This window comes from Gorilla gorilla, chromosome 21, assembly GCF_029281585.2.
Source record: "Gorilla gorilla gorilla isolate KB3781 chromosome 21, NHGRI_mGorGor1-v2.1_pri, whole genome shotgun sequence".
Lineage (NCBI taxonomy): Eukaryota > Metazoa > Chordata > Mammalia > Primates > Hominidae > Gorilla > Gorilla gorilla.
In genome coordinates this window covers 69618054-69688317 of record NC_073245.2, presented here as the reverse complement: position 1 = coordinate 69688317, position 70264 = coordinate 69618054, and the positions used below count along the sequence as shown (strand labels likewise).

The 70264-nt window shown below is 51.3% G+C and overlaps 2 protein-coding genes across 5 annotated transcripts; both read right to left on the bottom strand.

Moving 5' to 3' along the window:
- Window positions 1-10796: 10796 nt before the first annotated feature.
- Window positions 10797-28604, bottom strand: RBM38 (RNA binding motif protein 38). 3 transcript variants are annotated; one of them, XM_031004897.3, is made up of 5 exons: window positions 28173-28603; window positions 27491-27586; window positions 27206-27329; window positions 26649-26703; window positions 10797-12586 (listed from the first exon to the last, which is right to left on the bottom strand). In XM_031004897.3, exons 1-5 carry the CDS (start codon window positions 28407-28409, stop codon window positions 12283-12285), a joined length of 816 nt encoding a protein of 271 aa, XP_030860757.1. In that variant the 5' UTR covers window positions 28410-28603; the 3' UTR covers window positions 10797-12282. The 3 variants fall into 3 exon arrangements, with proteins under 3 accessions (XP_030860757.1, XP_030860756.1, XP_055228938.1); XM_031004896.3 differs by lacking the exon at window positions 27491-27586 and having other exon boundaries at window positions 28173-28600; XM_055372963.2 differs by lacking the exons at window positions 26649-26703; window positions 27491-27586 and having other exon boundaries at window positions 28173-28604.
- Window positions 28605-41536: 12932 nt separating this feature from the next.
- RAE1 (ribonucleic acid export 1) lies at window positions 41537-68246 on the bottom strand. Of its 2 annotated transcripts, none has more exons than XM_055372961.2 (12): window positions 67824-68246; window positions 65019-65115; window positions 64335-64439; window positions 62613-62705; window positions 53732-53818; window positions 52277-52363; window positions 52091-52162; window positions 50363-50470; window positions 45595-45701; window positions 45438-45513; window positions 44372-44566; window positions 41537-41982 (listed from the first exon to the last, which is right to left on the bottom strand). In XM_055372961.2, the coding sequence occupies exons 1-12, from the start codon at window positions 68012-68014 to the stop codon at window positions 41896-41898; spliced, it is 1305 nt and encodes a 434-aa protein (XP_055228936.1). In that variant the 5' UTR covers window positions 68015-68246; the 3' UTR covers window positions 41537-41895. The 2 variants fall into 2 exon arrangements, with proteins under 2 accessions (XP_055228936.1, XP_063558431.1); XM_063702361.1 differs by lacking the exon at window positions 67824-68246 and adding an exon at window positions 67264-67675.
- Window positions 68247-70264: the final 2018 nt, after the last annotated feature.

The following is a 70264-nucleotide window of genomic DNA, read 5'->3' as shown; positions in this document are numbered from 1 at the left end:
CTGGAGAGGATGTGGAGAAACAGGAACGCTTTTACACTGTTGGTGGGAGTGTAAATTAGTTCAGCCATTGTGGAAGACAGTGTGGCGATTCCTCAAGGATCTAGAACTAGAAATACCATTTGACCCAGCCATCCCATTACTGGGTATATACCCAAAGGATTATAAATCATGCTACTATAAAGACACATGCACATGTATGTTTATTGTGGCACTATTCACAATAGCAAAGACTTGGAACCAACCCAAATGTCCATCATTGATAGACTGGATTAAGAAAATGTGGCACATATACACCGTGGAATACTATGCAGCCATAAAAAAGGATGAGTTCATGTCCTTTGCAGGGGCATGGATGAAGCTGGAAACCATCATTCTGAGCAAACTATCACAAGGACAGAAAACCAAACATCGCATGTTCTCACTCATAGGTGGGAACCAAACAATAAGAACGCTTGGACACAGGGCAGGGAACATCACACACACCGGGGCCTGTCGGGGGCTGGGGTGCTGAGGGAGGGATAGCATTAGGAGAAATACCTAATGTAAATGACAAGTTAATGGGTGCAGCAAACCAACACGGCACATGTATACATATGTAACAAACCTGCACATTGTGCACACGTACCTAGAACTTAAAGTATAAAAAAACAAAAACAAAAACAAACAAACAAAAGAACCTTTGTGTCCAAGTTTTGGTGTGGAAGCTTTTATTTCTCTTGGGTTTTTCGAGGAGTGGACTCTCTGGGTCACATGGTAGGACTCTCTGGGTCACATGGTAGCTCTCTCTGTTTAATCATTTGAAGAACCTGCCAGATTGTTTTCTATTTTCCATTCCCAGCAGCAGTGTGTGTGGGGGTCCAATTCCCCCACATCCTCGCCAGCACCTGAGTTTCTCTGACTTTTTCATCCCATCCTAGTGGATGCGAAGTTGTAGCTCATCTCTTTCCTTTGATTTGTGTTTAGTGTTATTCTTTTAAACCAGTTTACCTTATAATAAAATTCAGCCCCACATTGTACTCTGCGGAGGATTTTGGAGCCCTGTAAAGGAAGAGGAAGGGGCTCCCAACCCCCTACTCTAACCAGCTGTACCCCAAGGGGATTAACAAAAAACATATTTTACACTGACCCATCAAAACCCTGAAAGGAAAACAAACGTGAATTCTTCATCCAACTACAGACAGCAGAGTCTGTTTTCACTGCCGAAGAAACTAAACAGAAAAGTAAAGAAAAAATGGAAACATTTTAAAAAGAAAAGAAACTAAACACAGAGCTTCTTTTATTCTCAGGCCAGGCTTTGCCTTAGTATCAGTCAGAAGCGCTTAAAAAAATATCCATGCCAGGCGCTTCTCCCAGACTGGGTTCCGGGTGGGGCACAGGCAGCGTTGCTTTTAGCAGCTCCTGCAGCTCAGTTCTCAGGTGCAGCCAGGGCTGGAAGACCTGATAACAGGATTGCTCTGGGGCGGGGCTGCAAGGAGCCTTCTCACGGTCATGGTCACGAAGATGCGGCTGTGGCTTTGGGTGGGGTCTGAGAGTCCGGTTGAGGTTGGAGGCAGTGAGCAAAGGGATGCTCTTGGTATTAACACCAGTCCAGCGAGATCCCAAGATCCTCAGAGCTGGGGATGGGGAGGTGGGGAACCCATCGAGTCTCCCGAGCGACTAACCAGCTCAACACAAAGGGCCCGGAAGCAGAGAGGGCACTTTCTCAGGGCAGGGGTGATAGGACCATAGCAGCAGCACTGATCCTAATAAAGGCTGGCCCACCTTCAACTTCTCCCTCAAACCTGGCCCTACGTGCTTGTTCTACTTCGTGTTCTAGGAGGCACTACAAAGTATTATTATTTCCTTTCTATTAATGAGGAAACTGAGGATCAGAGAAGGTGAGTGACTTACCTAAGGTCACACAGCTTGTCAGGAAAGAAACTCAGATTCACATTCAGGTCTGATTCCAAACACTTGAATTATTAACCCTTGTACTAGATCATCCCCTGAGGCAAAGCTAACTCTGCTGGAGTAGAAGGGCCGGCACACGCCACAACATGGATGAACTTTGAAAACCTGATGCAAAATAAAAGAAGCCAAATCCCCAAGATCACATCTTGCATGGACATTCTTACGAAATGTCCAGAATAGGCAAATCCATACAATGTGGATTATTATTCTATTATTATTATTATCTAGTATTATTATTTCCTTTCTAATAATGAGGAAACTGAGGATCAGAGAAGGTGAGTGACTTACCTAAGGTCACACAGCTTGACAGGAAAGAAACTCAGATTCACATTCAGGTCTGATTCCAAACACTTGAATTATTAACCCTTGTACCAGACCATCCCCTGAGGCAAAACTAACTCTGCTGGAGTAGGGACCAAGGTTGAAGATATCTCTATCTTTCCATTCATCCCCCCATCCATCCTTTCCTTTATCCATCACTCCCTCCCTCCCTCCATCCGTCCCTCCATTTCATCTTCCATCAATCCTCCCATTCACCCTCCCTCCCTCCATCCATTCCCCATCCATTTCTCCATTCATGTATCCATCAATCCTCCCATTCACACTCCTTCCCTCTATCCGTTTCTCCATTCATCTGTCCATCAATCCTCCCATTCACCCTCCCTCCCTTCATCCATTCCCCATCCATTTCTCCATTCATGTATCCATCTATCCTCCCATTCACCCTCCCTCCCTCCATCCATTCCCCAACCATTTCTCCATGCATGTATCCATCTATCCTCCCATTCACCCTCCATCCATACATCTCTATCCATTCCTCCACCCATTCTTTTTCCCTTTCATCAGTCCCTCCCTCCCTCCGTCACATAATTGCATAACTGTCCTCTAGAAAGACATCAAGGGGGATAAAGCACGTGTGTATCTGACACGGTTCCTGCTTCCTCCTCTACTTGGCTCTCCCGTGACTCCTAACTGACAAGTTAAAATGCCTGCCAGGGTTCAATGAGAGGCACAGTAAAGATTGGTGGTGACTGGAGCAAACTGGAGAGCACAGGTGTCACTGCTGCTGTGAGGAACTCTGGGCCCAGCATTGTGAGAAGTTTCTGTTCATGGTGGCTTTTTTCCTTCCACCGTACTCCGTGGCCATCTCTGCGTGTCGGGAAATAGACTTCCACAGTATCATTCTTAGTGGCTCTGTGGCCTTTCTCCCTGTGGCCACACCAGAATACAGGTCATTGTCTCCTCCCTTGGAGACCCCAGCTGCAGGTTAGGAGGGCAGCTTTGGCATCAGATCCCCCGGGGTTTGGAGCCCAGCTCTGCCAGCTACTCACTGTGTGACCCTGGGAAAACTCCCTGACTAGCCTGAGCCTCAGTGTCTGCATCTATAAAGTGGGTTGTTGTGTGGATTCGATGAGCCCATGCTGCTGAGTGGTGGGCACAGGGCCTGGCACAAGCCCAGTGCTGGATAAGTTCCGGCTTCTCTGCCCTGCCCACCCTGAGGATGAGGACTACAGCTCCCCACGCCCCTGGTTACCTTGCAGGCTTTTGCTAAACCTCAGCTTGAGATTCACGACTGCGGCCTTCACGGGCCACACCTCCACCTAGGCCTGTGGGAGCCAAGCAGCCTTTGGTGACGTTCCGCTCTCCCGTGGTTCAGGAGGGCTTGTGCTTGCAAGCTGGGCAGAGGCTGTCCACACCTGCACAGGGCGAGCCATCCCAGGGCACACTGGCTGCTGGGGAGCAGGGTCCTGCCACTGCGTGGGAGGGTAGGAACCCCAGGCTCAGCCCATTCCCCAGGATCGAGGTTGTCAGGCCCAGGGAGGAGGAGGAAGAGGCAGCCCAGACTCATGCCTAGGACGCTCTGAGGCCAGGCCCTTATCCCAGAGACAGCTGCCTGGAAAGAAAAACAAATGAGAGAACAAGGATGGGGTTGGAGGTGATAGCTTAGATAGAGAGGTCCCAGAAGGCATCTCCAAGGCTGACATTTGAGTTAGGGTTCAGGGACAACAAGGAGAGAGTGACTCCCTCCATCTCTCTCTCTCTCTCAGGATCAGACAGGTGGCAGGGCCAGTTCGCCCTGGCCGTGGAGGCTGTGCAAGGAAGTGGGATTTAGTGGAGAGTCACAGAGGGCTTGTATTGTGTGATTGTGTGTGTGCCGGGAAACTGTGTTCTGAGTCACACGGTTGAAGACGGAGCGGGTTCCCATAGACAAGCGCCTGGACCCCAACCCCACCCCGCTGCAGGCTCAGGCCTATCAGAGAAACCCAGAAAGTCAGCAGAAGAGAGGGGCACAGACACCACCCACTGGAACCTCTGGAGCGTTTGGAGTGCGCACACACAGATGCAAGAGCAAATGACCAAACGCCAAGCCTCATTCGCTGGCTTTCATTTCTCAGCTGTGAAAAATAGAGAGCCGTGTTAAGGAAAAACAAAAGCCTCCTGTCCTCCTACGACCATTAACACCTGGTCTCTTTCCTGCCACTTCTTTTTATACACATATGCAGATTATTTTAATAAATTAAAGGAAATAGTCACATTTTCCCCCAACAGTGTTAATTTTATAATTTAGAAAAAAAAGATCTTTATTTTAATTTCTCTAAAAATGCCCCCATCACTGGAGCAGGGAGCCAGCAGGAGGCACCCGGGAACCCTCTGAGTTGTTTCTGCTGCACCAGGCTCAGCTGTCTGGTGGGCCGGGCTGTGGGCGGACGGTGGTTCACTCCATCATGATCTCCAGGCCACCGTGCACCCCAATGTGTACACCAGGACTTGAGGCGGGAGCAGGCAGGGCAACGGGGCTGATAAGCAGAGCCAGGCACTTATCGGCCCCTGCGGGAGGCCCAGGAGGTATCTGGAAGGCCAGGTGCCCACCCCAGACTGTGCCCTATGCAACACCCAGCCTTGGGGCACGCTGGGCAGCTGCCCCTGTTATTCGCTCAGCATCTGGAGGGCTCCCAACCTCCTGCCCAGGGGGCTCCTGGTTGGATGTTTACGTCTCTGGGGAACAAACACAAGTGTGACTCAGCAGCCAGGGCAGGGGTGGGGAGGACGCCCGGCTGGCTTTGGGTGAGGAAGGTGGAGGATGGGTGCGGTGGCCAGAACCCAGTCCTCAGGGTGCAGCGGCGTGTGGCTCTAGGTTCAGGATGCATGGGTCCAACCCCCAGCTCTGCCCTGGCCCTGCCACTGTCCAGCTCTCTGGCCTGGAGCAGGCGGCCAAATCTGCTCAGCTTTGGTTTTCCCATCTGTGAAATGGGCACAGTCAACTTCCCACAGGCTGCTGGGAGAGTTTAGGGAAATGACAGGTGTAAAGCCATGGCAGGTCTCCAATAAATGCCAGTTTTCATGCATTCTGGGGCTTTGAGGACAACCTCGGTTCCAGAGGTGGGGAGACTGAAGCAGGAGGGTTTGTCTTGTTGGACTGGCAGCATGGGTCTGTCATCCTCAGGCAGCACCCTGAAAAACAGCGGGTGGCCTTCCAGGAATCAGGGGTCTTCTCGAACCCACCCTCCATCGCTTTGCTTACCCTGCTGGCAGTGGGGGCTGAGGGCTCCCTGAGGGGCGCCTACTCCACACCAGGGCTGCACGGGGCACCTTACGTAACTCATCCCCTGTAATCCCGGCCACAGCCCTGGGAGGCAGGACCTTGGTTATTAACCCATTTCTAGGTGATGTAACCGTGGCTCAGTCAGTCACCTGAGGTGGCCGGAACATCCGGGCTCAGTCAATGGCCTGAGGTGGCCCGAGCATCCAGCCCCTCCTGCTGCCCCTTGTTGGCCCTGCCTGCAGCTGGCCCAGGCTGGGGGTCTGCACCCCTGAAGGAGGCATGGGTGGGGCTTAGGAGACAGGACTGAGCCCTGGTCAAGGTGTTCCACGCAAGCTCCCCAGAGGCCACATAGCCAAAGACCAACAACACACGCTTTGGAGGCAGACCGACCCGGGCCCGAAGCCTGGATGGGTCAGCTATTCCTCACCAGGCCACCTCCCCGCTCTGACCCTGTCTTCCCCTCTGTAAAATGGGACAATGACTCCACTCCTTGTGGGAGGATGCTAAGGAGAAGGAACCAAGCCAGCACGCTGGAGCACATCAGAGGGCACCTCCTGGTGGCCCCAGGCCCAGCTCCCACTCAAGGACCATGAATGCGAAGGCACCTTGGGCCGCCAGTCCTGTAGGAACGTGGGCAGCCATGTCCGATGAGAACTGTTTGCCAAACTTCCAACACCTCACTGAGGCAGAAGCTCGAGCTGTCCTCCTGGAACTGCCCCTAAGGAACCAGGTGACCTCAGGCCATGTGCAGTGAGCGCTCTGAGCCTCGATTTCCCCCTGGGTGAAATGGGCATAAGGATAGACCCAGCGCACCCCACTGGTGTGAAGGTAAAGAGGTAACAGGCTTGGTCAATAACAGTCTCCATAAAGCACGTACGAATGGGACATGACTCTCATGGACTCAAAGCTTACTGCTGGAAGGACCTGAGGCAGAAACTGCAAGTTGTCTGCATAAGGACATTCCCGTGTCTTCCTTGGTAGCAGAAGGCTTTCTGTGTTCCAGGTAGCTATATCCCCAGCTAAACACCGACATTCCCCACCATCCCTGGCAGTTAAGTATGGCCATGTGACTAAGTTCTGGCCAACGAAATGGAAGAGGAATGTTGTGTGCAACTTCTGGGAAGTCTCCTCGAGAAGTCTCAGCTTGAGATACTCTAGCCTTCCCCTTTCTTTCTTCTGCTGCCTGGCACTTGAACATGATGGCTGGAGCTCCAGCAGCCATCTTGGTCCCTGAGATGGTCTTAAGGAAGGAAGCCATGCATTGAAATGGTTCACTGGGATGATGGAAGGGGCCTAAGCTCCTGATGACTGTGGAGCTGTCATCCAAGCCCTGGACTGCCTGCTTCAGACTTATTTTACATGAGAAAAATAAATGAATTACAGGTAGCTAAGAACCACCCTAATTTTGGACTTTCTATTGCAGTTGCTGAACCTAATTCTAAGTAATGCCAGCCCTTTGAGGTTGTATATGTCCAGAGTCTTGGTTGCCAGGGACAAAAAAATCAAATCAAATAGGCTTAAGTAAAAGGGGGAAAGTATTAGCTCTCAAATTAAAAAGGTCCAGGATCTAACTTCAGACATAGCTGGATCAAAGGCCCCCAAAGATGTCCCCAAGACCCTATCTCTGCTCCTCTCTCCTCCTCAGCTCTCCTTTCTCCTGGGCTGGCTTCCTTCTCAGGCAGCCTCTCCATAAGCACAAACTCCTCTCTGCCCCCAGCTGCTCCAGGCTTATCTGCTCCCAGCTTGGCTTCCTCAGCAGAGGGACAGCTTTCTTCCCCTAGGAGGACTGACTCGCATGGACCCACACTGGGTCACACGTCTATCCCTGAACCATTCTGAGGGTCCAGGGGAGTAGAATATGCTGACTATTTGAGCTGCGGAGCCAGGGGTAGAGGTGGCTCCATTGAACCACCTGGCCTGAGGGTGGTGCGGGGGCAGCTCCCTAAGGAAAAGCAGGTGCTGTCACCAGGAAGGGAGTGGATGCTGGGCCGGCAGGACCTGCGGGGCTACCCAGGGGTCAGCTCAATGCATGCAGGGAAGAAGGTGAGGTTCAAGGAGGATGGCAACCAGGCAAGCTCCCCACCACGGCAGAGCAGAGCAAGCCAGGGCTGTGACATGGAGGTGACCTCACCATTGTGTGGCTTCTTCTTGTGGGCCGCGGTGGCTGTGGTTCCCACACCTTGTCCCAGCCCAGTCACTCTGTGATTACAGTGTACCCCCAGAAGGGGAGTGACAGCCCAATGGCCTTGGAGAGCCCCTTTTTCCTCTCTGGGCCTCAGTTTGCTCAACTGGAAAGCGGCATGAAAATGGGGCTCTAAGGGAAGCGCCTCTCACTCACCACTGCCCCTCCCCAGCAAGAAGTCTCCAAATCAATGCCATGGGGCAGGGTGGGGTCTCAGGCCCCTCTGGATCCTGCATGCCTCTCCCAGCCCCCAGCTGGCTCACACAGCAGCCATGTGCCCCGGAAGTTGCGCTTGGCCTCTGCTCCCGGGCCTGGTCCTCTTGCCTGCTTGGAGGGTAACAGCTCAGAGGTGGACCAACCTGTGGGCAAAGCCCGGCTGGTGGGATGGCCCTGGCTGCACTGCTGAGGCTCTCTGGGCTTTGTCAGCTCCTTGAAGAAGGGGAAGCAGGCGCTTCTCCAGGCCCCACAGGACTTGGGCACCCCACTCCTGGGGACGGTGAGTGCCTGGCCCACGCTGCCGTCGTTGAGGTCTGTCACGGCCGTCTCAGCTGGGTGTGCAAACCCCACAGGCAGCTGCTTCAGGAGGGGATCCCTGGAAGCACAGCAGGGGATCGAGGACGTGAGGCAGTGAAGAGAAGGGGGAGTAATGGACTCAGGGCACCAGCGCAGGGCACACACCCCAGAGTGACTGCCGAGGGTGGCAAGGGAGGGGCGTCTATCCCCTAACTGCCCTCCGGCCTGCTGAGGGCTGCCCTGGGGTGTTAGCTCCCCGGCCCTTCCTGCCTGCCTGTGCACTGGCCGAGCCTGGGCCAATGTCCAGATAGAAACCCTCTCGAGGACTAGGGGGCTGGCAGTGAGCGGTCTTCCCCCGCGCCAAAGGACACTGGCAGCCACCATCTGCCGCCCAGCCAAGTGAGCGGCCAGGTACGGCACCTCCCTCACTGTGCCCGTCTCTTCTCCCCCCGAGTCCTCCGGCCTGGACCTGCTCCACTTCCCTCTCTCCCAAGCCAATGAACCCTCAAAACCATGGCTGCTGCCCCCCGCAACACCCTCACTTGTTGTGGAGCCAAACGATGGGGGTGGGTCCTGTACTGTCACTCAACACGTGTGTGCACATGTGTGTCTGGGTGCACATATGTGTGTATCTTTGTGTGGGTACATGGGGGTGTGTGTGCACATCTATCTCCACATGTATATATGTGTGTGCACATGTGTGTGTGCCTTGAAGGTAATTTTGTGTGCAAGCGTGTCTCCGTGTGCATGTGCATGTACCGTGTGGGAGCCAGGGTGTGTACGTGTGTATGTGTGATGGTGTGTCTGAGAATGAGTGTGTGTCTGTTTCTCTGTGTGCATGTATCTCTGAATACCATTGAGTGGGAGTGTGTGTATAGCACACACGTTTATATGCTAATGTGTCTGTGGACGCATGTCCATGTGGATATGTGTATCTATGCACAGGTATGCCTGTATCAGTGTGTGTGTGTGTATGTGTCTGTGCATATGGGGGTCTGGGATAATGTGTGTTAACATGTATACATACACAAACATACATCTGCATGCATGTGTGTGTGACATCTGGCCCTCTGGGCACAGGCCTGTGCCGGCTGCTAGGAACACAGTGGGTAGGACAGAAAAGTCCCTGCCTTGGGAGGACACTCGAGACCGTCTTGCACAGTGAGGCTCAAGGCCCGGGAGGACCTGGCTGGGCTCAGCCTGCATGTCTGGGCACACCCCAGCCACCTCAATCAGGCCCACGCCCTTCAGCTCCAGGCAAGCCCCTCTCACCGCATCTCTTGGGGGCCCAGGCAACGTGGGCTCCACTCCTAAGCATCTTGGTTCACCGGTCTGATAATGGGGATACCTGGAGGGTAACTGAGACCATCCATGAAAGTGCGTGGCACAGCGTGCGGACCTGAGTCAGTGGCCGCAGATGTTGGTGCTGCAGTGCTGGGGTTTAGGACCCTTGCTGCCGGGGCTGGTGGCCGCGCTCTGCATCCCTGCTGCCCTCAGCCGGCCCCTCTCCCCACCCAACTCGGGTGACTTAGAAATTCCCTCTCCTGGGTTTGTCACTATCCAGAGCCTTCAATCCTGGGACCCAGGAGATGTTTTCAAGGCCTCAGGGCCTTCCCAAAGGCCTGTCCCAGAGGCTGCCACCAGCTGATAGTGACAGGAAACTTGCAGGCTGCGAGTGGCCTTCACGATAACCCTGGCAGTACCCGTAGCCCCCCTCCGTGGATCCCCAAGTTCTTATCAGCTGCAGCAAGTCTCCTCCTCTGGGCTGAAAGCCCCATGCTGCCCTCCCTGACCCCTCACAAGCGTTTGCAAACTGAGACAGTGGGAGGGAGGGGCCGGCCAGCAGGGCCTGGGAAGAAGTGCAGACCCCCACAGAATCCCTATCCCCTCCCTGCCGGAAACCTGTCAGTCTCCATCACCCTGGGGCATTGTTGTGTCTCCCCCAGCAGATGATAAACCCAAAGGGCAGCCCTGTCTGCTCTATCCCCAGCGCTTTGCGTGTGACCCTGCACACGTCTCGGGATGACACAGTGAGTGAGCAATTCAAGGAAGGAGTTGATGGATTCTCCAGCCCTGACACCTCCTCTATGAAGGCCTTGTGATTTCCCCAGCTCTGAGTTCCAGATGCTGGGACTATCCAGCCCCAGACCAAGGCTTCCCTCCCAACTCTACCCTAAGGGCAGCTGTCCTGGACACCTGCCATCGTCCTCTCAGGAACCCACATTCAGGGTCTTCTGGTGGCAACCCCCCTTCTCTTGGGGAACTGTCCTCCGATTCCACAGGGATCTGGTGGGGCTGCCAATCACAATCCACGTCCAGGCCCCTCCCCAGCCACAGCGCCAAGAAGTAACCCAAGCGCAGTCCTCTCCGGGTCTGAAGCTGATGCTGGACGATGCACGGCGGCTGGGACGCCAGGCCACCCCTGCATTAGCGGGTGTGAAGAGGGGCTGCGTCTGTTCTGCTACTGAGGCTCAGCGGCTGGTGCAGGCCAGGCGCTCTACGCACGGCTGCCAGTGAAATCCTGGGCTTCTGAGCCAGGAGGGCGGGGCATGGGTGATGCCCACAGGCACGAGGGGAGCTCTGCGTTTTGAGAAAAATTAGACCAACTTTTTCTTTAAAGAAAACAAGTTTTATTTTTATCATCAGAACATTCTAATAAAAATATTATTATGAGATTAGCTACCTTTATTCTCTGGGCCTTGACTCTGTCCCAGGCCTGCCCTGGAGCGCCTGCACGCTCAGCTCCCTGAGGTAGGTCCGGAGGGAGACCCCCCGCTGCCCCCCGCCCTCGGCCAGGATACCTCTCACCTCATGTCCCCTCCTCCAGACCCCCACAGCCCTGGATGCCCCATAGCAGCCCTGCCACGGCTGGCAGAACTGCCTCCACCCTCCACCAACCCCCAAGACAGGCAGGAACCGTCTCAGGCTGGCACACAGCAGGTGGTGCGGGGGTAGAGGGAAGAGGCGCACCCTTCTGCACTCAACCGCTCCAGCGGGCAGAGCTGAGGGCCCCTACCCCCCCAGGCTGGCACTGCCATGGTCTAGACCCCAAGTGGCCTGAATGCTGTGGATCACTTCCTTCTCCCCTTCCACAGTGTTTGGGGAGTTGGGGAGGAAGGGAAGGGAGAGGAGTGTCAACGTCGCAGTGACGGGGTCCTGAGACAACTCACTCTGCCACCCCGGCAGGCGGCAGCAGACAGTGGCCCGCACGGGCCTGAGGGGCCTCCCGTCTGTGGTGCCCATCCCACCGAGAGGATCCTGGCCCACGAGCCGGCAGACACTTTATTATACAGAAACACTATCGTCGTCTCCACGGGCGGAACCAACAAAAGCAAGTCTCTCCAAGTCAAAAATAGGTTTTGGATTCTTGGTGGCGGCAGTATCCGCTGAAAAAATAGACTGAACTTCTGAAATTATCTTAGTAGCAAAACAATTACAAGAAAAAAGTTGCAACTTCAGTGCTATGACTGGAAAGCGGCCTTTGGCCGGCTGCCCCTGTTACCGGTGGCCCCTGTGCGCCTGGGAGCTCCTCCGGGCTTGAGGAAGCCGCCCACGTGCCCTGATGGAGAAAATGGGACTCCAACAGGAGGCTGTGTCCTCACACCTCAGACTGCGCTCACAGCTCAGGAGGATCAAGTTACAATAAACAGTCCATTAACTTCTTGCTCTCAGGTTTCCCTGGAGTCAGGCATCCCTGCACAGTCCAGGGCAGCCAGGGGCTGCAGAGGGTCTGTGACACCCCGCCACGATGCGGCGGTGGGGACACAAGCCTGAGGGCACCTGGAGTGTGGAGAGGCAGGAGAAGGTGCAAGGAGAGGCTGCCATGGTGTGCAAGGAACCTGGGATTGCGTCTTTAAATAGCTCTCAGTCATTCTTAAAGTCCTCCCTCAAGACACAATGGGACCTAGATTAAAGAGAAGCCGTCTCTCCGCTGTCCCAGGGCGCAGGCGGAATGCCCGAGCGGTCTTCGGAGGCACGGGTGCTGGTGGCACCTCACTGAAGCTCAGCCGGGCTGTCGCCAGCCCATCATGGCCTGGCAGCTCTGTCTGCTGTGAAGGTGACAATGCCACAGTCCTCGGGGCAGGAACGCCCCTCACTGCATCCTGTCAGGCTGCAGCTGCGGCGCCTGGTACTGCACGAAGGTGGTGCCCGCCGGGGCTGCGGCTGAGAGGGCCTGGGGCACGGCGGCCGGGTAGCTGTAGCCCACGAAGCTGGCAGCCGTGGCAGGCGAGGCGGCGTATGGGTACTGGTCATAGGTGGCCGGTGGGTACTGGGCATAGGCCGGGCTGGCCGGCGTGTACTCAATGTAGGGCGAGGACAGCGATGGGACAGGGGCGGCTGGGATCACCACGCTGGGCTGCACGATGGCTGGTGGGTAGATGTAGTGCGGGGTCAGCCTGTGGGGCCAAGCAGAGCGGGTTAGGGCCAGAAGGGAGTTGGGGAATACAGCTGGGAGAACAGTGGGGTACACGATGCGTGCCGCCCCCCACCCCGAGCCCCGACTTTCCTCATCGGTCAGATGGGCACAGAAACAGCACCGAGCCGGATGCTGCCGCCTCAAGGCCTTCGCACTGGCTGTCTGCACTAACCACCAGGCTCCCTCCTCCACTCCATGTCTCCTTCTCAGCAAGGCCTTCCCAGACTGCACCCCCGCATCCCAGCGCTACACCCCACATTCCTGGGGCTGGTGCAAAAATAAAAATCTTGAATGGTTGTTTTCAAATGATTGAGAATTTGAAGCCACGACGGCAGAGCATGCGATCAAGAGCAGGGCCCGGTACGAATGTCCTGGTTGCATGTCTGGGAGGCCAGCCCTGTCCCCCTTCCCTGCTCATCTCCCTGACACCCAACACCCACCAAGTGACACTGCACACTCGGCTCATGTACACGCCTTCTCTCCCAGCCAACACCCGCTCCTCACAGGGTTTCTTTCTTTTTTTTTTTTTTTTTTGAGACAGAGTCTCGCTCTGTTGCCCAGGCTGCAGTGCAGTGGCGGGATCTCGGCTCACCGCAAGCTCCGCCACCTGGGTTCACGCCATTCTCCTGCCTCAGCCTCCTGAGTAGCTGGGACTACAGGTGCCCGCCACCACGCCCGGCTAATTTTTTTGTATTTTTAGTAGAGATGGGGTTTCACCGTGTTAGCCAGGACGGTCCCGATCTCCTGACCTCATGATCCGCCCACCTCGGCCTCCCAAAGTGCTGGGATTACAGGCATGAGCCACCGTGCCCAGCCCTCACAGGGTTTCTTTCTGTCCCTGCCAGCACGGACTCTAGCCTGCAGCAGCTCCGTGAGGATGTGAGAGTGACTGCGTGAATGCTGGAGCAAAGGAGTGCAATGGCGGTGACCACAGAGATGATGGCGCCATGAGCAGCCCTCGGTAATGGTGCCAACAGCTGCCATACTCGCCAGCGCCCATGCTGGGGGGAGACCCATACTGTGACTGGGTGCGTCACCCTGTCGGCTTGGTCTTCCCATCATGAGGCCCATTTCACACACGGGGCCAGATGACTTGCCCAAGGTCCTACAGCTGATGAGGTGGAGGGGCCAGGAGTCAGCCGGCCTCAGAGCTGTGCTCTTAACCCTACCTGGGCAGGCCACTGTGGAAACGCGTCGAGGCCAACACTTCCTGCCTGCTGTGGGCTGGCCATACAACAGCATGCCCAGCCCTCAGCACAGGGGGAAATGAGGCTCAGGGAGGCAGCTCTCCTGGCGTGTGCCTGCTCTGCCAACCAGCTGCTCGGTGGCCTGGGGCAAGCCGCTAAGCCTCAGTTTCCCATCTGCAACAGAACAGCCACCTCAGCGGCATCAGAAGCTGCTGCAGAGTCCGATGCACGGAGTGGTCTTGCCAGGGCACGGCACTGTGCCCTGGGCATCAGTATCTCCTCTGCCTTGCACGCCCGCGTGTTACACAGGCCAGGCCTGCCTGGGGGGCGACTTGGAACCTCAGCTTCCTTCTGCACCTGTAGGCAGGGCCCCCCTTCAAGGGAAGCAGCTCTGGAGAAAAAGTACAACATCCTTCCCTGCATTCTCCTGAGTTCGGCAGGGACAGAAACTGGGCAGCTTTCTGGAGCGCGGTTTGGCAACATGTGGGCACTGAAAACACGTGTTTTCCTCCCCAGAGCCAGGGACCCTCAGGGTCAGAGAGGAGCCCTGGCTTCCAGCACAATGCAGGTGCACTCAGTGGATCCTGCAGCCCTACAGCAACGGTGGGAACCAGGAAAACCTGGACGACAGGGCCTCTTGCTCCCCCACCCCATCTGGGAAGTGTGTGGGAAGTTTCTACACTGCGTCACCCTCTCTACTACTGTTTACCTTCCAAGGTTGAGCCATCCTAGTGGCTGCTGTGGCCACACCTGCAGCCCACAGGGCCAACCCTCCACAGCATCTGTCCAGAGGCCCAGGCAGCTCCTGCCAGGAACCCTGCAGCGGCGCCTCCTGTCCCTCTCCCCAGGTTAGAAGCCTCTGCTGTCCACCCTGCATCCTCCATGGGAACAAGAGCCTTGCGCGGAGCCAGGCCTGGGTTTGAATTCTGACTCTCGAGCTGTGACGCCTTTCTCACATATCTGCCAGGATGCAGAGAGGAGCAGACCACAGAGCCCCTGCCCTCGAGGGGCTTAGCTTCTAAGATGGGAGAGGCACCAAAATGCACCAACCCATAAACCAGAGTGGGGGGCTCAGGGGAAGTCAAGACAGCAGAGGGCTGTGATGTGTGGATAGCGATGGGGGAAAGGCCAGGGTGGCTTCTTGAAGGAGGGGATGCCTGCAGAGACCTAATGATGAGGCAGAGCTGGCCACAGGGGAGCAGCATGGCGGCACAAGGGCAGAGGCAGGCGCCAGTCTGAGTGTCTGAAGAGTGGATGAGGGCAGCCGGCAGCCTCTGTGCACAACCCTCTCGTGGCACCTCCACCATGGGGGCGGCCGGGCCTGCTGACCCCTGGCTTCTACTGCACACCCAGCTCCACCCTGGTGCCGGCCCATGCCCCACAGCGCCTCAATCCCTCGCATCCTCCCCACCTGGGCCTGGCACCTGCCAATGCCTCTGCCTGGAGCCCTTATCCTGGCGAGGCTCAACCCCACATGAAGGCCAGCCCCTCACCTCGCTACGCTGCCCGACGCCCCAGTGGATGGCGTTCTGTCAGAGAGATGGCTCTGTCTGGACCCCCAGCTCTCTGCCAGGACCAGGCCTGTAGGAGGCACTGGGCACATGGTGCTGACGGAACAAAGACCCGGTGGGTGGCACAGACCCCACTGAGAAAGATGAGGAGCGGAGGCAGGGGGCCCCAGAAGGGTCTCAGAGGCCTCCCTCGGGAAGTGGGCGAGTGGAGACACAGCAAGGACTGTCTTGGGGCTGTGCCCAGCAGGCTGTCCCTGGCATCACCAGTGCCCCCCCAACCCAGCTCTCAGAACCTCGAAAACATTCCTTAGTTGGAGGCTATGGAAGCTTTGAACCCACACACCTTCTCCAAACATGGGCAGTGATGCCCCTGCCTCAGACACCTCCCCGCAAGGTTTTGCTAAAAATGTGGATCCCATGCAGACTGCAAAGGCAGATGGGGCCCAGGAATGTGCAAGAACAGGCCCCGGGGTCCTGATCCACAGCTGCATTCAAGAACCGCTGCCCAGACCAGGGACGCAGAACACAAGTGCCTGGGGCTGTGGGGCAGCTGGGTTCCGGCCACACTCACCTCGAGGGCTGCGTCATTTCTATCGGGTTCTGATGCCCCACATCATCGGGGCCAGAGTGCTGCCTTGGCCACCAAGGAGCTGCCCTACTCAGGGACACTCAAACACAAGCGTGGGTGAGCAATGTTTAGGCTGGGGAGGAAGGCGGGGCTCTCCTGTTTCCTGACCCTTACAGACACTGCATGTCGGTATCTACTCATCTTTCTGTACGTAAAGGGCCTGGGATAACTTACGAAGCATTTTCAAAGCCACGGAAGGCTGGGCGCAGCGGCTCACGCCTGTAATCCCAGCACTTTGGGAGGCTGGGGCGGGCAGATCATGAGGTCAAGAGTTCAGGACCAGCCCAGCCAACATGGCGAAGCCCTGTTTCTACTAAAAATACAAAAATTAGCCAGGTGTGGTGGCGGGAGCCTGTAATCCCAATTACTCGGGAGGCTGAGGCAGGAGAATCGCTTGAAACCAGAAGGTAGAGGTTGTGGTGAGCAGAGATCGTGCCACTGCACTCCAGCCTGGGCGAAAGAGCAAAACTCTGTCTCAAAAAAAAAAGCCACAGAAAAGATGCTAGTGTTAGCCCATCTCCCAGAGAGGAAATCCGAGGCTCAGAGAGGCCCCAAGCGACTTGCCCCATCGCAGAGCAAGGGACTGGTACAGTGGGGCCTGCTGCTGGTAGCTGTGCCTGCAAGGACTGGCTGGGGCCCCAGGTTCAGCTCAAAATAAAAGCAAGACACAGCAGGGCTACACCTCGAGGCCCAAGGGGGAGTGAGAACACCGGCTGAAGTTAAGATAGAAGCAGCCACGAAGCCCCGCCAGGCAGGAGCTGGGTTCCAGCAGCTTCTCTCCCTCCTAGGGTTGCGCCTCACCCCTGCACTTGTCTGAGTTACCAAACAGGTTTCAAAACTTCCAAGGCGCAGTTTCCTCATCTGTAAGTTGGGTCCTACAGAGGCTGACCTCGAAAGCTTGCTGTGAGGCCTAGAGGTGCCACTGGAACAGCGATTCCCAACCAGGACAACTGTGCCCCCAGGGGACACTGGAAATGCCTAGGGACGGTCCTAGTTGTCACAACTGACAACCAGGAATATGGGGTGCGGGTGGGGGTGCTGCTGACATTAGGGGTCGAGGCCAGGGGTGCTGACCGCTTCCTACAATGCTCAGGGTGCCCCCACAACAAAGAACGATGCCGCCCTAAAGGTCCGCAGTGCCAAGGCTGAGACGCCCGACTGTGGACCATCAGAAACCACATGGGGAAGGGGAAGGGCAAAGACAAGGGATCCTCACTGCTACTCTGACCACAAGTGCCCACGCCGGGCGGCCGCAAAGAAGGCAGGTGGGAGCAAAGAGAGAGGGGCTCATGCAGCCACGCATGCATGGGCGAACCCACTGAGTGGTCAGGTGAGAAAGAAAAATGCAGCCAAACCACCGGCCCTGCACTGTCCAACGGGGGCCCCGCCCCGGCCGCAGGCCCAAGGCTTCACTGCCTGGCAATGGGGAGCGGGTGCACGCACCAGGCAGGTTCCTCAGCACCCCCACTCACACCCCATGCTCAGAAAGGTCAGGTGCCACAGCCTCTGCATGCAAGGGCATGGCCTGGTAGCTGCACGCCGCCCCACCCACCAAGTGTGTCCCCTGCACAGGCTTGCCTGCCAGGGCACGTGTCTGCCTGGCCCTGGTGGGACTCTCCTGCCCTCTCCACCTCAGTGAAGAGCCCACCAGGCCACCCAGGCACTGCCCTGCCCACTCACCCCCAGTGCAGCCTACGCCCACACCATCCAACAGGTAGCTCCCTGCTTCCATCCCTCAATTCTCCGATCCTCCCTCTCCTTCATCACTGACTCTCCAGGCGGGCGCAGTGGCGTGGCCCTGCCTTGGTGGTGGTGGAGACCTGCCTCCATCCCTGAATCCTTCACCCAGCTAGCAGTCGGAGCTGTCTTAAAAACATCAAGACCCACGCCTGGAATCCCAGCACTTAGGGAGGCCGAGGCGGGCGGATCATGAGGTCAGGAGATTGAGACCATCCTGGCCAACACGGTGAAACCCCGTCTCTACTAAAAATACAAAAATTAGCTGGGCGTGGTGGTGCGTGCCTGTAATCCCAGCTACTCAGGAGGCCGGGGCAGGAGAATGGCTTGAACCCGGGAGGCGGAGGCTGCAGTGAGCCGAGATCAAGATACTGCACTCCAGCCTGGCGACAGAGCGAGACTCCGTTTCAAAAAACAAACGAAAACATCAACACCCCATCACCTCCAGAAGCAGAACCCTCCAGCTGCCTCCCACTGTACCCAGAAGAAAACCCAAACTGCTCCCTTGTGGCTTCCTGCGTTATTAGGCCTCAACCTACCTCTTCTAACTCATCTCCATGCACTGTGCCCTCCCTGGCCACACTCCCACTGCCCTGGGCTCCTTCTGTTCCCAGATTCGACTCCTTCCCACCACAGCACCATTGCACCTATGCACTTGCTTCTTCCCACAGCTCAAAGCTCACCCCTCAGGGGCCCACCCAGGCGGCTCTGTTTCCTTATGATCGGAAGCCCCCTCGTCATCTACCTTGCACAATGTCTTCCCCACAAGAGCAGGGTCTCAGCCGCTGCGTCCCAAGTGCCCCAGCACAGCAGGTGCCCAGTGCTGAGCATCTGAGACAGGCCCCAGCTTTGCAGGCAGCTGGGAGGCAAAAGAGCCCCCCCTTGGAATGGCCTCTGCTTCCCAGGCCAAGAGTCCCTGCCCCAAGAAGGCAGAGAAAGCAGTTCAGCCTTGAGCAGCCAGGGCTGGGCAGGCTGGAGGGACAGGCAGGCATGGCTCCACCCAGCAAGTCACAGCTAGACAGGCACAGCCCGCCAGCCTCTGCTCCCCGACCAGGTGCCTGGCGGCCCCGGGTGACCTCATCACTGCCTCTGGGGAACCACACGCCCCAGGGGGCTGCTGTGAGGATCTATTGCTTCTGTGCACCCCAGAGACTTCAGCAGCATCGACGCCTCCTTGGGCCTGAGGAATGCTGGGAGGGACAGAGGCCCTCCCTCTCCTAGGACTTTCAGCCCCAGGTCAGGGTGCAGCAGCCAAGAACCCTTGGCGAGCAAAACAGACCAGCGGCCAGGCGCAATCAGGTAGGAGCCCAAAGGTCGGGGGACCCAATGCTCATCAGGGCTGCTCCTGTCTGGCCAGGGCCCACCGGCCTCTTTGGGCACACGGCACTTGCTCCCTCCTCTAGAAGCCACTTTGGAATCGGCCCTCTGTACGGCCGCCGCTGGAGTCCCATGTGCTCCCCAGGGTTGCAGAGCCACAGCCCAGCTGTAACCTCACAGGAGAGGGCAGGAGCCTCCTTCCCTTCCAGTTTCCTTCCAAGTTCCGGCCTCAGAACAACTGGGCATCTGTGCCTCCTCATCCTCTGCAGAAAACTTCTATCCTCCCACCAAGACCCCAGAGAAGGGTCTTGCACCAATCAGAGGTGGATCTGTTTCCCAGAGAATTAATCCCACCACGTGTGCAAAGTCCAGGCAGAGCCAAGGAAGAAATCACGGGAATGGGCGGGACAGACCCCCCACATGCCACCCAAGCCCCTCTGCAACGCTGGACACTGGGCACAGGCACCTAGCTGGGGTCCGGGGTGTTTGCGGAAGGACGACTCAGGGGTTCTCTGCTTCCCTCTAGTGCCAGATCCTGGGCAACACCAAACCCCCAAATCATGGAGCCACTGAAACAGGCCACCGTTAGGGCTGGAAAGGCCAGGCCATGCCGGGAGGGCTGGGCATGCAGGAGGAGCTGGCTCTACCACAGCCCAGGAGAGGACAGGGGGACCCCGAGCCTGGTCCAGACTGGAAATCTGAGGTGCCTGCCTCCTTTCCCGTTCACACGTGGCCCAGGCAGCATTTGCACCCCAACACACCCAGGGTTAGCACACAGTCAAGAGCACCCCAGCTGACTCTGTCCACGGAGACTCAGGGGTCCAAGGGCAGGAAGAGCCCCAAGCCCAGATCCTGGCCATGCCTGTCCAAGTCGCATGGACCATCACTCAGCCCCTCCGGCCTCTGTTTCCCCATCTGTAAACTAAGGATGCTGCAGAGTCCAACAGATTGCCCCCAAGACAAAGGGCTTGGGCCTCCGGCAGAGTCTGAGAACCCCGTGGCGGGCGGGTGAGGGAAGTACAGATGGTGCCGGGGACACATGCTGCCCACATTCAAAGCAGAACTCGCAGCGAAAAGAACTGACCACGGCCCAGGAGGACTCATTTTCTGAACATAAAGTCGCCTCTGAAAATAAAAACGAAAAAGGCAAATGAGCCCATTTCACTTTCCCTGCTCTCCAGGGGCCTTGCCCCACCTCGGCAGAGACGGACCACAGCTCTTAGGGTTCTGACTCCCGCCTGGCTGGGTGTGGGAAGGTCCCCGAGGCGCCTGGCAGGCAGGAAGCCAGGCCACGGCCCTGCCTCCCGGGAATCCCCAGTGACTTGTGAGGGGGAGGGCCAGGAGGTCTAGGGACATTCAAGTTCTGTGGGGCAGCCAGCCACAGGACACAGGTCGAACGCCCTCTCTGTGGGGCAATGCCAGGCCCGGAACAGCATCTCCACCTGAACCGGCCCAAACTCCAACTCCTGACCTTCTCCCCAAAACTGTACTGCACAGCTGCCTCCATCCCAGTCAGGGCCAAGCCCATCTCCCATTTCAAAGGCCCAAAGCTCCAGAATCTTCTTGGACTCCTCTTTCTTTCCCAGGTTCTTTAAAATAGACACCCAGAAACTCACTGTATCTCACCAGGGCCGCTGGTGCAGGCAGCACCCTCGTCTCATGCCTGGATTACTGAGCATCCTCTAAGGGCCTCCAACCACCACAATACCCTCGGCAGTCCAGGCTCAACCCAGCAGCCAGAAGCAAAAACACTCTGAAAACAAAAATGCAGACTGACCCATCCCTCCTCCGCTCGGAGCCTGCGTGGCCCGGTGTCACTTGGAGGAATGTAGCAGTGCCTCCCTGGGTCACCAAAGTCCTCTAGGAGCTGAGGCTACCCTGCTGGGCCCTGAGCCTCCCCGGCTGCTCTCTTCCCCTCCCCAGCTCCTGTCGCCTTCTGAGGCATGCTGACCTCCTTTGTCTCTGTCCTCCTCTCAGCACCTCGCTGCAGAAAGCACTGTGATTAGGAGCTGGGACCGGGTCTCCCCTCACCCCCATGGCAGGCATCCCCAGCCTGGCACAAAGCAAGCAAAGATCTGTCAGACAAGCTGACCCAGTGTCCAGCTCCCTACTCTACCCAAATGAGATCAGCAGGAAGGTCCTGATGCCCGCAGCAAACTGCAGAGTTATCAGCCTGTCCACCCTGGACACAAGGTGAAACTGAGGCTAAACGAGGAAAGCTCGAGCTTGGGCCTCCACTCGGTCTGTGATCAGGCCTCCACCCTGAGACAAAGCTGTGCCCCTTGGCCCAAGGCTTCCAGAAGAGGCTCCCCAAGCCCAGCAGGGAGCCAGGGTGAGAACTCATGCTCGGAGAAGAGCCCCCGCCACCCAAAGGCTGCTTTCTGTTTCAGCAGACAGGACAAACAACAGGTGCGGCACGGGCGCCCGCCCAGGAGGGCCACGGCGCAGCCCACGCCTGGCTCCAGATGAGCTGCCAAACAGGAAGCCTTGTGGGGGGGCAGGGGGGCGGTGGGGCCACCACGAGACACCCTGAGGGTGAAAACGTGACGCCACAGTGTTGGGGGGAGTCACTTCCTCCCAGCCCCCATGCCGCCTGGCTCTGACCTCAGCTTCTGCCCCTACCCTGCGGTGCTCACCCTGTGCCAGCCACGGCGACCTGCGGCTGGCCTGTCACCCTCGGCCTGGGCTGCTCGCTCTTCCCCAGAAGCCAACAGGACCCATTTCCCCCATCCTCAGTGGAGCCTTCCCCAGCACGCCCGCACACGTGCGCGTGCGTGCGTGTACACACACACACACCATCACCTGCAAACAGCTCCTCTGGCTTTGTTTCACTTTGTATTATAAAATAATAAAAGACTCCCAAGAAGTTGCAAAAACAGTACAGAGAGATCCCGTGTACCCTGCCTCCTCCATCCCCCAAGGGCACATCAGAGTAACTAAGGACATGAGCAAAACCAGGACACTAACCCAGGCACACTGCTATGACCTGGACTGCAGGCCTTCAGCACACTGCATCATCTTCTACACACACTAACCTTCTTACATGTCATGTGTAGTTACACACAAACTGTGAAGCTTTGTCACACACACAGACACATCTCCCCACCACCGTACTCGAGACGCGGAACTGTTCCGTCCCCACGCAGGCACTCATTCCGCCAGCTTCCTGTTTAACTGCACGCATCACCATGCGGGCCCACGAGTGCACAAACAGAATGTGAGCACGAGATCGGGGACCGTGTCTTTCTTATTCAAAGGATCCCTGGCACCAGGTCTGGCATACAGCAAGCACTCAATAAACACCTGATGAATGAATGATGCTGGGAGTAGCTGTTGACGTTCTCCCCAGCTTGTGCATCCCATGCTCTCAAGGAGACAGACATCTTCCCATCACTGCCTCCCCAGTCCGTCCTCTTGCTCTGGGTACCCAGGTGCTCTGTCCAGGCCCCGTGGTGTGCACACACCAAGGCCCGTGATGGTAAGGGCAGCCATCTACTACCCAGTGGGCACCAGAGACCTTCACACAAAGGACGTAGGGGTCCCTGAAACTATACATGCAGTGGGGCAGGCACATGCCTGGGAGAGAGTCTCATGGCCATCATCAGTCTCGAGGCCTTGTGCTCTGAATCATCCAAGAGCTGCCATCTAGCCAGAGGGAGGCGCTGAGTCCTTGTGGGAGGGACAAGAGTCTCGCAGCCCACAGCTCAGGCCCCACCACCCCGGGATGTGTGAACTCAGCAAGTCTCTCAGTTGCTCTAAGCCTCGGTTTTGCACAGGTAATCAATCAACAGACCCTGGAGCAGGGCCGGCAAGAGATGCGTCACTGACAAACCGTGACTTCCCAGGGCCAAGCCCTCCACACACAGTCAAGTTGGCCCTGTAGGGAAGGCAGTGTTACCGTTCTCAGTCACAGATGGGGAGGAGCCTGCAGAGACGGGCTGGGCCTGGCCTTAAGCCCAGGCAGACCCCCAGGGCTCTTGCTCCTGGATACAGCCTGTACCTGACACTCCGGAGTCCGAGGAGCCTGTCTTCTCATCTCAGAGCCCCTGTGGTGGCCATGTCCTGTCACCCAGTTGTGGCCAGTGAGACTTAAGTGGAAGCCTGCTGAGGCCTCCGTGAAAACTTCCATTTTTCTGCTAAAAAAGACAGAGGCAGTTCGTACTGTCCCTTATTGTCCTTTCTGCCCTGAACGTGGGTGGGATGTCTGGAGCCGTGGCAGTCATCTTGTGACCATGAGGCAAGGTCCAAGAGACTCACAGATACTGGTCCTCATGCCACTAAATCCAGGGGACATTTGGCAATGTCTGGAGACATTTTTGGTAGTCATGACTTGGGCGAGGCAATGCTACTGGCTTCTAGGGGTGGAGGCCAGGGATATTCCACCCCCTTCAAACTTTCTATAATGTACATATGAGGCACTCTGTGAACGGGAGTCAAGGCCACAGCCAGGCCCCCTTAACAGGCAGGGAGACCTGCACCCAGGGAAGCAGCTGGCCCTTCAAAAATAACCCAAGGAGAGGCTCTGGGTGCAGCCAGTCCCAGGACAAACCTCTGTTCCCGGTGCCCTCAGCCCAAGAATGGACAGACACCCCTTGACACAGGGCACCCTTCCAGGCCAGACTAAGCTCTGCCTGGACACAGACCCTCTCCAGACCGCTGCACCTCCCCTCCCACCGGCAGGTGACAGACACACTCAGCTGGCAGACACCCTTGGTGGGCCATGGCCACCGGCTCCTGCTGTGACTACCACGCGCTTGCCACTGCCGAGGAAGGCTCCTCCAAACCGCGGACAGTGGCCACATACAGTTAGGTCAGAAATGCACAGGTGAGTTAGGTCTCACAGAGCTTGTTCAACTTAAAAAAAGGAAAAGAGGCAAGGAAACTCCGGCAAATAGCATAAAGTGTAAAGTTCTTTGGTAAATCATTCTAAACTAACATTTAAGACCCAGCCAGGCGAAGATTCCACACGGTCTTGCCTAAAAGCAGAGCTGTGGGATCTTCAGAGTTGCCCAGGGCAAGGTATAAAAGGTCGGGGTCAGAAAGTCGAGGAAGAGTTCAGCCAGGCACGGAAGGGGTTAACTGGTGGACAACCCTCAGCTGCCCGGGCTCCTGGCTCCCACCTCCCTCCATGCCCTCAGCCAACAGCAAGTCGCTGCCAGCCCAAGGCCGACAAAACTGGCCGCTGAGTCAGGCCCGGCTGTGCTCCCGGGGCCTGATTGTTCACAAAGACAAAAGGGACGCTGACGGCCCAGCTCTCCAGCTCCGTCAGCGGGCGGGGGCTGGGGGCAGACAGCTGACCCAGGCAGCCTGCCCCGCTGCCTCCCTGGAGCTGCACCCGGGAGCCTCCCCCCACCTACCTCAGTAAGGCCCAGACAGGGGCAGGAGGCGGCGCGATTCTCAGAGGCTTGAGTTCAGATCTCCCAGGAAACCAAGAGCAGATGGTCCCTCTGACACCGTCCCTGTTTGGGTCTCCACCCTTTGGCAACCAACAAATAGAGTCTGCGGCCTCTTCATCGTCACAAGTATTAAATGGCCAGCCAGCAGATTTAGTTACAAAACACCGTCGCCTGAAGTCGGGGGCACACAGTGGCGAACTCTGTGACCGATCCCAACTGCTTCTGGATGGGTGGTGTTCACAGGACTCCAGGACAGCAAGGGAAAGGTCGGGCCAGGGCCCTTCCCACCGTCCCCCACCAAGAAAGCATGAGTTCAGGCACCCACCACCTGTGTTCCAATCTCCTCCTGGACGTCTATTACCTCGCGCCTCCCCACCCCCGCCCCGCCACCCCCCACCCAGGCCCAGACAGGTGGTTAGCCTTTCTCTGCCTCAGTTTCCCCATCTATAAAGTAAGAATGGTTTCAGTCCCATCCTCAGAGGCCTGCTATGAGGACAGGAGAGGACTTCTGAGGAGGCCAGAGCACCCAGCCCACATGCCTGCGCACTGTTTTAAGCAGTTAATGTTCCTGTTTTCCGGATGAGGAGGATGCCACTGCCAAGACAGACCCAGCTGGTAAGGGGCAAAGTCAGGATTCGAACCCACGTCTGCAGGCCCCAGAGGCCAAGCACTGATGGGTATGGAGTCCCAGAGGTAGCTGCGTGGATCAGAGCGAGCCCACACGCAGGTGGGAAGGCCTCATCCCACTGCAAGCAGAAAAGAGCTGCAGGCACTGGAGGCACACACCCTCACCTCTGGGCAGCTGCTCCCGCCCAGTCCATGCCCCCAGGTGCCTGCTGTGGGCCTGGGGAATGGAGCTAAGGTTCTGGAAAACAAGGAACACCCTCTTCACGTGGCCTGAACCCCAGAGGAAGAATCTTGGTGAAGGCATGAAGGCCAGAGTGTCCCCAAACACCCTCTAAGACGACTCTAGACATCTACAAAACAGATTCCAGGATGAGACGGACAGGGCCGCCTGCTCCCACCACCCTACACGCTCCCTTCCCAGGAGGACAGAGGCACTCCGGCAGGAACCTGAGCTGCCCGGCCACTTGCACAGGCTAGAAGGGCCCCGGCCACCCTCCAGCACCCCTCAGCCAGCGGCTCCTCCCACTGCTACACTTGCACACATCCATCAATACACACGGAAGCCGGCAGGGAGCCCCCGAGTCACCCCAAGCGTTCCCAAAAAGTGGGCACAGCAACTTCTGCTGGGGCCTCCGACCCATTCACCTGGGAGCCAGGCTCAGCCCGGTTCCACACGATCCTTGTCCACACTGCCCCAGTCAGGCAGGTTACTCCTCAAGCTGTGTCTCTCTCAATGGAATCTACGTGGTACGCACATGCGCGCACACACACACACGTGATCAACTGGCATTAGGGATTTGGATTCAGAAAGTTCATGAAGTGCCAATGCCCCGAAAGGGGTGGTGGTCTCTGAGCTGCCTTCCCCTCCAACTCCAACCCCATCAATATGCCACGGCGCTAGGGCAGACAGCTCCCATCCATCACGGGGGTGGGGAGGCAGGCCGCAAGGCAGGACTCTTTGTATCCCTTAAGTGTGTGTGTCCCTCCCCAAGCAGCTGCCAGGACTTACTAGATGTTTTAAAAAAGGGCAGGGAGGTGGGAGGCGTTTTAGGATGGAGAAGAGTGGGCTGCACTGCTTGTAAATGAGTCAGACTAGAAGCCCATAGGCCAGGCCACTCAGGCAGGTGGGCTCCACCCCAAACACATCGTATCTACAGCAACGTTCACAAACATCAGACCTTGGTAGCAATGACCTACTGCCACCACCTGCCCCAGCACTAGAACAGGTGAGAGGAGCGCCTGGGAAAGAACCCAGCCTGCCAGTCCCTAAGAGTCATCAGCAAACACTTCAAGAGGGCGTTACCTGCACCAGGCCCACCCTAGGCCCTCCATTCCGAGAATTCAGATGTGCTGTGACCACTCCCATTTTACGGGTGAGGAAACTGAGGCCACACACCTAGCGAAGGGAGCTGGGGTGTGTACCAAGGCAGGCAGGCTCCAAGGCTCACCATCCCCTAGGTGGTATGGCCTCTGCCAGGGATGGAGAAGTGCAATCTGCCTTCTCTTCACTCCCTTGGCTTAAACGCAATCACATGTCTGAAAACTGTCATTTCCCCAGCCTTCCAGACCCAGGAAGCCCAAGGCCCTCTCCTCTTCATCTCCACGGACTACCCACCCCAAGCCAGCCATGTCCACTCACCCGTAAGTCCGCTGGATCAAGGTGGGGTGCAGCTGCTGCACCCCAATGGCAAAGCCTAAAACGAGAGAACAATCAGGGACTTGGCCTTGCTGCACGAGCCACGTCTCAAGGGCTGCACACAGGGTGGCAGAATCCCACAATCCACACACCTCTAGTCAAAAGGGATCATCCGCTTCCTCTCCCCTCCCAGGCCTCCCCCTTGTGAACCCCAAGGCACCCCGCTGAAGTGTGGCAGTGAGTGACGCAGGTGTCAGCAGCCACTGGTGTCGGCACTCCCAACCTCCAGGCCCCATGGCCACTTCCTCCCTCCTGCGAGGACAGCTGGCAACTGGGGTGCAGTACCCTCCCTGCCCCCCGCCCCCTTCTCTGGGCCACACGCTGTGAGAAGGGGTCTAGATCCTCGAGAGGGGGATGGCTGCCCTGTGCCGGCTCTGCAGGCACATGATAGCCGACTGCCACTGCTGGGGCGAGGAGGGGGGGGCCTCTTTCCACCCGACAGATACCGACACCCAATATAGAAACCGAGAAGAGCCAGGCAGGAAAACACAAGCTCTCACCCGTCTGGAGGCTCCGCGGCTTGGCGCCCAGATATGCCAGGTTCACGTTGGCCTTGCGGCCGTCGATGATGGGGTTCGGGTCTTTGCAAGCCCTCTCAGCTGCCGCCCGGTCGGCCATGGTCACCTGGTGGAGGAGAGACACATCAGGGGCTGCCGTGGGGGAAACCACGGGCGAAAGGGGCAGACGGCTCCGCCCTGGCACCGGATGCTGCCACCCCTCTCTTCCCTTCCTCTGAGGGTGCCTGTGACCCACGGTCCTTGAGCCAAAGCCCCTCTGACCCCTACCTGGGGCTCTCCCACAAAGATGCCTCCTGGATTCCAGCTCCTCCCGTCAAAGTTCAAGGCCTGGGAAATGTGGCCTTCAAGGACAAAAATAATCCCCTGCGGGGATAGGGCAAAAATGAACCCCGAAGGGAGGTTGGAGGGCCGCCTGGGACTGCCCACCAGTGAGGGCCGAGACTTTCCACTGAGAAGGAGTTTGCGACGCTATGCTTGGAAGGTAAGCAGGAAAGTGTCTTCAAGCCGTTTTTACTTAAGCTGATGTTTATTTGGGGCGGCTGAGAGGCCTGTTAAAAATATGGGGGAGGCCGAAGGGCTCCTAACACCCCGGGGTGGAGCCATTGCTCCTCACCCCCCGCTGCTCCAGGAAATCCCGAGTGCCCTCTGGCTCCAAAACCTCCCCACCAACTTAGGAGTCCTAATTGAACACAGCGGCTCTTCCTTTTAAACCGGGGGTGGGGGTGGGGGTGGGGGGTGGGGGGTGGGGGCCGGGGCGGGGGCCTGGGGTGGTGGGGGCGGGACCGGCAGGAGCGCGCCCGGGAGAGGCGGCAGGTGCGGGCGCCGGCTGGAGGCGCCTGGGGCGGGGGCGGCAGCGGGCCGGCTGGGCGTGTGCCCCGGAGTGGACTCGGCGCCCGGGCCGCGATAAGGTGTGCGGCGGGGTGCGGGCCCGGGCGCGGGGGCCACTTACGAAGCCGTAGCCGCGGGACTTGCCCGTCTGGCGGTCGGTGATGACCACGGCCTCCTCGATGTCGCCGAAGCCCTCGAAGTACTTCCTGAGCGAGGCGTCGGTAGTGTGGTACGGCAGGCCGCCCACGAAGATCTTGGTGAACGTGGTGTCCTTCTGCGAGCCGTGCATGGCGCCGGGGGCGGCCAGGGGCCGCGGGAAGCCCGCGCTCGGGGCGCACGGCGCGGGCTGCAGCAGCATGGGGGGCGCCCCGCCGCCTACGGACCCGGGCCGCGCGGGGCTGCGCTCATGGGGGGCGGCGGGGAGCGCGCGGGGCAGCGAGGGGCGCCCGTCCAGCCGCCAGGCCCGACCACTCGCGCGCCGCTCCCGCCGTGCGCGCCGAGCTGCGCCGCGCTGCGCTCCCGACCGGCGCTGCGGGGACTCTGCGCCCCGGCACCGCCCCCGGGCTTTGTAGCCGGCTCCGCCCCCGCCAGCTCAGCCCCGCCCCCAGCCGGCCCCGCCCCGCCCCGGGCGCGCGGGGACCGCCGGGAAGCGTAGTCCCAACCCCGCCCAGCCGCACCCGGGCGCGCGGCGATTGGGGGGAGGGGGGAGGGGAGCGCACGCGGGCTGAGGGCGGATCCGGGCCTGGGGGTGCTGGGCGCGCCTTTCTCTCCTGGCTGCCCCCGCGGGCCCGGCCGGTTGCAGGCACTAAGCACAACCCTGAACCAGGGAGGCCAGGCCCCTTCCCTCGTGGAGCGCACCGTCTGGTGAATTAAACGTAAAAAACGTAAAAAAAACGTAAACGGTTTTTAGCATCTTGTTAATTGAGTCGGTATTTAACCCAGGGCGACTTAGGGAAGAGCCACGTGTCATATTAAAAAAGTGAAATGATTTCTGTTTTATATGTAAGATTAGTTCATCCGACCGATATTTACTCTGGGCGCGAGGCTGCAGCGGAGCACAGATCATATTCCCTGGCCCCACGGAGCGTCCAAGACTGAGAAACAATTCGGCCAGTAAACATACAGCATACGACCCCGGAGGGAGCTACACCACGGTGCCGCGATAGAAGCGGGTCCCGGGCGGTCTCAGAGGCCCCGCGGGAGATGAGGTGGGCAGAGGAAGCAGGTGTGGGTTCTTTCCAGCTCCACCCCGTTCTGGGCTGGTGTCAGGGACCCTTGGGGCGAGTAAGAGCAGACCCGGGTCCCTCATCCGGCCCCCAGCCATAGAAAGGCGGCGCATAGTGGGGCTCTGTGAGCTTCACACCAGGCAGGGCCAGCCACAGAATTTTCGGGGCCCAGTGCAAAATGCAAACGCGGGGCCCCTTATTCAAAAGCTAGGAATTTCAAGTTGGCAGCGGTTGAGCATGAAACTCAGCCCCGGGCTTTCCTGAGCGAAGGGAAGGGCCGTGTGACTGCACAGGCCCCGGGATCCCGGACCTGCGGGTCACACCCTCCACCTCTGAAGCCGGGACTGGGGGCCTCAAGCCCGCCTCATCTCCAGACCCCGCGGTTGGGACCTATGCAGCTGGGCAACAGCAGCTGTAATTGGGGTCACTCCCGGTCCCAGCCCTGCGGCCTCCTCTCAGCACAGGGCGACGCAGGTGGGGTCTGTGGGGACTGGGAGTGGCACTCCGTGGGCTGTGGGGGACCGCAAGGCCGGCGAGGAGTTCCCCTCGTTTCCTCCAGCACCGAGGAGTTCTCCGCGTTTCCTCCAGCACCCTCTGCCCTGGCTGCCGGCGGGGAGGAGTCTGCCCGCCCCCTCCCCCACTCCACGGCCCACGCTCCACGCGGCAGCCTTGACCTCTGACCTCTCCCTCCCCCAGCTCCCGCTCTAGCCCTCTGCACAGTGGGGATGGGACCCCGAGTCTTCCGGAAGCCTGGGCGTCCATTCCTCCCTTCCCCCTTCGTTCCTCGTTCCTGGCGCTCCTGCCCCCACTCGCGGCCCCCCTTGCCCTTCATCCCGCGTGGTTTCCTCTCCTTCCTTCGCGGAGTTTCCCACCTCCCTGGCCCTGTGTGTTCGCCTGCCTGGAGCCCCTCCCCTGCTATTTGGGCGCTGCGAGAACAGGGACCTGGGATGTTTCGCCCAAGCTGGAGGGCCTGGCAAGGAGAGGGCTCTGGGATATGTTTGTTGAGTGTATCCACGATGGAACAAGGTGGGGTGGGGGAAAGCTCTGGCCCAGCCGGAGGCCCTTCGAAGCGACTTTGAAAACTTTCATTGAAGTGTGACCTTCACTTGCCCCCTAGAGGCCGGGGTAGGCGGCCACTGCCCGGCCGCGTGCTTTTGGGCCAGCTGGATCCCTTCACCAGGCCTCAGTTTACTCTTCAGTTTTTCCAAGGCTGTCCCCAGCCGTCGCGTTGCCTGGGCAGGCTGGAGCCGCGTCGGTGGCGTGGCCACGCGCTTCAGCCCGGAGGCGCCCGGGCTCCCAGCCTACAAGTCCCAGCGCCGCCCGGGCCCGCCTCGCCCGCGCCCCTCCCGGCACGACAGCCCTACAAAGGGGTGCGGCCGCTCGGCTGCTGCCGCGGGGGCCGGGCCCAGGCGGCAGGGCAGCCCCGGGGCCTCTGCCTGCCCGGAAGGGGGCGGGACAGGGCCGTGGAGGCTGGAGACGCGGTTGCCCAGGTGCGGGTCTAGTCGCACTCCTTCACCGCCCCCCCACCCCGGCCCCCTTGGGTATCTGGATCACCAATCTCTCCGCCCCTCCGGCGGCCCCATGTCTCCACGGGTCACCAGCTTCTGCCTGACAATCAGTCATTCACCCAAACACACACTTTTTTTTTTTTTTTTTTTTGAGACAAGGTCTCTCCCTATCGCCCAGGCTGGAGTGTAGCGATCATAGCTCATTGTAGCCTCGACTTCTCGGGCTCCAAGCCATCCTCAGCCTCCCAAGTAACTGGGATTACCGGTGCGTACTACGATGCCGGGATAATTTTATATTTTGTGTAGGGGCTGGTCTCGAACTCTTGGGCTTAGGCAATCCTCCTGACTTGGCCTCCCAAATTGCTGGGATTACAGGCTGAGCCACTGCACCTAGCCTCAAACACACATTTATGTGCACCAGTGCACTCCAGCCTGGGTGACAGAGCGACACTCCATCTCAAAAAAAATAAAAAACTACAGTCTCATCAGCGCCACTACTTGACCTTGTTGTTGAACACATTGATGAGGAAGACATTGCTTGTCTACATTGCTACATCATACATTTGTTTTCTAAATATTTTCATAGCCGTTTTTATTTGTTTTAATTAGAGATGAGGTCTCTGTACGTCACCCAGGCTGATACAGAACTCCTGGGCTCAGTTGATCCTCTTGCCTCAGCCTCCTGGGTAGCTGGGACTTCAGGCGCATGCCAACACACCCAGCCTATATTTTAATGTGATTGTTTTCCTTTGCTGATCTAAGCATTTTATTTTATTTGTTATTATTATTTTTTATAAAGACAGGGTCTTGCTCTGTTGTCCGGGCTGGAGTGCAATGGTGTGATCATAGCTCCCTGCAGTCTCAGCCTCCCGAGTAGCTGGAACCACAGGCTTGCGCCCAGCTGATTTAAAAAAAAATTTTTTTTTTGTAGAGTCAAGGTCTCCCTTTATTGTCTAGGCTGGTCTCAAACTCCTAGCCTCAAGCAACCCTCCCACCTGCGCCTCCCAAAGCACCGGGATTACAAGTGTGAGCCACCGTGCCTGGCTGGTAAGCATTTTAAGTGTTTAATACTATTACCTTAGGTATCAGCTGACTGCCAAGGGTTCCATGGCCCACAAAGGGCCCCTGGAAAGGGAACACAGTTTTGTGAGACTAGGCTGGGAGCCAGGCTGGGCAGAGATGACTTGGGTCCCTCAGGCCTCACTGGGGAGCGGGAGGGAGGACTGGCAACTGTGTGTGCTGGGTGAGAAAATGGAAATTGCAGGAGCTTGGAACGCAGAATTCCTGCTCACTGTGAGGATGAGCCCAGCACTTTCTGTGTGTTATCTTAGTTCATCTCACAAAAGCCCTAGGAAGAGATGACTACGATGATGCCCATTATATAGCTGAGGAAACTGATGCTCAGAGAGGTCCTCCCCTGCCTCCCTCGCAAATGTGTGATGTGTGCAGGGCACAAATGCAGAACTGCCTGGCCTAGGCCTGCTCTCTGCTCCCAGCTGTGGCTCCAGCTGCCCTGCAGAGGAGGGAGAGTGAGTTTACCCTGATGAGGATGCACAGAGAGGAGCAGGTGAGGCCGGCCACTGCGATCTGAAACAGCACAGCCCCGTCCAGGCAGGGCTCTGGTTTGAGTCTTCAGGCCCCGCGCTCTTGGGCCTCCTCCTTTTGTTTGTTGTGTTGGTGTTTATATCAAGGCTCTTCGGGGACTCAGCTTTGGGCTGAGCTTGGTGCAGGTGGCCTGTACACCCCCACCCTGCAGCCCAGCTCCTTTGAATCCATGGGAGCCCCGAGTTGCCGTTTTCATCTGCCACGTGCAGAGCAGTGAGCCTGGGAATCCCAGCACTTTGGGAGGCCGAAGCAGGTGGATCACCTAAGGTCAGGAGTTCGAGACCAGCCTGGCCGACATGGTGAAACCCCGTCTCCACTAAAAATACAAAATTAGCTGGGTGTGGTGGTGCGTGCCTGTAATCCTAGTCACTCGGGAGGCTGAGGCAGGAGAATCACTTGAACCTGGGAGGCAGAGGTTGTTGCAGTGAGCCGAGATTGCACCACTGCACTCCAGCCTGGGTGACAGAGTGAGACTCCATCTCAAAAAAAAAAAAAAAAAAAAAAGTTTCCCCATACTACTGGGCACAGAGGCCAAAATGCACCAGCAGGCACTGGTACTGGGGAGAGGAAAGGTTCAGCCCTTCTCCAGGTGGCAATGACAGGCTCAGTCGATGCTGTCACAGGCCCCCCCAGCAGCATTGGTGGACAGCTCCTGGAGCAGCAGAGTGCACATGCCTCAGTTTCAGCTGCAAAGACAGAAAGACACTGGCCTGTGTGCATGGCCGAATCCTGGCCTCTTCATCCTAATCCCTGGAACTTGTAACATGGCACCCTACTTGGTGACAGGGACTCTGCAGATGTGACTAAGGATCTGGAGGTGAGGAGAGTATCCAGGGTCATCCAGATGGACCCATTGAAATCACAAGAGTCTCCATCTGAGGACGGCTCCAGATTTGACTAAAGAACGGGAATAGATGTGAGCCCAGAACAGGAGGCTGGAGTGATGCAGTCACAAGCCAAGGGTTGCTGGCAGCCACCAGAGGCCAGGAGAAGCAAGAAATGGATCCTCCCTTCAGGCCTCCAGAAGGAACCAGCCTTGCCGCCACCTTGATTTTAGTCCCCTAATAGTCATTTTGGATGTCAGGCTTCCAGAACTATAAGAGGATTCACTTTTGTGGTTCTGAGCCACTAAGTGTGTGGCCATTTGTTACTGCAACCTCGGGAAACAACACAGCTCACACTGAAAGCTGTGCCCTCATCCCCTAGCGAAAGGAGTGTAGTCCAAGTGGCAAATTGGGGGTGCAGAAGAATGAGAAAGTGGGGAAGAGCCTGCTACTCCCTGTCAATAACCAAATGACCTGATTGGTCTCCTGTGCCAAAAGTTGTTCATTGCCCCAGGATCTTTCTCATGAAGAGGGAGGTGGCCTTGCTATACAGTGTGGACAGGTGTGTCTGCGAGGGCAGGGGCTGCATAGGGGGCCTAGGCAGGTGCTAGCGCCAGCCTGCATGATGGCACTTGCCCCTGGGCTCGGTGTCCCCTCATCCTTTGGCTTTAAGATGGTGATGAGAGGCTGGGTGCTGGTGGGTAATCCCAACACTTTGGGAAGCCAAGGCGGGTGGATCCCTTGAGGTCAGGAGTTCAAGACCAGCCTGGCCTCCATCTCTACAAAAATTAGTTGGGCGTGGTGCCTGTAATCCCAGCTACTCAGGAGGCTGAGGCAGAAGCATCACTTGAACCCGAGAGGTGGAGGTTGCAGTGAGCGAGATCACGCCACTGAGATCACGAAATCACACCACTGCACTCCAGCCTGGGTGACAGAGGGAGACTCCATCTCAAAAACAAACAAACAAACAAAATGGTGGTGATGAAAGCTCTAGGAAAAGGAAGTGCCACGAAGAACAAGAATTCTCGCGAGCTGAGCTGGGTCGCTGAGACGTCAGGTAAGAAGCTGGACAGCTGCAGGCAGCACCTTGATCAAGCCAAGGAAAGCAGCCACTGCTGGCAGAAAACGTGGGGCACAAACGCCCCAAGTCTCTCAGGGACGCGACTGCTTCTGGCTTTCTGGCACCTTGCAGGTTAGCAGGTGAAGGGAAGCCTGCAGCGAATCCCCGAGCTGTGAGCTGCACGTGGCGCTGGGGAAGGCTGAGTTTGTTTCTGCAGTGGCTGTGAGGGTGGCACAGGCCGGAGATCCTGCCCCCACCAGCGCCGCTACAAGACGCTCAACACTGCCTGCCCTGGGAGCCCGGTGCACGGTGGCCGGTGCTGTGGATCCTACAGACACCAGGTCATGCAGCCCAAATGCAAGTGACCACTGCGGAAGACTGTAGTGGTCACCTTGAGCTGCTGTGACAAACTACCACAGGCCGGGAGACCGAGCGACAGAAGTTTATTCTCTTAGAGTTCTGAGGGCACAAGTCTGAGATCTGGATGTCTGCAGGGCCGGCTCCTTGCAAGGCCTTCTCTGTGGTGTGCGGACCTCACCCTCTTCCTGTGTCTTCATGCGGCCCTTCCTCTGTCCTTGTCTGTGTCCAGATTTCCTGGTCTAGGATACCAGACCTATTGGACCAGGGCCCAGCCTAGTGACCTCATTTTATCTGAACTGACTGTTTAAAGACCATGTCTCCAAAATACAGTCCTAATCTGAGGTACTAGGAGTGAGGACTTCAACTTACGAATCTGGAGGACGACAGCTCAGCCCATAACAAATATTAATACTGATTTTGCTTTGGTAGGCAACCGTCAGGTGCTAAGCAGAACCGTGCTTGGGCCTTCCACACCAGTCAAGGTACTCTCACAGCAAAGCCCCAACGAAGGGGCCCACAGGGTGGATTCGAGGTACGTGAAGTCCCAAGAGATGACATGAAGCCCCAAATGGATGCCCTGGCTCCCCAGCACCAGAGGGAAACGCCCCCTCACCGAAGACAGTGGCAAGTGCCATGCTTCAAGTAACACAAGGAGCAGCCTCCAGTGCACCTGTTTTAGCAGCCAGCCCTGGAGGCAGAAAGATTTACAAGGGAGTGGAAAGGCTGGCAAACACAGGACACACGGAGATGCCCAAAGTCAGTGGGGGTCAGGGTTCAACCTGGAAATGCAGTCTCCTCAGCTGAGGAAGGCAGTGAGTCCTGCCCAGGAAGCCGGTCCAAGCCCCTGCCTCGTCCCCAGTTTACCTCGTGAAAGCTGATGAATGACCAATGCTTGCAGAGGGGTCTGGAGTAATGGTGGCACCGTATTAAGGGGCGATCAGGCTGTATTGTGACACTGGGATTCATAAGAGGAGGAAGAAACCTATCATGCTGACGGGTAGTGAAGAAGAGAAATGAAAGACAAAAGACACAAGAGAAGGCCAGGCGCAGTGGCTCACTCCTGTAATCCCAGCTACCCGGGAGGCTGAGACAGGAGAATCGCTTGAACCCGGGAGGCAGAGGGCGCACTGAGCTGATATCACGCCACTGCAGTGCAGCCTGGACGACAGGGCAAGACTCAGTCTCAAAAAAAAAAAAAAAAAGACACCAGAGAGTGCTGCCGCCAGTGAGCCGATGGAATCCGCAGCGTGGATTCGGGCCTGTAGGATGCTGGGGATTGTCAGTGCCTTCTTTGAGCTTTGTCTCCTCCCATACTGCCTCCTCTGCACCACAGTCAGGAGGGAAAAAGAACAAAAGATTAAGAATGCAGGTCAGTTATTTTTTGGGAGCCGATTGACATTTTAAGCAAGTATGCAACAGGTGTTTCTCATCGGCTTTGGAAACAGCCCTCACCTTAAAAAATATTTTTCAATAGATTGATGCAAAATTCACAATAGGCTCTTAGACTGTGGTGATGGTTTCATGGGTGTATGTTTATCTCCAAACTCATCAAGTTGTATAAGTTAAATATGTACAGCCTTTTATATGTCACACTTCAATAAAGTGTAAAAACTCACAGTCGGCTACGAAACTGATTACACTGCCCATATTTGCCTTACAGGGATCTAACACCTGTCATAATAAAACCCTCAAAGGTGCAGCCACAACCTCTCCTGGCTTCTCCCATCTCCGTGGGATAAATGTGGGCCGTGAAATAGGGGGACCGCAGTGAGCAGGAAGACCTCGCAGAGCTGTGAAACATTGCCAGGCTCTGATTAACAAGCCAGTACCTTGCAAGGAAATACAATGCTTGTGTTGAGACTGCCTTTCCTAAACACTATAGCCAGGCCCTGGGGTCTGGGGCTTATACAGCTTTTTAAGAGCCTACAAAAATGTTGAAGGGCAGAGAGGTAGAAAGAAAGAAAAAGAGAACTGGCTTGAAGATATTTAAAAACAACAACCCCAGCCTGGGTGTGGTGGCTTACACCTGTAATACCAGCACTTTGGGAGGCCAAGGCGGGAGGACTGCTTGAGCGCAGGAGTTTGAGATCAGCCTGGGCACACACAGTAAAACCCTGTATCTACCAAAAATACCAAAAAAAAAACAAAAAAAACAAAAAAAAAACCAAAAAACAACAGAGCCTGGTGTGGTGGTGCACACTTGTAGTCTCGGCTACTCAGGAGGCTGAGGTGGGAGGATCACTTGAGCCCGAAAGGCAGAGGCTGCAGTGAGCCGAGATTGCACCACTGCACTCCAACCTGGGCGATACAGCAAGATGCTATCCTCCCCCCAAAAAACCCAAAAACAAACAAGAAAAATCCCCAAATTAATCCGTTTAAGTAAAGGCCTACAAATGTAATACTGGAGACCTCACGAACTATTTAGTGTTCTAATATCCAATCGATTTGAAAACAATTTGTAGCTTTGTAGGAAACGCTGCACTTTGTGAGAAATTCCCTATTATTCGAGGTGATGATTAAGAAATCAACATGGAGTGTACGCTAACTTACTGCCAAATCATTTCAGAAGTAAAATAGGAAAATTTTTCAAAGAATTTGCCTTCAAAACAATGTGTATTTAAAGCAGGATGTGGGTGCATTTTAATATTTGGTGTGGAGTGGTGGGTGACACCTCCAAAAGTCAGAGGACCTAGTGCAGTGATGTCCCAGAGAAAGATGAATACAACACGAGCCACGAATGCAATCTACAATTTCCAGTAGCCACATTTTAACAAATATAAGCAGGGGAAAGTTAAATTATCCAAAATAGTATCATTTGAATGTGTAATTGGTATGAAAATTAATGGCATTTACATTAATTTCAAGAGCATGTGTTTAGTCCATTTTTTTTGGCGCTAAGCCTTTGAAATCTGCTGTTTTAGGTTTACATCTCAATTCCAACGGGCCACAGAGCCTCAAAGTTACTAACACGAGTCTTAAAGTGACCTGTTTGCCACCACCAGGGATTTGTGTTTCCCAAATCACGGCAGGGATGATGCTATGGGGCACGGGAGTGCTTAGAGGCCCCCACACCGCGGGCGCCAAGGCTTCAGTGTTCCACGAGGAAACCATCGCGGACATTAAGTTTGAAACAGAAAAATGAGGGTCCCACCTCTGACAAATTATCTCCTTTAGCATTTTCCAAGGAGGCCTTCAATCTAAGTGTGTTATTTTTAAGACGATTCTTCTGACAGCATAAGCAATGTTTTGATTCTACTTCCCAAATATCCTAAAAGCTTAGCAACAACAGCAAATGGAGGAGGGTGGCCAACACTTCATTTCTTTTAATGAACTCAAGTCTGTGAAACTGAACACAGAAACACATGCTCCAGTGTTGGCATTGGGGCCATTCGCGCCATCTGCTGGCCAGACCTAAGCACAACACCCGGCTCCTGGGGAAAGAATCTTAAGAGACAAGCAAGATCTCCAGTCACTTGGTCTCTGGACCTTTTTGTCCCGCCTGTATACCGACAGCACAGCCCCATTGAGCAGGAGACTTCTCATGGATGTCATCCTCACTGGCACTTATAGTAGCAGCTACATTCAAACTCTACATCACGGGCCAGCCACGGGGGCACTTTTATGCTTTAACTCTTTGACTACTCACATAACCATTATGATAGCTACTTTTAATGTCTCCCATTTTACAGATGAGGTCACTGAGGCTCAGAGGTTTAAATCACAGGCTTAAACAAAGGGTAAATCACATGTTAGCAAAGTTGGTGACGGAGTTGGAATTGAAGGTGGGCAGTCCAATTTCAAGTACATGTTTGTTTTTTGAGACAGGGTCTCACTCTGTCGTGATCTAGGCTCACTGCAACCTCCACTTCCTGGGCTCAAGCACTTGAGCAATTCTCACGCCTCAGCCTCCCCAGTAGCTGGGATTACAGGCATGTGCCACCATGCCCAGCAAATTTTTGTATTTTTAGTAGAGACGGGTTTTGCCTTGTCGGCCAGGCTGGTGTGGAACTCCCGGCCTCAAGTGGCCCGCCTGCCTCGGCCTCCCAAAGTGCTGGGATTACAGGCATGAGCCACCGCACCCAGCCCCCTGTTCTTAATTGCAGTGTTATATGGTTATTTCAAATATAATTAATATAATCATCCCTCCCATTTTGGGGAGACCTCAAGTGCAGTTATGGCTAGTACTTGAGGTCACCGAAGCTAAGAACTCATCCTAAACCATACAAAAAGTGACAGGCACAGAGAAGAATCCCACCCCAGGATATGAAAATATCTCATACATACATAGATTCTGTGACTTTGTGTGGCTCCACTAAAAGAAACGCTCACTGCAACAACTACGTTCATTTCACAACCTACGAATGGGTCATGAGTGAATTCGGAAAAGGCTGGCTTAGGCGCTCCCGAGTGTTCAAGAACACGTGTTTAGTTCATGTTTTAGAGTCTCTCCTCCAAAAGAGACGAAAATTTTGGTTGAATGAGAAAAACAAACATTTCCTACGTGACTCAATAAAGTTTCTTTGAGACAGGGTCTTGCTTTGTTGCCCAGGCTGGTCTGGAACTCCTGGCCTCAAGTGATCCTCCCGCCTTGGCCTCCCAAAGTGCTGAGATTCCAGGCGTGAGCCACCACGCCTGGCCCTTGCTGTTTACCTTCTCTTGGTGGTGATTTTCTGGTGAAAGTCAGCAAGCTCACTGCCAGCAGGCCAGGCACTTGCCGCATCCTTTGTTCTTCCCCTGCCAGAGGATCTCTGGTGTGAAGCTAACCCGAAAACGGGGTGAGGCAGGCGGGTTCAGTTGGCCCCTTTGACTGAAAGGGTTTTCACAGGCAGGCTCACATGCACACGTGCACACACGTGAGCACAGGCTCACAGACAGGTGTCTCACACAAACCCACCACAGCTCCATCCTGCTTCCAACCAAACATGACAGGAACCGAGTGCACCTTCCTGTGCCCACCCTAAATCCCTGCCACCTTGTTTCAGCAGCATCTTTACACAAAGTTCTTCCCACCAGGCCCTGTTCCCACAGTGAGGAACCAAGGAAGCGATGTTACAACAAACACTGGGAGGAAAGCCAGGCAAAACCAAGCAGAAAATCAAGGGAAAGGTAAGTGTTCACGGTGGCATCCTGGTGGCAGGCAGATGGCAGGTGTATGTTCACTGCCAAAACCCTTTCCACTTTTGTGTATGTTTTAAAATTTTCATAATATGTTGGAAAAAATTAAGTGAAAGAACACAATTTGTCTTCTCCATGAGGTTTATATACTTTACTTTCAACGAAAGCAGCTCTTAACAGGGTGTGCAGTAAATATTTAATGGCAGGACGACTTGATATTTAGTAAAACAAAGAGGCAAGATTACACTAGTATCTCTTTGAAGTAGAAGATGCCATCAAACTTATGAATACTTAATGAGCACCTACTGCATGCAACTTACAGGTGCCTGCAAAGATGCTGAAGTTTAAGATGAAGAGTTCCTCTAAGACTTCATATGCATTTTAGGAAACATGAACATAAATATTTTAAGAAGCTTAACGATCTCAGTGAATATTTCCTAGATCCTCATTAGCAAACATGTAGTGTGCTTTTATGCTTTAGGTCCTGGGCAGCAGAGAAACGAGCCTGGGCCTCATCTAGGGTTCACATCCTGGTGGCAGCAAAGAGCTCCCTCCCAGGTTCTGACAGCCCAAGTCCAATCTTGGATTTATGCAAATGTTTTAAATTTGCCAATTACAAAAACTATCCCCGTGGGGAGGTGGCAAGGTCCCATCCTGGGAAAGCGCACTCTAAAAGGCCTGCAATTTAGACTCATTTTCCACCCTAGCCCGTCACTAGGGGTGGTAAAAACAATGAAACTCTGGCTAAGCTAAAGCTGAATATGAAAGTTGGCTGCTGAGATAATCAAGCTTCAATCTCCCCTCACAGCAGTCTTATGCTTGCTAGATCTTCCCCACATTGATAAGACCACAGGCTTGATTCATAAAGTGAAGAGAAAAATGAGCTGGAAACCGTTAACCTGAAAATTCAGATATTTTTCTAGTGCACCTGCTTTTTTATCTCTAAAAAATAAGTTTTCGGGCTAAAAAACAGGGCTGGAGAGTGGGTGGGTCTGAATTCATTTGTGACCTACCAAAAAATTTAAACCACTGAGTGCAGGTGGTCTCTTCCAGTAGAAAATTTTATTTTCATTGTTTTTTATGAGTAGGCAAACACATCTCACAACACTATCAATACTAGAATTTTATACTCAGCAAGTCAGACTTCACACATTAGTCCAAACAGAAAGGCCTAAGAAGCGTTTGAGATCACAGGTGAGAAATACAGTGATAGACCCAAAAGTCACACTTTTTCTCAGGCCAGCTGAATTTCATTTTGAATACTTACCAACCAGGAATTTTAAATTACACAAAATACAAAAGAACAGCCAAACAACCACTACTGAGGGTTCAGGGCAATTCCCATGCAGGGGACCGGGGTGGGTAAGAGTTCAGGGCAATTCCCATGCAGGGGGCTTGGGTTCTAACTTGAAAGTCACGCAAGTGTCACCCACTTGGGCCTTAGGAGGTTACCCACAAATGGCCTGTCAACCAGCACAAGTAACAGTCCCCACTTGAGTCACTCGGAAATCTGAGCAGCAAGGCCAGAAAGCACTGGGGATTTTGAAGATGGGAATGAGGGAAGCAAGGAAAAACACATTCTAACTCTGCCCACCAGGGCTCACAGAGGCTGCCGTTCCGCGCGGCAGAAGTGAGTGCAGCTGGGGACTCCCTTTCCCCTAAGGTTGCTGCATTTCCCAGAGGGTGTCTGAAATCTCAACTCAAAACCCCACGCTGATGCTGGGCAGGACGCATGTTCCTGAGGTTACAGGGTGGGCAAGGGGAGAAAAGGACAAAGGAAGCTCGGAAAGCAATCTGCAAAAGACTTTATTACAAAATACAGCACGGGGCTCACAGACGCTTTTCCAATCTTCTCTAACACGTACACTGAAGCGCTGCAAAATCCCTGGCGGTGCCCGCAATCTAACGTCTACAATAACCTCAACCCCCTTAGTTACAGAAAAACTCTGCAACAGGCAGTGGAATGGAGAGACGGCAAGTCGCCGCGGATGCCTGGGCTCTCAGCTGCTGAACAATGACATCGTTTTCTCCAGGGGTTGAAATCCATGTCCATGGCTGACAACCCAACAAGGCTGGGACCCAAATTCGAACAGAGATGAGGCAGAGTGGAGAGAAACAACTCTGGCTGAGCCAGAGTCTCCAGCCACTACTTCTTATTCCTGGGCTTTAGCTCTTCGGCTGCATTACGCAGGAAAATGTAATTTTTTTTCTGGGGATTATAAAATTCATGTCCCTAAAGAGAGCAAAAAACACCAATGATCTTATTATTCAAAAGAAAGTTAGCATTTGTAGGTGCTTTTTCTAGGTGAAGTCCTGTGCTACAATACTGGAAACATATGATCTCTCAGAGAAATAAAATAACAAAGATAAAGTCAAATGTGAAGCAGAACTTCAGTCCTCAGAGAAAGGCCTAAGGATGTGGTTGGTACCAGTGTGTCATCAATGTCCTACTGAGAGAGTCTTCACAGGTTCATTTTCAACACTGAGCCCCCTTTTAACACCCCAGGACTTTAACGCCAGGATAACTGCCTTGGGTCCCTTGGTCAGAATTAGTTCTGACCTGAGAATGCTTCACAGAAAGGAGGACATCTGACCTGCGGGGTATCATGGGGATGAAGGAGGACACCCCACCCCACATGGAAGGAGCAACAGACACGGAGCACAGCAGAGGCATGAATGGTGGTGAGTGAGCCAGAGGCGTGTGCGGAGGTGTGCACGTCTGCCTGGGCCCACACCGGAGGGGATGCAGGGCTATACAGCATCGAAAGACCCCCGAAATCAGGATAAGGCCAGACTACAGGGCTGTGAATGGCAGAGGGAGGCCTTTGAACGTTATTCCCCAGGGAAAAGGAGGCTGTAGGCAGGTCAGTGATGTGATCACATTTAAGTTTTAAGAAGAGAGGTGAGTGGGGTGGGCCAGGCAGATGATCCGGAAGAAAGACAGCAGGTAGGAGCCGCAGGTGGGCCAAAGACCTGGAAGAGGGAGGTGGGGCATGGCGCTGGGTGCACTCTGTCAACTGTACTCTGATGACACATTTTTATTCTCTTCCCAACAGGCATGCCAAGAAAGCTCTAGAAGTTTTGCTCAACAGTGACCACTAATTCTCATAATATACAAAGTGTAGTTTTTCTGAACAGTAACTCAAGCAGCAAGCTAATAACATCAATCATATGTGATCATGACTTTGCACTGGAGATAACTGTCCTTGAACTAAGAACAATGAAAAACCCCTGAAGCAAATTTCTCTTTTAAACTAAAAAGATGCTAATTTATGTAACCCCCACAATAAGCTGACATTAACTGCTTAAATGAATGAGATTTTACTTCAATTTTTAAACAGCACTCAAAGCAATTACCTTTCTCACTGCTTTCAATTTACTACATTTTTTAATGCGTATAATGTATAGAGTCCCGCGTGTCATTTAAGTTAAAATGCAGAATTTTGATGCAGCTGCTGGGATGAGTATGCAAAGAGGAGATTCAATGAAGAGCCCGATGTGGGAGCTGAGGCCTCGGGCTCCACACACGCCACAGCCTGTCCACCCTCAGCCAGGCAGAACCAAAAAAGTACACTCTTGTCACAAAACTGAGTGCATGGCTTACACAGGTGAATGGATAAACAAATGGCACACCCCACCCGGGAATACTACGCAGCACTGAAAAGTAACGGACAAGTGATTCACTCAACAGCATGGGTGAATTTCAAAATCCTTATGCTGAGGGAAAGAAGCCGGGGCGAGGGGAAAATGTAGCTTAGGTCTCCACTTATATAAAATTCTAGAAAATTCAGACTAGTCCATAATGCCAGAAAACAGATCCATGGTTTTGTGTGTGCTGGTGGACGGGGACATAAGACAGTGGGAGAAGGCCCAGAAAAGAGCCATGAGGGTGGAAGGAGGCGGGGTCAGCGCAGGCAGACATGAGGTGAGCGGGAAAGACACTGCAGGCCACTGGAAGCCCCTCCTATGTGAAGCAGGCGACCTCCCCATCGGAAGCCAGGGCAGGGTAGGGAAAAGTCTAGAAGGCTGTTGTGGGCAAAGGGCAGAGTGGGGTGGGAGGAGAATGATGAAAACCACAAATACAATGATGACAACCTCTCCAGAAGAGCTGAGCAGTGGAGAAACACGCAGGCTGGTTGAAAGCCAACACACATCCCATGGGGTTGGGCAGAGTACCCGAGTCTACACATTTCACCATCATGCCCAAAGGCCTCAAAAATGCAGCCCCACTCCTGCCAGCTCCTAACTCCCCCTGCCCAAACCACCAGCCAACCAAGCAACCAACAGCACCCAGGCGAAAGCTCCATGACCCACCCTGCCACCCCCTTCACAAAGTGCAGCCCCCGGCTTGCCTGTGCTTCTGTGCCCAGGAACAGAGCAGCCCGTAATGGCTCACACTGGCCGAGCACTTCCTGTGTGCTGGGTTCTGGCCAAAGGCTGTACTGAATCCCCACAACCATTTGAGGAAGTCCTGCAATTTCCCCTTACAGGGAGGGGACGGTGACCTGCCCAAGGACACATGTGAGTCCTGAGAAGAGTCACAACTCAGGCCTAGGCCTTCTGAACCCAGAGCCTGGCTCTGCTGCCTTGGAGCACCCGGGAGCAGGCCCGGGAGTTCTCACCTTTGACCAGTCGTAGCTGGAAGCGTACGCAAATATGTTTCCATTGTGATTGAAACAGCAAGCTGAGATGGGCTGATCTAACTGTTCCGAAGTTTTTAGTTTTGTTCTGGCATCTTTGTCCCAGAAGCTGAATCTACCATCAGATCCCACAGTTGCAAGGGTGCCATGAACAGGATGGAACGCGATTCCATTTACCTGCAAGGATTGACATGCACAATGAGAAGCCAGGCAGAGGGGCGCAGAGAAGGTTCCACCCACGCACACTTCCTGCTTGAGTTAGGAAACAAAGCGCACAGGTACATTTCCTTCCAGCTGCTGCCCGCTGATAGCAAGAGAAACTATCCAGGCTTCCTCCATCAAATGCCAGCCCAGAATCCAATCTTGCCTCCTGTGAGGCCTGCACACCAGAGAAAGTGAGCGTGTGGACAGCAAGAAACAAGGAGCAGACCTCAGGAAAACGTTTCTTTTGAGCAAACGGATTTCTCAGTCTGAGCTGTGTGTGTGAACTGTCCACCAGCGCTCCTGAGGGAGGGAGAAGACTCTCGGCAAAACATCCTAAGCTTATGTTCAGAAACAAATACACAACGCTGCTAGTCAGGCGGCACGTTAACATAGAAAACAAGGCCAAGTGCGGTGGCTCACGCCTGTAATCCCAGCACTTTGGGAGGCCGAGGAGGGCAAATCACAAGGTCAGGAGTTCAAGACCAGCCTGGCCAATATGGTGAAACGCCGTCTCTACTAAAAATACAAACATTAGCTGGGCGCCTGTAGTCCCAGCTACTTGGGAGGCTGAGGCAGGAGAATCGCTTGAACCCAGGAGGCGGAGGTTGCAGTGAGGTGATATCACGCCACTGCACTCCAGCCTGGGCGACAGAGCGACTCCGTCTCAAAAACAACAACAACAAAAATCCACAGAAACCTGAAGCCTACAGCATAAGCCACTTATCTCCGGACATGAACACACAAGCTCTTCAATGATGAGTCTTTTCTGATCCCACAATTCCTCAGCCACCTCCAAGTCTGGTTTCCAGATGTATTACCACAGCTAAAGTGTCTAAAAACGTACCGCATAAATGTCCTGAGGAGCTGAAGTGTTGGTTCCATTAGATCGATGACATTTAAAGGTGAAGTTATCTTTGGCGCTGAAAGACAAAGGTTCATGTAAGTCTTCCTTTGTTAAAAAAAGTCCAGTGAAATCTGCAAGCTGACAGAGTCACACTTACGGGTTCGGGGGGTTGATATAGTGAATAGCAACTCTCCCCTCGATACTTCCCAGGGCAAAACCAGTAGGCTTGTTCTGTTTGTCTTTAAAAATAGCCACACACCGATGCTACAGTTAAAATAAAAGAGAGACATAATCACAGCATAATATAAGATTTCATGACTAACGTGAAGGTAAGTCATTTTTACCCCATGTTTAGGTTTTAGAAGAACCAGAAAAAAATCACTCAAATATGATACAGCAGTAAGCATTGCTTTCTAACTCCTTAATAACTCCATCTAAGCAGTGAGTTTATGACCGAACTGCACACCCTGTGCTCCTCCCCTGCCCCCGCTGCTCGCTCTCCCTCTGCCACCCTGCAAGGCCGCGTTCACGCCAGCAGAGCCCCATGGGCTGCGAGGCAGACAGCGGCCCTGCCCGTGGGGAATGGAGACGTCCCTGGCTAGGCAGACACCCCTCAGGAGGTCACCCGAAGCTTCTGCGCTTCTGCCTCCCCAGCTGGAGGAGGGATGCAGGCTCTGCCGCACCTGTCTCACAGGGAAATAGGGTGAAGGGGACGGTGGGTGCAGTGGCCATGCTACACACAAGCAACACGCTGCACTTCGCCCAGTGTTGAGTGTGAGGGCCCAAGGGCGGGTCTCTATTCTACAGAAGAACCCAGAAATTCCACTACCCAGCCTCCTGGGCAGAAAAGCCGACCACCCTGAGGAGAAGCCAACTTTGGAGTTACCACTTCCTCCTTCCAGTCGTGGCAACCTGGCCAAAGCTTGGAGGGCCATCCACCCTGCCTAAGCTGGTCATCTGAGCTTCCGTGTGAGTTCAGGGGAAGCCTGGCAGGACCCAGGCAGGGGCCAGGCAAGACGAAGGGAGAAGCAGCCTCTGGCATCGTGACAGCTGCTGGGGATGCACATTTCCTAAGTACGAAGGAAAACGGCCTCCTCTTTCATTCCTGTACTGTTTGCTCCCCTACCTTTTTAAAAACTGCCAGACCATTACTTTTGTGAGTACAAAGAAAAAAAGTAAAGCAAACTGACAAACATCTGTAAGTTCTTAGATGACAGAAAAGGCCATGGCTGGTCGTCAGCACAGGGTCTACTGTGTGGCACACCAGGAACTGCAAAATGCCAGGGGTGCCACTTGCACCAAGAGCCACATTGCACTGGCCCTGTGCAAAGGCCGATGGCAATCAGTTCTCAACAACGGAGAGGCCAGGGCGCTAGCACCGGGTGGCAGGAAGTGAAGCCAGATGGGACCAGGTTTTTTTTGGATTCAACCAAAAGGAAATGGGGAGGCAGGGAAGGGCTTAGGCTGGGGTCCGGCAAGGCCAGTGGTGCCACTTACAAGAGCCCCTGCCTCACCTCCGGAGGATGCCTTGAACGAGGGCCAAGGTCTAAGCGCTTATTTTATTGTGGTAAGAAGAGTTAACATGAGAGCCACCGCTTAACACATTTCTAAGTCTACATTATTGTTGACTACAGGTACCATGTAGTACGGCATATCTCTAGAACATTCTCATCTTGTTTAATGAAATTTCATCCCATTGATTAAGTAGCTCCCCATTTCCCTCTCCCCCAATCCCCTGATGACCGCCATCCCACCCTTTACTTCTGTGAGACTATGCTGGATATCACATTTAAGTGGAACCATGCAATTTCTTTCTGTGTCTGGCTTATTTCATTTTGCATAATCTCCTTCATGGTCACCCACATTGTCACAAATGGCAGGACTTCCTTCCTTCAGGCTGCATGCACAGCATGCTACTGCAGGTATACACTTCATTTTCTTTATCTGTTCACTTGGCTATTGTGAACAGTGCTGCAAGGAACACTAGCAGCACAGGTCTCTCTTCAAAATACCCATTTTGATTCTTTTGAATCAAGACCTGTAAGTGGAACTGCTAGATCGTATGGTGATTCTGTTTTTCATGTTTTGAGGCCTCCAGTTTTCTGTAACGGTTGTGGCATTTTGCATCCCCCCAACAGTGCACGAGGGTTCCAGGTTCCCCACACCCTCCCCAGTGCTTGTTATCTTTGGGCTTTCTGGTAACAGTGGTCCCATCAGCTAGGAGATGGTATCTCACTGTGGTTTTTGTTTGCCTTTCCTTGATGGTTAGTATGTTAAGCACATTTCCATACACCTGCTGGATATTTGTATGTCTTCTTTGGAGACATGTCTATTAAAGTCTTTGGTCCATTTTTCACGTCACCAGTTTTCTCACTATTGAGTTGCAGGGGTTCCTTACGTATTCTGGAAATCAATCCCTTGTCAGAAATAGCCTCCAGATGTTTTCTCCCATTCCACAGGCTGCCTTTTCGCTCTTTTCATGGTTCCCTCTGCTGTGCAGGAGCTGTTAGTTTAACACAGTTCCACTTGGCCATTTTTGCTTTTGTTGCCTGTGCTTTTTGGTGTCATATCCAAGAAATTACTGCCAAGACCAATGTCATAGAGTTCTGATCTAAGTGCTTTCCAAGATTTGAATTAGATGTGGTGGCAGGAGGGAGGGAGAAAAATGAACAGATTCCCAAATAATTTCAGTGTAGAGGGGAGGAGACTGAGGATTAGTGAGACAGGAGAGGGAAGTTCAATCAGGGGTGACCTCAAGATTTCTGGCTATAACAAAGGAGATGGAGGTCCCATTGAATGGGCTGTGAAGCACATCAGGAGCAACAGGCTGGTGGTGGCCGAGAGGGGCAGGTTCAGATCAAATGTTCACTCTGCAAATATTTACAGAGCACCTTTTACACTTAATGCCCTCCTCCAAGTGCTGGGAGGCAGCAACAAATACAAACAAAAATCTCTGCTCTCATGGAGTTTACATTCTAGTAGGCAAAAGAAGTGAAATATTTAGTATGTATATGACGTCCATACATACGTATAAAATAGATGGTACTGGTGGCAGTAGCAAGGGAGAATCCTGAGGCAACGGTAACATGTGAATAAAGAGCTACAGAATGTAGTCTTGGGTTTGGTGTGGGATACTGTAGGCTCAGACGCCTGGGAGACACACCAAGGAGCTGTCCGACTGGGTGTCCATGTCAGGAGCACAGGAACGAGGTACGAGTCTCCAGTCCACAGGGCGTGGCTGAGCGACAGTGGATGGGAGATCAGTTGTGCTTGGGTGGAGGAGGCAGCGGCTTAGGGAGACGTCTGTGGAACCTCCACATTCAGCCAAGAGCCAGCAAGGATAGAAGAGCCACAGAGGTAGCGGGTAAGAGGCTGGCAAGACAGCAGCCAGGGGAAATGTTTCTTGTAAGAACAGTGAATGAAGCTCTGTTCCAGTAAGAGGATGGGGGTCCAGGGTCCCCTGGAATTACCAATGAGGATGCCACTGGTAGTCACGCCAAAAACAGTTCTGGTGGAACAATGGGGGCAAAGGTCTCACTGAGTGAGAAATGAGTGGGAGGTGAGGGAATAAAGGACATTTCATGCAAGATGCCCCACTGCGGAAGGAAAAGGGACGTGGGCAGTACTGGAGGAGGATGTGGGGATCAAGGGAGGTGTATTTTCTAGGATCAACTAGACTTGAGCAAGTGTCAGTGCTAATGGAGAAGTACTACGCGGCAGGAGAGACGGGTGTATGGGAAAGAGGTGATACTCTGCATACGGTTCCTGAGAAGGCTGGAGGGCATGGGTCCCACCACAAAACTGGCCTTAGCAGGACGGTTTCCACCTCATGGGGGAAAAGGCAGGGGAGGAGGCAAGCACGGGCAGATTTCTAGATCCGGCAGGAGAAAGAGGAGGAAGTTACCATTAGCTTCTTTTTTCTCTGAGCAAGAGCTGATCTGATTGGCTGAGACAAAGACTAAAGGAAGGAGAAGCTGACAAGAGTGCAAGCCCAGCAGCCCTGTGGCAAGTGGAGGATTGAGCTAAGGAGAAAAAGCTAGCAAGCATCTAGGCATGATGCAGACAGAGTTGAAGTTGGAAGCTAGGAATTTACAATGGAATCAACCCATCCAGATGTGTAATTTTATTCTCAAGGAAACCAAAATATTTTGCCCCAAAATAGACTTCTCTGACATATTTCAAGATGGCTATACAGAAGGGCTGGAAATAATAGCTGAAAAGCTCTCTTTGGTGGGGAGATCTGCATCTGCAGAGAAAATCGGCATTGATGCAGCCAGGCTTTCTCCAAGGCCCTTCCCTTGTCCTGATTTAGGGAAGATTAACTGCAGTCTGATGCCGTTAAAGGTCTCAGTTCTCTCCGAGGGTGCTACCTGTGGGGTTTCCTCCACACTAACAAGACCACCTTTGCTACACAGACCTCTTCTTCTCTTCTTCCCATAACCTGTCTTGCCACGAGAACCCAATTTACCATGAAAGCCTGTTTTGGGCCATGCCCTGAGCCCCCTTCTTTCTGTGACCTCAAGATGGTATGAAAGCATCAATCATATTGCCTTTAAGATCGTTGTAAGATGCTGTGCACATCAATACATTTGTATGCCATTTCTCCTATTAATCTATCTTTTACCAGCTGCTTTTCAGTGAACCCCTTCAGAGGGCAAAGGAGAAGTTTTCCCTTGGCCCCTACAATTCAGTAGCACTCAGCCATACAGGGGCATGTTTGGAGAAGACATAAATTCAGTTCATCCAGGGATACCTTAGTATTACTTAATATTCACTCACTAAGTATTTGTGTTTATATCCTTCAATTCACCCCTCTTTGAACATACTTACAAGTTTTACAAAGTACAACTGTATTCCAGATGTGAGCACAATCTTGCATACAACAGGTGCTAAATACATACTTCTTGATTTGACTAATGACGCACCTGATGTTTCAGTGGAGATTCTATCCTCCTGAATTCAGAAGGTTGATTCTCTAGCTGATAGACAATCAGACCCCTCTCTGCAGTTGCCACCACAGCCATGGGGTATATCTAGGGAATGGAAAAAAACAGAGACGCGCTTCAGGTGAAGGAGTGTGCTGTTTTTATACTAATGTATTTGATCAATTTTTGGTTACAACATTAAGTCTGGATTTTAATAATCCTGGGATTATATTTCACTAAAACCTAGAGAAATAGTATTTGAAAGTAGAACATTCATGTATTTTAAAAAGTCTCGTGTTTTAAAACTAACTATAAAATATGTGGATATTTAGAAAATATACTCAGGAACTAAGAATAAATAAAAATCCCCTACACCACTCCTTCAGTTGCTGTCACTATTCCAGCCTTTGTTCTCAGCGTTATACTTGGTATGTAGCATATTTCTGTACAGTTCATATCCTTTACTCAAAACATGTTTCATAAGGTCCACGTCACACACTTTTTCAAGTACTAGCAGTGGCTTCTAACGTCCCCTCAAATGAACCTACCACAGGGTTTATTTATCTGTGTCTTGGTGGCCCCTTAGGCCACTTCCAATGTTTCACTATATTACATAAAACAAAGACCAGCCGGGCATGGTGGCTCACGCCTGTAATCCCAGCACTTTGGGAGGCCGAGGCAGGTGGATCATGAGGTCAAGAGATCGAGACCATCCTGGCCAACATGTGAAACCCCGTCTCTACTAAAAGTATAAAAATTAGCTGGGCCTGGTGGCACACACCTGTAGTCTCAGTTAACGGGAGGCTGAAGCAGGAGAATCGCTCGAACCCGGAAGGCAGAGGTTGCAGTGAGCTGAGATCATGCCACTGCACTCCAGCCTGGCGACAGAGCGAGACTCCATCTCAAAAACCAAACAAACAAAAAAACAAAGACCATCTGTATCTATGATTATTTTCTTGCAATGAATTCCTAAAAGTGGAATTACGGGATTGTTGGTACAAAACTTTAAGATGTGACTAAACAAATGGAGAAAGTTCCATTTCTTTTTCTTTCCTTTTTTTTTTTTTTTTGAGATAGTATCTCACTCTGTCACCAAGGCTGAAGTGCAACAGCGTGATCTCAGCTCACTTCAACCTCTACCTGCTGGGTTCAAGCAATTCTCATGCGTCAGCCTCCCGAATAGCTAGGATTACAGACGTGCGCCACCATGCCCAGCTAATTTTTGTATTTTTAGAGATGGGGTTTCACCATGTTGGCCAGGGTGGTCTCGAACTCCTGACCTCAAGCAATCCACCCACCTTGGCCTCCCAAAGTGCTAGGATTATAGGCGTGAGCTACCATGCCTGGCCGAGAAAGTTCAATCTCTATCCCACTCAGAAACAGTCCCCAAAGACCTGGTACCACCTCACAAACTTACTGCAAGTTTTCCTACTGCCATGGAAAGGACATGATAGATGTCACACTAGAGATGGCATGTAGCTAGCTGCATATGTTCAAACGAGTGGCAGGAAAACTTGACATCCAGCATTTAGTACTTCTAGAGGAAACGCAGCACAAAAATCTCCCAATTGGAGACGACTGAGGCAATCTCAACTCGATCCTTTATATCTATTACTAAAGCTAGCAGGATTTTTATATTACCCACTCACTCACTGCAGGACGCCACAAGGTGAGAATACTTATTTTGTTTTTTTTAAAGTAAATACATATTAAGTTGAAATCCCTTACCACGTCAGCACAGTAACACCTTTCAGGGAGTTGCAAAACCATCATAGGATTTGACGATCGAGTATCCCAAAACTAAAAGCAAAAAAGAGAAGCCAGTATGTGACCATTCAGAGCAGAAGTCGAAATGGTGCAAGAATAAATGACAATCCTGATGGGGCCAAACAATGCCTCAACTGCACATTATACCTTTAAAGTCTTATCCCAGCTCCCAGTCATCACACAGCTGTAGTTTGGAGCTTTGATCCAATGGATGGTTTTAACAGGAGCATCATGCTTTCAACAAGACAAAAACAAAACAGATCAAGGTAAATGTAAGAATGTGCTGAACAGCTTTAGTTGTGGCAATTCAAAGGGAAGAAACTAATTTAAATACTGGGGCCATACCAAGCAAAAACCAAAAGATATTTAGCATTTTACCAATCCTTCCTCACTGACAGAGTTTGCATGTCCCCACCAAATCCTATGTTGAGATGTAATCCCCAGTGTTGAAGGTGGGGCCTGGTGGGAGATGTCTGGGTCATGGGGGCGGATCCCTCCTGTGTTAGCACAGTCCTCACGATAGTGAGTTCTCTGAGATCTGGCTGTTGTAAAGTGTGGCACCTCCTCTCTCCCATAGCTCTCTTTCCTGCTTTTGCCATGTGATGTGCCTGCTCCGTCTCCTGCTCCCTTGGGATTCCCCAGAAGCCGAGCAGATGCCGGCACCATACTCATACAACCTGCAGAACATGAGCAAACTAAATTTCTTTTCTCTATAAATTACCCAGTCTCAGGTATTTCTTTATAGCAATGCAGGAAGGGACTAATACACCCATAATCAAAACAGTCAATTTAACACAAAAACATGTATCTACTTTCCATTCTAGCAAACTTTAATTTTTTTACTCATAATTAAGACATATGTGCGAGTGAAAGTAAGCTCCTCCTTAGGGAGATATTCAGAAATAACAAGCAGGAGATTCCACCACAGTTTTACTCACTGAGGTGATGGGAATTAAGAGATCAATGAGATGTTTCTAGCACACAGCACTGTGACCTGAGTATGCAGTGCCTTCCTGAAAATGTTTCAGCACTGTGCTCTTCCTGAAGCCCCCTTAGCAGGCTGGACCCTCTGGTTCTAAGTTCTCTTATCTTCATTACTTCTGCCCTTGGCATTCTTCACACAGTACCTGCCAGTGGTCCCTGAGTAACGAACGGTAAAAGTTCCACACATGTGGGGAAATGCCCCTCTTACTCGCTGCTCTATTACTGGCCCATAGACAGAACACTTGCTGAATGAGTAAGTGACCAAATGCAGTTGGTAGAAGACCAGCCATGCACGAGGTCACAACGTCCAACCTGTGAATGGCAAGGACCACCTATGACCTGTCTTTCATAGATTTTAATGTCGCTAACTCCTTATGACTCCATCCATACATATATGAAGATCCATGACAAGACAATCTGTGAACACTAGTTAAGAATGAGAATGGTTATAAAATTGTTATTTTTGTGCTAAAGAGGTTTCTGTTATATTGTCTAATTGATTTGACAGAGTCTAACGGCACGTTTTCTTATTATAATTATAATAATTATTTCACTTTAAGAGCCATCACAGTCCTGGGTACCAGTTGTGCCTAGCCTTTCTGCAGAGGCTTCTGTTACCTGTGCGATCTGTATCGCTTGGTTACTGCCGAGGTCCCACATTTTGGCAGTTTTATCACATGATGCCGTAAATACTTTGCTCCCATCCTAAAATAAAATGGAGAAAATTTTGCATTTTAAGAAAAATTAAATCTTTAACTATATATATATTTAGATACTACGTTGAACATATTGAGGCAAACTTTGGCAATCTTTATTTTTCCAATATTTTGGGGACCAGCGTACTGCAAACTACAGCATCATACAAAAAATTCATTTTCATCTATTTCATGATTGACTTACTTTTCTAAGCGAGAACACATAAACAGGATTTTAAAAATCAGAAATCACAAACTAGTGAAAACAAACTCTTTCTCTTGTCCCTGATCCCAGGTCTCCTCTCAGCAGCAACCATGGACCACTTTAAAATTTTTTTCTTATTTTGATAAAATTTAAGCCTTCGGAAAAGTTGCAAAAATACAAAAAAATACCCATAAGCACTTCACATAGATTCATCAATTGTAAACATTCTGTCACATTTATCTTTCTCTCTATATACAAAACACATAACTGTAATCATAATTACTTTTATTCAGTCCCTATCTAATAACACTTCCAAGTACATGCAATAAAGCTATGCCAATTTACAACAGTCATTGGTCCTATCTAACTTGTCAAATAGATTTAAAAATTAGTGGTCACTGTGTGATGGTTTCACAATATTCACACAGAGAACTCAAAGTAGGTCTTCTCTGTCACTGCAGCTTGAAAGCAGCCAGACATATTATGTCAATGAGTGTGGCTGCATTTCAATAAAACTTTATTTACAAAAATAGACAATGGGTCAGGTTTGACTCATGGGCCATAGTTTGCTGAACCTTGGCCTAGTCTATATTTCATTTTTGGTTCCAGAGCTCAAAAATTGACCACCATTCTCCTCTAGCAAAAACTTGTTCCACTGAAGTGACTTCATTTGAAAGAAGAGATAAAACTTGCTCCTCATGCTTTTAATGAGGTTGTAATTCTACAAATCCTTGAAAACACAGCAAAGGAAAGGTATGAGTGTATGGAGAGGGCTGTCCTGAGTCCAAGTGAACACTGGCCTCTCAATCTCATAATGCCAGCCCCACCACGTCACCAGCATTGTGGAGCAGAGCATGCCAATCTCGGTGGACACGTGCAGACATAAAGGAGAATCCAGCAAAACACTGGGGAGAGAAAGAGTATGTGTGAATGCTCCACCAGCTGCTCTAAGTCTACCTGCTTCAGCCGCAGAGTTTGAACCATGTCCTTAAAGTACTGAAGATTCAACTTTACCAAGTTTGGCTTTTATGCCTCCAAGGTAACTTTGGGTCTTTAGCGCCCCTGTGCCTTTACCTACATGTCTTTCTCTCCCGGGTAGCTCCGACTCTTCCTGTAAAGCTCCATGAGGGAGGCTGCTAAGCACATGGGCTCCATCACCAGGAAGGTCTGGGCCTAGGCTCAGCCACTCACTCTTGTTCTCATGGGCAAGCTCCTTAACCACTTTGTGACAGCACTGTGCTAATCCTTCCGTGTAGGTTTAATCTAGTCATCACAATTTTCCACTATCGAGAAGCTGTATTTGTTCTTGTTTGTCCTAAGAGATCATGAGTTTCAGAAGTGTAGGTTTTGCCTACTTTGATTTCCACTTTATCTCCAGGATTTAGCATACAATAGGTGCCTGACAATTATTTGCTGAATTAATAATGTTATTATCTGTTATTACCTTCATTTTATTATTTACTTTATTATTGTTATTTATTATTTTTTTAGAGACACGGTCTTGCTCTATTGCTCAGCTTGGAGTGCAATGGTGCAATCATAGCTCACTGTACTCTCCAGTTCCTGGACTCAAGGATTCTTCCCACCTCAGTCTCCTGAGTAGCTAGGACTATAGGGATGTGCCATCACACTCAGATAATTTTTTTTATTTTTTGAGACAGGGTTGTTGCCAGGCTGGAATGCAGTAGTGTCATCATGGATCACTGCAGCCTCAGTCTCCTGGGATCAAGTGATCCTCCTGCCTCAGTCTCCCAAGTAGCTGGGACTACAGGTGTGCGCCACCAAACCCGGCTAATTTTTCTATTTTTTGTAGAGACCAGGTCTCCTTACGTTGCCCAGGCTGGTCTCAAACTCCTGGCCTCAAGCTATCCTTCATCCCATGCCTCCCAAAGTGCCACTGCACCCAGCCTACCTTCATTTTCTAAACAAGAAAACAAATTTAGAAAGATTAAACAACTTGGCAAAGTCAAAAGCCTGGAAGAGACAGAGCTGAAATTTGAACCCAGGCCTCAACTGGATGAGACAATGCTTAAAAAGCCATAGGCAAACGGTTTACTTTTCAAGAATCAGCTCTGCTGGCCAGGCGTGGTGGCTCATGCCTATAATCCCAGAACTTGGGGAGGCCAAGGCGGGTGGATCACTTTGAGCTCAGCAGTTTGAGATCAGTCTTCGGCAACATGGCGAAACCCCATCTCTACTAAAAATACAAAAATTAGCTGGGTGTGGTGGTGGGCACCTGTAATCCCAGCTACTTGGGAGGCTGAGGCAGGAGCATCACTTGAACCCAGGAGGTGGAGGCTGCAGTGAGCTGAGATCGCACCACTGCACTCCTGGCTACAGAGCAACACTCAAAAACAAACAAACAAACAAAAATTTACCTCTATTCTTGTCTTCTGTAAAGCATTCACAGAAGCCTTTCCAAACTTTACAGCTGCTTTCTGTATTGTTTTTCCCACCCAGCACCAGTTCATCCTGCCTCCCCCTCAGAACGTACAACTCTCATTCCTGTGTCTGATCCTCCCACTAGATGGTATGAAACTTAGATTCCGTTTTATAAATTCCAATAGCCATTAGATAACATTTGAGCAAAAGGATTCCTGCATTAGTTAATTCTATTTCTTGCCGTACTTTATAAGAAACTTTCTAATTCTGACCCGTTGCCCGATCAGTAAAGACAGACAAAATACATTAGAAATGTTTCAAATCTACTCATGCTGCTACTTTTCTGTGTGTAAACTAAAAATAAGTTGCATATGAAATGAATGCTTCACTTTTCAAACTTTTCATATATCTATTAATGTAGTGTCACAATAACTTGATCAGGTATGTCAGGAAGACATTTTACAGATGATAAAAATGCCTCAGAGAAGCTAATCCTTGCTAATGAATAAAATGGGAGCAACTGTGGCCCCTAAACTATGTCAAAATGTTTATACACAGAATTATTTCTTATATATAAGCTAAATAAGATCACATTAAAGCAGCGGTCCCCAACCTTTGTGGCACCAGGGACCAGTTTCATGGAAGACAATTTTTCCAGACTGGGGTGAAGTGAGGGTATGGTTTCAGGATAAAACTGTTCCATCTCAGATCATCAGGCATTAGATTCTCATAAGGAAGACACAACCTAGATCCCTCACGTGTGCACTTCACAACAGGGTTCGAGCTCCTGTGACAATCTAATGCCGTCGCTGATCTGACAGGAGGCGGAGCTCAGGCAGTAAGGCTCACTGGCCCACCATTTACCTCCTGCTGTGCAGCTTAGTTCCTAACAGACCATGGACCTGTTCTGGTCCACAGCCTGGGGGTTGGGGACCCCTGCATTAACGTATGGCCATAAAATTAAGATCGCCCACAGGTTCCCTTTAAATAAGACATCTTGATGGATTAATCACTACCACCCTATTAGCCAGTCACGGGAGCACTGTCATGCATTTGGTATTTTTTAACTTTGGGGTGCTGTGACTCAGCATGGCAACAGCCTGACTCCTGCCAAATCCATTGTAGCTGAACTTATACTGAATATTCCGGACTGACATAACAACCATAAGGTGTTAATTCATGGTTGAAGGACTTAACAATTAATCAATAGATGCTCATGCATGCACGTATGCTCAATTTCAAGAACTATTTCCGAATAAATCCGCAAACTCCCCCTCTCCTAATCTGACTTTACCATCAACCTAGGTAAACATACCTTTGCCAAACCCCAAACACAAGAGACTAAAATGCAACCCAGTCAGAGCCCAGACATATTTTAACCACGAACACCCCAACAGCTACCCCTCGATTGATGTAATTTTCTAAAAAATCTTAAGGCTCCTCCTACCCAATAAATCCTCCACTATGTATAATAGATTAACTAAACTTCTGCCCTAATACTGATATGATACCTTGAGCATAACCCTCTGAAAGTGCTGCCCCAGTACACCATAACCCTAAATCAACCATACTCTAATTATGAATAACCCTCTCAGCCAAACCTCTGCCAATCCAACTTTAAAGACCCTGAATTTCGAGAACTGTAAGCAACTATTTCTATTTCTTTCTTTCTTTCTCATACTTTAATTTTCCACTTAAGTATTCTACACAGTTAATGTAGCTTAACCACTCAAACCAAGACACTGAAAATGTCTAGATGGGTCCACAAAACCTTATAAACAGATAGGTTTGGTCCTGACCTTTTTATTAGTTCTTTGTAAGATTACACAGGCAAACACCCCTACCCCAGTGAAAATGTCCTCTAGATCACCCGGATCAAAAGGAGCAGGTATCAAGCATGCACAAATGCAGCTCGAAACACTTTGCTCAACCACACCCCCACAGGAAAGAGCAGTGTTAAATCTAGTAATAAACAGAAGTTTAACTAAGCTATACGAATATTTAGGGTTGGTTAATTTCGTGCCAGCCACCATGGCCATACAGTTAACCCAAGCTAATAGAACTTGGCGTAAAGAGTGCTAAGCTCCATCTAAGTTGTAAAAAACTCCAGTTGAAATAAAACATACTATGAAAGTAGCTTTAATACCCTGAAGACACAGTAGCTAAGACAAGAACTGGGATTAGATACCCCTCTATGCTTAGCCCTAAACCCTAACAGTTACATTAACAAAACCATTCGCCAGAGTACTACAAGCAACAGTTTAAAACTCAAAGGACTTGGTGGTGCTTTATATCCCTCTAGAGGAGCCTGTTCTATAATCAATAAACCCTGATATGTCTCACCACCTCTTGCCCCTGGCCTATATGTCCATCTGCAGCAAACCCTAAAAAGGTTATAGAGCAAGCACAAGTATACACATAAAAACGTTAGGTCAAGGTGTAGCCCATAAGGTGGCAAGAAATGGGCAACATTTTCCATGTCCAGAAAATCTCATGACAGCCTTATGAAATCTAAGGGCTTAAGGAGGATTTAGCAGTAAACCAAGAGCAGAGTGCTTGGTTGAATAAGGCCATGAAGCACGCACACACAGCCCATCACCCTCTTCGAATACTACTCTAGAAATCACCATTACTGATAATTTTCTACACAGATATAGAGGAGATAAGTTGTAACATGGTAAGCGTACTGGAAAGTGCGCTTGGATAAACCAAAGTGTAGCTTAACCCAAAGCATCCGGCTTACATCCAGAAGATTTCATCATGACCTGACCACTCAGACAACTCTAGCCCCAAACCTCGCTAAAAATATTATCAAACTATCTTAATCAAACCATTTACCTTAAACAAAAGTATAGGCGATAGAAATTTCTACCCTGGTGCAATAGACCCAGTACTGTAAGGGAAGGATGAAAGAACTGTATCGAGGACTAAAAAGCAAAGACAAGCCCTTACACCTTCTGCATAATGCATTAACTAGAAATAACTTTACATAGAGAACTATGGCCAAGTCCCCCGAAACCAGACGAGCTACCCAAGAATAGCTGAAAGAGCACACTCACCTATGTGGCAAAACAGTGGGAAGATTCATGAGTAGCGGTGACACGCCTACCGAGCCTGGTGATAGCTGGCTGGCTTAGTTCAACTTTCAACTTACCCACAGAATTACTTAAACTCCCTGTAAGTTTAACTGTTAGTCTAGAGAGACAAGACAGCTCTTTAGACCCTTCCTACAGAGAGTAAAAAACATTACCACCACAGTTGGCCCAAAAGCAGCCACTAATTAAGAAAGCATTTAAGCTCAATATCTAACTATCTTAAATTCTAACCAGTCTACTGAACTCCTAACATCACATTGGACTAATCTATTACTTAATAGAAGCAGTAATGTTAATATAAGTAAGATGAAGACATTCTCCATTGCATAAGCTTACATCAGACGGGAGTAACCCACTGACAGTTAACATCCCAATATTAATAAATGATATAATAAATACCGTATTATTTGCACTGTTAACCCAACACAGGCATGCTCTAAGGAAACATTACAAAAAATAAAAGGAACTCAGCAAATCTTACCCCGCCTGTTTACCAAAAACATCACCTCTAGCATTACCAGTATTAGAGGCACTATCTGCCCAGTGACATATATTCAACGGCTGTGGTATCCTGACCGTGCGAAGGTAGCATAATCACTTGTTCTCTAAATAGGGACTTGAATGAATGGCCACACGAGGGTTCAGCTGTCTCTTACTTTCAACCAGTGAAACTGATCTATCCGTGAAGAGGCTGATATAAACAAATAAGACGAGAAAACCTTATGGAGCTTTAATTCATCAATGCAAATAAAAACTCCAACAAGCCTACAGGCCCTAGCCTCCTATCCCTGCATTAAAAATTTTGGTTGGGGTGACCTCGGAGCATAATTCAACCTCCTAACAACCTAAGACCACACTAGTCTAAGTGAGTTATTACACATTGACCCAATAATTTGATAAACGGAGTAAGTTACCCTAGGGATAACAGCGCAATCCTATACTAGAGTCCATATCGACAATAGAGTTTACGACCTCGATGTTGGATCAGCACATCCTAATGGTATAGCCGCTATTAAGGGTTTGTTTGTTCAATGATTAAAGTCCTATGTGATCTGAGTTCAGACCAGAGTAATCCAGGTCAGTTTCTACCTACTTAACATTCCTCCTAGTATGAAAGGACAAGAGAAATAAGGCCCACTTCATAAAGTGCCCTCACTCCATAGATGATGCCATCCCAATCTCTTAAATCATCACACATCCTACCCAAGAACAGGGTTTGTTAAGATGGCAGAGCCCAGCGATTGCATAAAACTTAACACTTTATAATCAGAGGTTCAACTCCTCTTCTTAACAACATGCCTGTAATTAACCTCCTCCTGCTCATTATCCCCACTCTTATCGCGATAGCGTTCCTTACACTCATCGAATGAAAAATCTTAGGCTATATACAACTATGCAAAGGACTCAACATTGTAGGTCCCTACAGACTGCTTCAACCATTTGTTGGTGCAATAAAACTTTTCACCAAAGAACCCTTGCGGCCCTTAACATCTACTATCACTCTTTATATTATTGTTCCAATCCTAGCCCTCTCTATCGCTCTCCTCTTATGAACCACCCTCCCTATACCAGATCCTCTAATTTTAATGTAGGCCTCCTATTTATACTAGCCACATCAAGCCTAGCCGTCTATCTATTCTATGATCAGGATGAGCATCTAATTCAAAATATGCACTAATCAGCACACTATGAGCTGTGGCCCACACGATTTCATATGAAGTCACCCTAGCTATTATCCAGCTTTCAGTTCTACTGATAAGCAGCTCATTTAACTAACACACACTCATCACAAGAATTCCTCTGACTGCTCCTATCATCATGGCCCCTAGCCATAATATGATTTATCTCCACACTATCAGAAACTAACTGAGCCTCTTTTGATCTAACAAAAGGAGAGTCAGAGTTAGTCTCAGGCTTCAACATCGAATATGCCGCAGGCTCATTTGCCCTCTTCTTTATAGCAGAATACATGAATATTATCATAATAAATGCCCTAACTACTGCTATTTTCCTATGAGCACTACACACTGTATATTTACCAGAACTCTATACCACAAATTTAATTACCAAGACCCTTCTAAACCACTCTCTTCTTACAAATTCGAACGGCATACCCCCAATACCACTAAGACCAACTCGTACATCTTTTATGAGAAAACTCCTACCACTTACGTTAGCATTTTGCAGATGCTATATCTCAATGCTTGTCCTAATTTCCAGCATCCCACTCCAAACACAGGAAATATATCTGACAAAACAATCACCATAGGTTAATGCAACATGCTGAGCGCAAAGGTAACACCCTATAGGATTTATTTAGATGATACTCTGGTAAAGGCAAAACTATAGGGACAAGAAAACAGATGAGTAGTTTCCAGGGGCTGCGAGCTGGCAAGGATTTGACGACAAAAGGAAGGAAGAGAATTTGGAGGCAGATGGATCTGTTCTATATCTTGAACACAACTCTATGCATTTCTTAACACTCACAGAGCTGTATACCAAAAAGGTTCAGTTTTACAGCAGGCAAATCAGACTCAATAAACCTGACTAAAGGAACAGGTACAAGGCCTCGGAAGGGGCCTCAAGGCTTAGCTTCTTCAGCACTGCAGTGTGTCTGCCTGTCACCAGGCCCCTTAACATTCTCACTACTGTTGGGTTCAGCCACCAGCAGCAATGGCAGAAGGGAGGAGAGAGGCTGGGGTGTTCAACCCCTGGCTCCCCTCGCCAGGCCGAGGCCCGTCTACAGCTGTTCATCCCCTGGCTCCCCCGCGCCAGGTGGAAGCCCCTCTACAGCTGCAGCTCATGCTGTGCTCCAGGAGGCCCGCCCACTGCAGCTTGGCACAGGTGTTTCACCTTCCCTGCTGGCTTCTTCATAAATTATCCCTTAATCATTAAACTCTCCTTAATCACACATACAAAATTTAATACAAGAAAAGCTTTCAAAGAAAGTGGCTAACTAAAGCCAACATTAAGAACATCAATAAATGACTATATTTATGTTCAGAAACTTAGAATTCCTACAATATGAACACATATATGCTATTTGTGTTTGGATTATTAAATATTCTAAATGATTCTGTACTTTAAGTAAAATGGAACACGAGAAATGGAAGGGAACGTACATCACTCCAGCAGACATCGAGCACAGGCCCAGTGTGCATCTGCTGGGCTTTTGGAATGGTCTGTCCACTGTCTTGAACTTCCCAGCAGCGAACCTGTAGTAACAAAAAAATTCAATGCAAACAAAGTAATTACGATGTATTGCTTGCATTTAACACCTAAAAACTAATGGGGTACACCTTAAGCATACATAGACTTCTCATAGCAACCTAATTATCTAACTTCAAGAACAAAGGAATTAAAATATCTATGAAAGCAACTGTTTTCTTCGCCTAAGCTATTAAAATAAACAAATTCTATTGCTTACACATAAAATTGCAGATAATTTTCTCAATGCACCTATGAGATATGTCTTCTAAAGTAGAATATCACTTACCCATTACCATTCAGAGAATCAAGACCAAAGTAGAAACTTACCTCTTTTCTGAATACTTTATATAATCTCCACTCCGTTAAAAAAGTAATACATTTTAGAGAGTTTGTAAATATGGCAAAAAAATAAAAATCACCCTAATCACACCACAGACAACCACAGCTAATGGTTCTGTGTGCTCTTAGTCTTCTTTCCATGTACACATATTTTCTGGAAGACACTAGATTATACAGTGTCTTCACTTTTGCAGCTACAGCTTTCCTCACCTGCATCACCAGCCTGTTCAACTTGAAACATCCTTTTTTTAAGCAGCAAATCATCTGAAATCTTTCTAAAAATTACATGTAGAAAGCAAGCTTGCTCAACCTTGACTACCATCCTCCCTCCTGTTCTCCTAACCCCTTCTGCCCCTGTGCTGTAGGCTACAGTTCGAAAGCTTTTCCAAAAACTTACAATGGTATTCCATCATACAAACATACTATACATTGCCATTACTACTGGATATTAAAATTTTCAAAATTGTCACAAGTTCACAGTGCTTTGGCTGTTATAAAGGTTAATTTAGATAATGCAGATGAAGTACATTATCAGATTTCCTACTCAAGTCCCAGAAAGGTATCAATGAGATAAAGGGTATAAGCTGAAGGATTTTTGATAACTATTGCCAATTATCCTGCGGAAAAGCCAACTTACATACCTACCAGCCATACATGCAGGGTTTCAGCTTATCCTTGCTGGCACTATTATTCTTTTAAACTTTTAATTTTGTTAATTTAATAAAAAAAAGTCTTAAATTTGCATTTATCTGATTACAAGTATGGATGAATGGTTCAGGTTTATTCTTTCTTTTGTGAAGTCCCTCTTTACACCCTTTGCTTATTTTTCTACCAGAGTTTTCTTTCTTTTAGTAAACTGTAATTTTTTTGTCTTTCTTTTTGTACATGATGAGTAAGTATCTAGGCAGATCTGTGCTATTATTTAATGTTGAAAAAGTTTCATACACGCCTGAGGAACACTGTCAGGATGCCAAGAAGGGGAATTTGTTGGTGTGTGCCACTGGGTATAATGTTCACTCTGGATGAATATGATATTTGATTTGGGAATAAACTTCAAGAGACTGAACTAAAGTAGAAAATTTCGAGCAACGCATATGATTGTGCTTTCCTAACAAAAACGGGTGTAAGAATAATGTCTGCCATTCAGAAGGGTTCACACCCCCTAAATTGATTTCTCAAAAAAGGCCATAAATAAGTCCAACTGATTCATTTACTTGGGAAACAACGGAGCTAAAGCTAACCTTGGCCATACAAAGAGAGATGATTTCTAGAACACGTATTTAAGGAGCACTTACATCATTAGCCCATGATCCTGCAATAAGAAAGTTCCCCGGCAAGGTTGGTGGGCTAAAAGACAGACAACCAATGCTATCATCAGGAGATGATGTTACTTCAATATCCTGCGGGAAAAAAGTCAATGTTAAAATGTATGCACGCTCACAACTTCATTCCAAATTGTTTTCTCACTAATTACCTCATGGTGGCCTTTCCTTGTGTACAAGAACTAACTGAATTAGACCTTTCCTTACTTTGATCAAAGACAGGAGTAAAAAATAAGCTAGACAAAGTACCAGCACCACCAGGACTAGCAGTAGCAGCTGCTAATGAAATGCCCATGGTCTTGTTTTCTAAATGACCAGTTCACTCTGGCCCCACAGTGCTAGATCACAGTTTTCACCTGCCATCCCCTCTCTCCAACCATGGGAATTCTGAGTCAACAGTCCTGGCTGGGCCAGGCCCTGGGAATCTGCACCGGAATCTGCACCTTGGGTGATTCTGGAGACCTGGCAGGCCAGGAAGAACAGGACGCAAGTACGGGGACACATTTTCTGTGCTCCAGTATTTCAGAAACATGAGTTAGACAAAGTTTCAAAGCTTTCAGCCTAAAGGAGGCTCCCAAGTCATCTCGGGTTCTGTCCTTGACGGGAGAAACTCTGCCCAAACTCTTCCTACAAGCCCCAGGAAGCTTTTCGTGGTACCTTCATGGGATTGTGATTGTCTGTGGTTGCACTGCCAAACATGCTGGTCCCACTGGTTCCAAAACCTGAGGTTGTTCCAAACAGGCTCATTTTGACCCTAAAAAGTAATGAAAAATGTTAAGGATGGGTTTTCTCTTAAGTAATATCACTGAGAGGCAATGGTAAGATAATTAACTGGCAGAAGAGAAATACTCAAAGTGGCTTGAGGCCAGACTTCACTTTTCAGACAAGAGTGCAACGAGCAGAGCGCTTTCAAAAAATAAACCTTCTATTTTAGAGTAGTTATAGGTTTCCAGAAATAGTAAAGATAGAATTCCCATACACTCCATATCTAGTTTCCCCTATTATCTCATATTAGTACGGTTCATTTGTTACCATTAATAAACCAGTATGGATACATTGCAGATTATTTTGTAGTCACCAGCTAGAAAATAAATTCACTCATTTTTTTACATAGAGACACTGAGCTGCGCAGCAGGGATGTAACAGTAAACAAGATCGCAGGTCCCCGTGCTTTCAGGTTTCCACCTAGTGGGCGTTCACTTTCTTACTAATTTCTACATTCTAGTTTAGGTCAGTATCCGCATGAAACTACCTAGAACAACCAGTCCGGGAAGCAAATCAGCAATTTCTTCGTAAAAGTTTTAAAAAGGTCGGGCATCGTGTTTTGGACATTTACCCAGCAAGAACCTCTCCCACCCTGGGTTTTTTCTTGGATATCATAATCTAACAGGCCCACCAGGGTTTGGTCAGGGCCTCTTGCCGCTCAGGAGTTGGGACTCTAATCTCACCAGTCTTCATTTTCCTGCTCTGCAAACACAGAGAACATTAACACGTTCTCCAGGGCTGCTCTGGGGATCAAATCAGATTATGTAGAAAATGCAGTGTCTAGTTCATAGTGGGTACAATAAACGACTTTTCCCTTCTTTTTTCCTTCCAACTCCCCGAGGAGTTACGTACACTGAAACCACATTTCAATCCTACTACCTGTTACACTGAGAAGTCCTCCATACCAGTTACCTCTCCAAAGGGAGCCAAATGGCTGAGTGACATCCTTCCTAACAAGACAACACAGAACGGAGAAACTGCAAGGAATCTGGGGAAGGCATTTGAGTTTCCTCAGCTTCATGAAAAATTAGTGCAGAACAAAAGGTCAGAGCAACAGCTACAAGCACATGTATATTTTAGTGAACGTGAGGGGATGTGGTGCTTGCCGGCCACACTTCTGCCCTCAAATGCAGAGGTACTTGAAACACCAGTTAGCTGTATGAACCAACAAAGGCATGACAAGGCTTCTGCAATCAGTCCAGGTGCTGGTTACATGGCTTTGGACAGGTCACTTAACCTTGATTTTCTCATCTGTAAAACAGACACACTAATATCTACTTCACAGAGTTATGAGAACTAAATGAAGCCACACACACACACTCCCTAAAGCACTACAGGTTCTTAATAAATATTACTTTCACTCTATTCCTCTACCTCAACCTTCAAGTTGGGAGAGAACATTTCCGCCATTAGGGATGAACTTAGGAAAAAGAACATGGTAGGTGAGAATCGTTCGTGTTAGTCAGTGTGGACCACACCTTATGCTGAGCATTGGGAAGCTTCCAAAGTTCAGAAGGCACAGTCATCTGTGGGACCCACCTAATCTCTTCCCGCTCTCTCCCGCCTTGCTGCACCCCAGCCCTCCTAGCTCTGCTGGCTTCCTTTCTCTCCTGAACACAACAAGCTCATCCCTGCCTTGGAGCAAACCTAGTGCTGTTCCTTCAGCCTGGGATGATTTGCTTCTCCCTCCCCACAGCTACCTCCGTTTGAATCTTCACATCCCAGTTCAAAAGTTGCCTCCTCCAAACTTCTTGGGGTGATGAAAATGTCCCAAATTTGAACTTGCCATGTTTACGCAACTGCATAAAATTTCCAAACTCACAATATACACTTTCAATGGTTGAAATTTATGTTATTTAAGTTATACTTCAATAAAGCTGTCACACGTATTCTTTTTTAAAGTTACCTCCTCAGACGCTTCTTTGCCAACGTTAACATATCTAATTTTCTATCACATCCCCTTGCCTTCTTCACAGCACCAGTCACGACCTGGAATTTCTGGTTTACACTCAATCTCTTCCCCCCCAGAATGCTGGCTCCAAGAGGGCAGCCACTTGCCTGGATTCTTCCCTTAATGCATACTGGGTCCCACAGTACAATGCCTGGCCCAGGGCGGCTGGTGTTTAATAATACTTGCCTGGAGAAGTACTGTCCGTACCGTTGCACCTATATACGTATACAATAAATACTTGGCGGGCTAAGACAGAAACAGACTTAGTTTCAGAGAGCGGTAACTGCTACGAAAGAAATGGAGCAGGTTGACGTGGAAGAGGCTAAAACGGGACGCCCTTCTGCAAAGCGGCCAGGGAAAGCTTCTCCCAGGAGCTGACATGTATCTGACGAGACGCCAGACGTGTAAAGGGGAGGGACAGAGGCGACAGACACTGCATTAACGCAATGTGACCCTTCCCAGGGGCTCAGTCCCCCACAAGAAAAACGATGGATTAGACCCTAGGTGACCCCTAAGGCCATTTCCAGCTCCGACCTCGCTTCCAGGGCCCAGTAACGAAGCTTAGTCAACAGTCCCGCTCGCGCCCCAGCATCCCGCAGAAGCGCGCTCCCGGGAGGCAACTCGGCCTCTGCGGGCGCCATGGCGGCGGGTAACGACGGGACGCGCGCGGCACGGGGCCTACCTGGGGGTCTCGCCCCGGCGGAAAGCGGCGGCCGGGAGCAGAAGGGTCTGAGGAGTTTGCGAACCTGCTCTGGCGCGAAGGACGAGGGCCAGGAGCGCGGACAGAAATCCCAGGAGCCCGAAGCCTCCTTAAGCCTGCGGTAGAAACTGCCCTGACTACCGCGGAAACAACGCGCGTGCGCCCTGGAGCCACTTCCTGCGTCGCCCGGAAATCGTCGAAGAAAAAGGCTCCTTTTCCCGCAAGGCGACGGCACATGCGCAAAAACGCTTTACACCAGCAGTTTGCGAATTGGTCCAAAGTTGATGTAGCCGCTGCAAGTTACTAAGCGACTGCTTTTATAAATCCGCAACTGGCCAGGCGCGGTGGCTCACGCCTGTAATCCCAGCACTTTGGGAGGCCGAAGCGGGCTGATCACCTGGGGTCAGGAGTTCGAGACCAGTCTGGCCAACATCGTGAACCGCCCCACGCCCCGTCCCCCCCGCCCCGCCCCGCCCCGCCCCGCGTCAGTACTAAAAATACAAAAATTAGCCGGGCATGGTGGCAGGTGCCTGTAATCCCAGCTACTTGGGAGGCTAAGGCAGGAGAATCGCTTGAACCCAGGAGGTGGAGGTTGCAGTGAGCCGAGACCATGCCATTGCACTCCAGTCTGGATAACAAGAGCGAAACTCCATCTCAAATCAGTCAATCAATCCGCAACTAGGGCTAGTGCAAGGTAGCTAGCTGTTTTCTCTTGTGAATTAATTATTGCATTTATGTATAAACATCTAAAAGATTCTGATTGCTTCCAATTCACGTCCAAGGCCAACCTCCGAAAAGCTGCTCTAACGCTGCCTCCGAACGAGGCGAGGTCGGCCGCGGGTTTCCCGCCCTGGCCTCCCTGTTTGCCCACTGGGGTACCCTGAGCCCACCTCGGGGCTCTTTGGGCCTCAGTTTCCTGCTGCATGGTGGGGAAAATGATGCCAGGGCTGTTCCTAATTAGGGTCAAGTGAAATCATACGTGAACTACTCTTACTAATAGAACTGTCTGTAGAAATGTTAAGGGATTCTTATTACTCACACACATGCCCACTCCAAATATTTCAGTTGGTTGTTTCCTCCCAACCCCTACTTTTGGGAGCATCTGAAGAAGGAAGTGAAGGAAAAGACAAATCACAAGGAAGGGATTTCGTGAGGTTATGTAGCTACCCTGGATTCTCTCCTTCACTACTCAGTGTGGTCTGCGTGCCTTGACCTTCTTAGGGAGGTTTAGGATCTGGGGTATCTTTTTATAAAATGCAGATTCAGTAGGTCTAGGATGGGCCTAAGAATCCACATTTCTACCAAATTCCCAGCAGAGGTTGCTGGGCCGTGAACCACAGTTAAGCACTAAGGCTGTAGATCATTTAGAATCCTGGGCAGCTTTTTAAAAACTGTGATGCTTAGACTGCACCCTTAGAGATTCTGATTTAGTAGGTCTGGGCTAGAAAAGAGGAAATTAATATTTTTTAAAAGCTCCCCAGGTGATTCTAAGATGCAGCCAAGATTGAGAACCTCTAGTCTAGACGATGATGGTAATAATAGCTCTTTTGAGCATCACCCTATGCTAAGCGCTTTAGATGCTCCATCTTCTGTAGTTTCCAGACTAGCCCTAAAAGATAGGTATTGCAATTATCTGCATTCTGTAGATTTGAAAAGTGAAGCTGACAGAGGTGATGTTGTGTCCAGAATTGGTGGGTTCTTGGTCTCACTGACTTCAAGAATGAAGCCGCGGAGCCTCGTGGTCAGTGTTACAGTTCTTAAAGGCAGCGCATCCAGAGTTTGTTCCCTCTGATGTTCAGATGTGTTGGGAGTTTCTTCCTTCTGCTGGTTTGTGGCCTCGCTGGCTCAGGAGTGAAGCTACAGACCTTCGCAGTGAGTGTTACAGCTCTTAAGGCGGCGCATCTGGAGTTGTTCCTTCCTCCTGGTGGGCTGGTGGTCTCGCTGGCTTCAGAAGTACATCTGCAGACCTTCACGGTGAGTGTTACAGCTCATAAAGACAGTGTGGTCCCAAAGAGTGAGCAATAGCAAGATTTATTACAAACAGCGAAAGAACCCCCCCCCCCCCACACCGTGGAAAGTGCCCCCAAGCAGATTGCCACCGCTAGCCCCTGCAGCCTGCTTTTATTCTCTTATCTGGCCCCACCCACATCCTGCTGATTGGTAGAGCCCAGTGGTCTGTTTTGACAGGTCGCTGATTGGTGCGTTTACAATCCCTGAGCTAGACACAAAGGTTCTCCAAGGCCCCCCCAGAGTAGCTAGATACAGAGTGTCGATTGGTGTATTTACAATCCCTGAGCTAGACACAGGGTGCTGATTGGTGTGTTTACAAACCTTGAGCTAGATACAGAGTGCTGATTGGTGTATTTACAATCCCTGAGCTAGACATAAAGATTCTCCAAGGCCCCACCAGAGTTGCTAGATACAGAGTGTCGATTGGTGTATTTACAATCCCTGAGCTAGACATAAAAGTTCTCCACCTCCCCACCA

What these genes read in the sequence shown, in the direction of transcription:
- RBM38 (XM_031004897.3), bottom strand. Translation starts at nt 28,409, where the DNA reads ATGCTGCTGCAGCCCGCGCCGTGCGCCCCGAGCGCGGGCTTCCCGCGG. An exon ending in AGTCCCGCGGCTACGGCTTC is followed by an intron (nt 27,587 to 28,172) that starts GTAAGTGGCCCC and finishes CTATCCCCGCAG; the next exon opens with GGGATTATTTTTGTCCTTGA. An exon ending in TCTTTGTGGGAGAGCCCCAG is followed by an intron (nt 27,330 to 27,490) that starts GTAGGGGTCAGA and finishes CTCCTCCACCAG; the next exon opens with GTGACCATGGCCGACCGGGC.
- RAE1 (XM_055372961.2), bottom strand. Translation starts at nt 68,014, where the DNA reads ATGTGCCGTCGCCTTGCGGGAAAAGGAGCCTTTTTCTTCGACGATTTC. An exon ending in ACAATCACAATCCCATGAAG is followed by an intron (nt 64,440 to 65,018) that starts GTACCACGAAAA and finishes TTTTTCCCGCAG; the next exon opens with GATATTGAAGTAACATCATC. An exon ending in TCGATGTCTGCTGGAGTGAT is followed by an intron (nt 53,819 to 62,612) that starts GTACGTTCCCTT and finishes ATTTTATTTTAG; the next exon opens with GATGGGAGCAAAGTATTTAC.